Source organism: Melozone crissalis, unplaced genomic scaffold (genome assembly GCF_028551555.1).
Source record: "Melozone crissalis strain CALT ecotype California unplaced genomic scaffold, PUWL_Pcris_2 ptg000008l_1, whole genome shotgun sequence".
Classification (NCBI taxonomy): domain Eukaryota; kingdom Metazoa; phylum Chordata; class Aves; order Passeriformes; family Passerellidae; genus Melozone; species Melozone crissalis.
Genome location: NW_026535786.1, coordinates 6,342,785 through 6,395,749, shown reverse-complemented (window position 1 = coordinate 6,395,749; position 52,965 = coordinate 6,342,785). Strand labels below are relative to the sequence as shown.

At 45.0% G+C, this 52,965-nt stretch overlaps 1 protein-coding gene across 1 annotated transcript; it reads left to right on the top strand.

Moving 5' to 3' along the window:
- The first annotated feature begins 11,458 nt into the window (after window positions 1-11,458).
- Window positions 11,459-52,570, top strand: RAB30 (RAB30, member RAS oncogene family). The gene is made up of 5 exons (XM_054270083.1): window positions 11,459-11,873; window positions 42,743-42,843; window positions 44,194-44,277; window positions 48,990-49,173; window positions 51,427-52,570. Exons 2-5 carry the CDS (start codon window positions 42,751-42,753, stop codon window positions 51,675-51,677), a joined length of 612 nt encoding a protein of 203 aa, XP_054126058.1. The 5' UTR covers window positions 11,459-11,873; window positions 42,743-42,750; the 3' UTR covers window positions 51,678-52,570.
- Window positions 52,571-52,965: the final 395 nt, after the last annotated feature.

Here is a 52,965-nt window from a genome sequence, read left to right as displayed (position 1 = left end):
ACTAATTACATGAACTGTTACACTTTAGTCCCTTAGATGTGAAATCAGCTCTATAAAATCTACCAAGTGTGTGCAGGCCTTCATAGATGAAGCAGAGTATGACCCACTGTTAGCAGCAGCAGCCTGCAGGCACAGCGGCTGAGCTGTATCTCAGCTAGATGTGGAGGTCAGATAGCTCACTTTGAGCTAGTCTAACCTCTGCTTCCTCTGTGGTCAATGAACAAACATCTCAAGACACAAATTAGTCTCCCTGCAACACAGAGACAAGAACTGAGCCCATTCCTACATAAACTACTCACATAATTAACCATCTAGTCATTAACTGTCGCACATAGTGGGGCTCCACGTGAGAATAATTATATACACACAAGTGCTGGTTGGGCTCAGGCTCCTGCTAGCTTGTATTCTCTAGACTGAGATCTTGAATTAGGGTAAGAGGAGCTGAAATCAATCTTGGGATGTGTGCAGTGCTCTCCACAGAGTGCAAGGAAAGCTCAAGCACACACTGGACATCTGTTAGGTGTCTGAAGTTCAGCAAAATTACTTCCATTCAATATTAGTGTCTTATGTTTCAATCCCTAATAAATGCTAGAGCATTGACAACTTATGCAATTATTTATCTCAAATCCCTTGATCCTTAACTATATTTGGTTAACTAACTTAACTATATTTGGTTACTCTTACCTGGAAGAATAATGCCAGAGGAGAAAAAAACAAAAACAAATCAGCGAGGGGAAGCTGAAACAAAAACCTTTGCTAGATACTTCTTTCTTGTAACTACTAACTAAAGATTAAGTATTAGGCACTAAAGGAAGCACTGAGGCCATCACGGTTTTCACGCGGTAGTGTGTTTAAACATTACAGGAATACATGAACGGTCTTAGAGCCACCCTCTGCTGGTGAACACCCACCGGTACAGGGGGCCAGCAGCTCAGGCAGCTACAGCAGCCTCTCCAGTTCCAGAGCCAGCAGAGATCAACGCCCCTGACGTGCATTTTGCAGCACCACGTGGCATTCAGCTACCCCAAAGACGTGAGCAGTGCGACCCGAGGGCAGCTGGGAGGGAGCGAGGTAGGCCCCTCTCCGTGTCCTTTTGCGTTTCAGGGTGCCCTGGGTCCTGCAAAGGGAAGCTGCTATTGCCTTCCTCCCCTTGCAGCTGCATCCAGCCCAGGTTTCACCTTACAGCCATGTCCCTAGGAGTTTGCCAGGAGAGAAGGTATGAACAGGATTTATGATTGCACAAACCGTGCTCTCTCTGCTGCTCTGCAGGCAGAATAGGTGGGCTAGGAAACCACAAACCCTGCCTGAACAAACCCTGTACTGACTTGCACCACCACCTGCATGATTTTATTTTAAATAAAATACAAATGTAATGTTTCTGTTTTGAAAATTAGGCCTTCTTTTATGACTTCTACTGTTTCTAAAGAAATAACATAAAGCAACCTTGCACTTTGGACTCAGAAATGTGAACATACCTGCTGATGTCAAAACCAGGCCATATGCAAAAGGATGAATAGTTAAAACTGTATCAAGGAGTTATTTATCTATGGATGGCTTCCAATATAATCTTTACTAAAGAGAGGGCAGTAGTTGACTGTGATTATGAATGCAGTACAAATTAGGGGAACCCTACAGAGGTACTTCTAAGTCTTTGATTCTCCTTGTTAAAACGTGTCAGCAAGTTTTCCAAGGGATAACAGCTTTCACACAGAACACTCTAGACATAAAGTGTATGAAGGGCTGGGTTTGCTCAGCCTGCTGACAGGTTTTTGCACTACTGTATTTTAGCTGTGACAGGCTGGTTCCCAGCAATACTGTGCATCTGCATCTTCCCTGGGCATCTGCAAAACACCACTTCTGTGTTGGAGGTATTTGAAGCGACTGGCTACAGAGATCTGGTTTTCCTCAAGTGTCATCAGTTTAGGAAACAGAATGCACAACTTTAAAATTTTAAAATGCAAAGGTTAAATATATGAAACTTGGCACACAAAGAGCAATTTTTGTCTACTTTTTAAGTGTTAATACATCTCTTTCCCTACCCAGATTCAAAGAGGGCTCTTTCCTCCAAACTTACTTTTTTCTTTATAATGATGGGATGCTATAGGTAGAATTCTGCAGCCACCAGAATCACCATCTCCCCACAACTAAAATTTACTACTACAGGGAATCATCCTAGGGTTTCTCACACACTAAACACTGAGTGCAATGTATTACTTATGGGTGACAAGGGAATAGTAGAAAAAGAAAAAAAAAAAAAAGGGAGTTTGAAAACCTGTGTGTTGGCAGACATGTTAGCTAGAAACAAAATGGTGATGAAAACCAAATGCCATTTGTAGATGGTGGACATGAGCAAAATAATGCCTTGTTTTTCCCACAATGTCACTGAGTGTTGAGCAGTAAATTTAGGAAAGACTGGGATAGCTGTTCCCTTACATCCAGGGAGGTGAACATTACCTGGAGGTTGCACACATAAAGCACTGCCAGAGCACAGGGAAAGTTCAGAACACACGTTTCCTTTGGGAGAAATAAGATGGTAAATCAATACTACCCAAGAAGCAGAGTCACTCATACCAGTGAGTGAGGCAGACATACTCCAAAAGCAAGATCTTGGCTGATGTGATTTGTACCTAAATTTAACTTCAGGTAACAGAGAACCGAATATAGCCAAAGGCTGGGGTATTTGAGGTACCATCAAACCCATGTGGATGAGGCTGCAGTGTCACGCAGAATGAATGGCAGCAATGCCACCCATCCCAGGGAGCCACATCATCACTGAAGTGTTGACAGAAACTTGTGAGACCCCTCACATCCTTGCTTTCATGGCCAAGCATGTCACATGCCTCAGTGCTCATGACAAAGTTAATCCACCTTCCCAAGGTTATGAGTTTAAAAGACAGTCATGAGCAGTTTTAACAAAACAATCCATGCCAACTGTGGACCATTCATGCTGTGGACCAGACATTTGTGTTCTATTTGTTCTGAAGGAATAGCTTCTCCATCCCACGAGTTTGTCAACACAAAGCTCCTCTCCTTTCCCATGATTCTTTTTACTATTTGTAAAAAGAATAAAAAAATACAAATTAGTAAATACAATTTACTAATTTGTATTTTAGTGTTAAGATTATGAATTATAAAACAATGTATACAAATGTATTTAAATACATACATTTTATATACATATATGCCTAGATTTCCAAATATGTACTTAGGAACAATTTACACTATAAAAATACTTATGAATTATTGTATGAATATTTATAATGAATAACATTAATTTATTATCTTTGGACCTGCTAAAATAAACTCCATTTCATCACCCCCTTGTTTCTAGGGGGTAGCATGGAACAGCAGTTCCCCCAGTTGCAATCTACCCTGGAGATGAGAGCTTTCAGTGGGCAAGAATTTTCAAGAGGCCAAATGCACCTCACTGCTGTTAGTAAAGTGTGACTGCCTGTCATCCCTGGTGACACACAGCACCCACCTGGCTGCCAGCTCATGTGAGGATTGCATGTGCCTCTACTTCATGTTTGTTTCTCCAGAAAGGTCAACAGCAGCAAGTCTAACTCTTGGGGATGCAATTACTCTTAGCTGACACCTACTGAGGCAGAGTATGTACAGTGAAGCCACTGCAGGTCTCTCTGAAACAGCTGTCACCTCATTGTCCCCATCAGAGGGCAACATTCACCATTATCAGAACGGGGAAAGGAAATCATAATTGCATAGCAAGAGGTCACAGCAGAGCAGCCTTCACTGGAAGAAGGAGCACTGCAAAAATGACAATAGGGATTAGCTTTTTACCTATCATATGTGCAACATTTTAGTATCCAATTCTCTTTTGCTGATCTACTCTGCCATTGAATATAGGGGTAATATACAACTCCCTACATGAAAGAATTAGTTCAATCAAAGGAAAATATATTGGTAGTTTCAGTAACTTAAAAACCCCCAAACTTAGGAGAAAAGTGTTCCATATCTTACTCCAGCTCTGTTTGCACAAGGATTTGTCTGGAGTACATTGAACAATCTCTAGTGCTGCTTACAGACATCAGGATCACTTGAGCTGCCTGGTCAGAAGGCTACACACAGCAAAACCACAAGAAGGCTGTGCCTGAGACCTAACACAGAAGAACATGGTTAAAAAAGCAGCCATGTGCACAAGGGACACTGCTGCTCCTCCCCCACAAAATTAACAGCATCCTTAGATGCATAATTTCATGAGTCAGAGACTTCAGCAACAAGACAACAACTTTGGACTTCTGGCATGCACCCAATCACCTGTTTTTTGTGCCATGGTGAAAACACTCTAAACCAGTTCAGAAATCTAATTCAAGTTCTAGAAAGCCACAGAACTATAAACCTCTTCCTCCAGACATCAGCAGTGACCCACAGAAAGACATACCCAGAGCAGGGAGTGTGTGTTACCATCCTGATTAAGATACTGATAGCTCCATAAGCCGCTCCAGGTAGTTGCACTGGCATGAAAGGGAATGGTGTACTGCACCATGGGAAGGCAAGGGCAGAAGGTAATACCAAATTCCTCAAACTACCAATGCCACCACTGCCTCTGCTTCATGCAACTGCATTTTTCAAGAGCTCAAAAGCAGGGAATTCAAGTAATTACACTACCTGGGAATGCATGCCTAAAGTGGATCTACTAGAAACAAAACAATGCTGATACACATGAAACCAGAACATGAGGGTTAAGGATTACCTACAGCAAGGTTGCTTAAGTGATCAACTACACATCTCTAAGCTATCTCTCCTGTATTGTGGCACATCAGACCTGAAGAATGTATCCTTCTCACCTTGTGAGCCCTAGGTGCTGTGCATGCAGAACAAGGTTCAGAAATCATTCTGGGTCCTGCAACTCAGCAGGTAAAGTGAGCAACACTAGTGTGACCAACTTTAAATCTCTGCAAGAGCAGTGTAACATTATCTTTTTCATAAAGTTGTGCATCAGGAAACCAAGGGCTGCCAGAGTAGCCACTGAATTCATGAGGAAGCAGGTTTGTGTAACTTATGTGGACTGCAGCCAACACACGTAGGTTAGCTCCTCACTAGCAATCCACTAAATTACGTCCTTTGGACACCACATGTAAATAACTTGACAGAATGGAGCAAGTGAAACCATGTGAGTGGAAACTTGGCCAGGAACCTGAGATACTTACTGTCGCTGCCAGTTTTCCAGGAAGAGGCATTTGCAAATAAACAGCAAAAAAACCCCACCCAAAAATGGAAGAGTAAACCAGTGGTAACATACAGAAATACTAGAAGTTTGGGTAGAGTCCAGGGCAAGAAGAGAGCAAACCCAGAGAACTGTAGCACAGGGAACACAATCAAATGGTGCTGTCCTAGGAGCTGTGTGCTTTTTCACAGTGCAACATTACTTACCCAAAAGGAAATGTTTCTGTGCACTGAGGAATGCTCTGACTACAGCACTGTTGTTTAGGTACTCACTGCCCAAGCTTGTATTTTAAACTGAATCATACAGGAATGCAACGTGTAATTTTGCACCATTGCACTTACACAGCTGAAGAACCCAAAGACACTCGCACACATGATCAGGGATTCCATCAATTTAGGTACGGGACTTGCTTTGAAAATTAATAATGGTGCATCACTTCACATAAACATAGTTGCTATAATTAAATGTTAACCTCTGGTTATGGCTTTCACTTTTCCTTCATCCAACACTCTTCCCCTATAACTTCATGAAAGAAAGGGCCAAGGAACAGTGTTGGACACTTGCCATAACCAAAGGCTCATATTGTCCTTGACAAAGGAGGTAATTTCTCAAAATGCATTCTTTCAATGAAGATATTCTTAGTGAGCTTTTAATTTCAGTAGAATTTATCTGGCCCTTAAAAATCCTCTGCTCTCTCCCCTCCCACCTTTTTTTTTTTTTTTAAATGTTGAAAGATGTAAAAGCTAGTACCATGCTTGAATGTTTGTAAGCTCAGGGACTGCGCTTCTGGCACAGACAAGCCCATCAGCTAAACAGTATCAGTTACCAACTCAGGTTTACCACACCACATCAAAAATAGACCTTCCTAGTGGCAACTGAGTCAGGTCCACACCAACCATAACCTCTGGGATACCTCTACCTGCTTTATGCAATACAGGATTTTATCAAACTTTGTGCTGAAGAGGGCAGTGCATACAGAAAGTACATCTAAACCTGCACTCCAAGTGTTTCTTGTTCCACGTGGAAGTGCTCAGGGCACCCACTGTACATATTAAAGCCAGAACAGTGGCAGCCAAAGGATTCATGCTCAGCCCTGAGTCCACCTGAGCCATGTTTGTGTGCCATTATCCAGCAATCCAGGGGTGAGGAAGGCTTATCTTCAGTGCACAGCTACAATCAGCCAGCTGGCTCTGCAGGAGTTAGGGGGCCAAGAAAAGCTATTGTTCCAGGAACTAACAGTATTTGACAAAAACTGAAGCTCTTTGGGTGGTTCTGAACTGGGTAGTGGCATATGTCCTTTTAAGAGAAATGCAGTCTGCCTACAGCCTTATGGTCTTTAGTGGTCATGTCAGGCTATCCCACCTTAAAAGACATATCCATGTGTAGCTAACAGCTGCAGAACTTTTGGGTCTCCTTGTGTTTAGCAAGTTCTCCCCACTGCTAGTGTGCCTTCCAAAAGGGAGCTTCCCACAACTGGAATCTTGGAGCCTCCTCTCCTTCGCTACTTGCAGTTTTTCAGTGTCCTGACTAGCATTTTTAAATTCTGCATATTGTGATTATCTTCCCCAGTATCTAAAATAAAATCAATTTCCTGTTTCAGTATTAGAGGAGCTCTCTTTTCAAATGAGTTTGCTTGAGTGAACTGAGTGAGTTTGAAGCTGTGTAAGCAACCACCTTTTTCCCTCTACTGAGTTCTTGCAGATACCAGATCTAAAAAACACAGGGACTTGCAGCAGCCTGCACACCCTTTCCTATTGTGTAACTGCTATTGAACTGCTGCCATGTTACAGCTGAAGAATATGTCCATCCTATTTTGGCTCTTGACTGCTCTTAGAGCACTCTTCTTTGTGCTGAAAGACAAAAAAAAAAAAAAAAAAAAGGAAAACACTTTATATTAGTCATTAGAATAATTTCCAGAGTTGCTTTACACTCATTTGGCTATGCACAAATACTAGGCTCTTCCAGATACTGGTTTAACAGTTGCCTCCCTGAAATTTCATTTAGAACACTTTAAAAAGGCACAAAAGCCTTCCACTCTTTTTCTATTTTCCAAGCTCACAATGTATTCTTGGCATTATCATTAAGATACTTGGAAACAGTAACACGATATAGAAGTACTTACCTGTTCTTCCCAGATGAACTCATCCTCTCACCTTTCCCCTTGCAGCTCCAGAAATGTTTTGGCAAACAGCTCCATTGGAAACAATTAAAATAAACCAACCTTCATCACAGCTTCTTCATCCACCATCATCTGAGCAGTAACTTTATTTGAAAGAGTTTACACTCATCCCCCACAGGCTTTGAAATAAGCAGCTGGTCAGTAACACTTCCACTCCTTCCCCCAAAGGGACTTACAGCCAGGATAATTAAGAAAAGAGGATCTTAAAACAAAATTTATGTGCCAAGATGAGCATAGATGGTATCACTTTTAGAAACCATATTCCACTTTGTTTCAGTGCACATGTAAACCTTTTTGTCCAGTTAATTTGTATACCAGGAATGACATTATGCCTTATGCCTGACCATCATTTCCATGAACCCTAACAGTTCTCTGTGCTGTACTGACATGGATGTGACAGTGACAGTAGACCTAGACCACCACACACCTAAAAAAAATTATGATATGATGTATTTAATACACTTAATCTTGAAATCTGTGTTTCTTATGCAGCTGGCTTTGTATAGTACCCAGTGAATACCCAATTTAAGCATTCAAATGCTTGGTTTCTTTAAGAGCATGCTTGTCAGAATAAGCACTGAGACACAAAGACAGGTTTCTATGTGTGAACTTGGATTAGACTTAGACTGAGCATTTTCTTCTTTGAGCAAAGTCATCACACATTCCTACTTAACTTCCTCATCTCTCCTTCAGGATCTCCCAACTGATTCTCCAGGTCAGGAAACAGGGCGGTTGCTTACCAGAGTCCACAGTGCCCATAGTCACTTCAGTAACAAGGACAACCCATAGGTACTGCAGTGCAGGATGTCAGCACAGTAAAGCACACACAAACCTCTCAGCTGCACAGGCTGAGGAGCACACAGACACTGCAGCAGGTGCTCATTAACAGCATTGAAGCAGAGCATACTGATGTTTAGGAAATGCCACAGGCGAGTTTTCAGTTCTGCTGTCACCTTCTATCTTCTCCTATGGGATGCAGCCACAGCACCTAGTTCTGCAACAGGACTGCAAGCTTCTTACAGACACTGCAGCTGAGGCCTGCTGGGTCAGGATAGATTTGGACATTGGCACTTTCAGGTGAACACATTATCCAAGTCTGAGACATGTAACATAGGTTTCATCATTAACATCTCTGACAAGCTGTGACCAACAAGTAAGATTCATGCACTGGCAAGTATCAAATCCTCCAAAACAGACCAAAGTGAACAACACACACAGAGAAAATATGTTTTACTTCTCTCTTGCATCAGCTGTTCATTTGGGTAGTTTCTGAAGTCGTTTCCTTTCTCCTACCTTAGCTGAGACATCAGTGGCACCTACATCTACAGATAAAGACATAAGAAATAAATAACAAAACACAATTATCTGTAAAGTGGGGTGCACAGCATCCTCCTCAGAGCAGCAGCACTGACTGCAGGGGGATGGGGAGGCAGTGAAGGGAACCACTGCAGGTAAAACCAACAGTTTCTAAACCAGTTTAACAAAACATCCTGTAATTCAGCCAGCAGACCATCCTGGATGAGGATTTCACATGCACTTTTTCTGACAGTTATAGAAAAGATAACCAAACTTGACCCAACCACTCCACTGCAATATTTACCATCCTTACCAGGTATCTTTATGCAGAAATAAAATCACAGGCCTAAAGTCTACAGTGAACAACAGCTGTGACAGAAGTCATCAAAGTGCCACAGCTCACCTAATCAAAAGGTATCTGCATAGAGGAGAAACAGAATAAGGAAAGAAATAAAAAGGGCTGTACTTGTAATTCAGAATTCTCCAGATATATGGAACTAGTGATGCTACAAATTTTATTCGAAGAGCATTACACTCCCACCACTCCTTTTCTTCAGTGAGGAGTATGATAAAACAGGAGAACCTGCCTGTGAGGAGAAGCACTCTTAGAACACTAGACTTTTTGCACGATGGCATGCAACTGGTTCAGCTTCCTGAACTAGAGGGAGCTGCACCTAAAGTGATAAAAACATAGCATACATTGCTGTAGTACCAACAAATCTTGAAAGGCTGCAATGTTCAGGTGAGTTATCTGCACCACAGAACATCTCACAACATCCTTCCTCCAGCACTCGTGTACCCTGTGGCAAACACACCACCCGTGTAGGTGTAGGTACTGGGCAGCAATACCCTGAGCAAATGCCTTGTACTTACCTCCAGGAGGAGCCAAAGGATGAAATAAATCCTTGTGACTTCATTTTACCTGAGCTGCACCATTACTGGACTTTAGCCAAGACTTCAAGCAAGCCTGCAAAACTCTTCAGGACTCTTTCCAATTTAGTATCCTCTTGGCATAATGAAGTGCTTTATTTCACAGGAATCAGCTGTAACTAGAAATGGTACTATTTCACAAGCCATGCAACACTTTGACCATCTTCCCTTCCAGTTTTGAGCACAGGTCTTCCACACAGGGTTTCAGGGAACTCCAGTCCCCTTAAGGCTCACAGAGCTTTGATTACTCTCTCATTTGGTGAACATGTGTTTCCCATTCCCCAGCACAAAAGAGTAGCACAAGCAGGGACAATGTTCACTACAAGAAAGCCTAAAAGCACTGCTCAAAATTCCAGCCTAACTCCTGCATGCCAGCCAGAGGGCTGAAACTAAGACAGCATCTAGTCAGCTGGCAAAGGCATGCCAATGTGAGACAGCAAGTACAGGCAAACAATGGACAAGCAAGTCATCTTGGCTGCTCCCATACCATGCTGAGATGTCTTACACCATCTCATCTGCCCTCTCAGCTTTTTTAAACTTGATTTATGTTCTATGGATATTGAATTATACATTTGGGTTGGAAGTGACCTCAAAGACCAACTGGTAGCAACCCTCTCCTGCCATGGGCAGGGACACCTTCCAATAGATCAGGCTGCCCAGTGCCCCATCCAGCCTGGCCTTGAGCACTTCCAGAGATAGGGTATCACAGCTTCTCCGGGCACCCTGTGATGGTGCCTCCCCACCCTCACAGTAAAGAATTTTCCCCGCATATCTAATCTCAACCTACCCACTTCCAGACATACTAAGGACTTTAAAAGGAAGCAAAGCTCCTCCTGCTGGTCACACCAAGCCGTACGTCTCTGACAACCAGACACCATTAGTGCAATTATCAGGCATCGGGCAGAGCCAGAACCCTTAACAAACCCCCTCAAACCAGGGAAGCGCAGGCTGTCACCTGCCGTGCGACAAGGGCAGGTTCCAATCTCCTCCCTGCGCACAGCCGCCCCACCAAGGTCAGCCCTGCTCTTCAACCCACAGTCCGTGCTCGGTCCAAGGCCAAGCACCGTGCCGGTACCGCCCCGCCCGGGCCCTCTTCCCGTACGGCGGAGGGCACAGCCCCAAGCGGCACCGTGCCCGCCGCGGCTCCTGCGCCACAGCGCGGCCTCCCCGTCCGCGCCCGCCCGCCCCGGCAGCCGCGACCGCCACGCACCCACCGCAGCCCCTCCGAGCCCCGGGACAGACTCCGGCCCCACGGCCCGGCTCCCAGCACAGAGAGGCGCTGCCTCAGCCAGAGCCCGCAGTCACCGAGTGACAATCGGCCGTGTCCTTCAGGGCACCCCTCCCCACCCCGCCGCGCCCCGCCGGCCATTCCTCAGCCTCCCCCTTCTTTGTCAGCCGCTCGCACGAGCTCTTCCTTGCCCCTTAAACCAAGACAGGACTCCCACCCTTCCCCTTTTTCCGACATCTTAATCCGGCTTCCCCACCGCTCCTCCAGAGCTAAGCGTCCCACGCCATCAACATGGCGGCGGCCACCGCCTCCTTCCCTAGCCCGCTCCCCAACGCGGCCGCGCGGCGCGGGATCTGCCGGGAAAGGGAGTCCACTCCTTGCACACTGCTGCACTGTGACCGCCAAAAAAACTACAAACCCCAGAAGCCCCCTGTGCCGAGGGGGCCAGCCAATGGCGAGGCGGCGGCGCGGGCAGTGGCCCCGCCCCGGCGGGCGAGAGGGGTGATGTCATTGCCCAGCGGGGGCCGCGGGGGCGCGCCGCGCGCCGCCGCTCATTGTGCTCGGCCGGTGCTGCGTCCGGGGCCGGCAGGGGGGCCGCGCTCCCGCTGCTGCTGCGCTGCCTGCGGCGGGCGGCCCCGCTCGCATCCCGCACACCGCTGCCCTGCGCCCAGCCCTGCGGCTCCTGTCCCGGGCGTCCTGGCCCCAGGGTAGCTCGGCAGCGTTCCGGAGGGCTGCGCTGCGCTGCACGGGCGGTGGGGACCGAACACACATCCCCGAGCGGGACTGCCTCTTGCGCCCAGCCCTCTGCACCCATCCCGGGGAGCTGCCCTGCGCCGGGAGGGTGGCCGGCACCCATCCCGGTGGAAGTGGGCTGCCTCCCGCTCGTCTCCGGGGCGCGCAGCTCGGCCGGCGTGCGGGGGCTGCAGCGCCCAGCCCCGCTGTGCCCGGCGTGCGGCGGCGGCCCGGGGCTGCCGCTCCTTCCCAGCGCCGCCGGCCGGCTCCTGGCTCCCGCCTCGTTTTATGGTCGTGGAGAGGGAGGACAAATCCCAAACCAGGTGAGTTCTGCGCTGCTCTTCTCTTTTGGCGTGCTTTTCCTTGTCCTGTTACGTCCTCCCTGCCAGGCCCCCGTCTCCCGATGCCCTTCCCCGCGCCGTGGGCTCCTCAGCGGGAGCAGCGCTACCGGGCGGGACCGCGCCGTCGTTCCCTGGTCCTGCTGAAAAAGGAGAGGCGGAGGGACGGGGAAGAGGGGAAAAAACCCGCTGCATGGTGTCATCCCGCGGAGATGAGCCCTGTCGCTGCTCTTGTGGCCCGGGCTGCGCGTCCCGCAGCGCCCGGGAAAGTCCCGCAACTCCGGGATGCTCCGGGCGCTGCGCGGTCCCTCGCTGGGTAAGAGTGGAGAATCAGATGGATTTGGGATCGGTGTCGTTAAGCGCTGCGGAGCCTGAGAGCCGGGCTCCTGAGGACAGGGTAAATCCGAGGTGTGCTCTAGGGTGGTTTTGTGGGCGTTGTTGTGCTGTCGTGCGGGTTCCTGGCTTTGACACCGCTATTCCTCCCCTCTTTCAGGGAAATGGGGGATTTGAATCCAGCTGGCTTTCGGTCCTGGCTGTGTGCAGTTGGTCCAGGTTTCTTTTCCAAGCCCCATAATGAGTTAGTATCTTAAAAATTCTCGGCTGGACAGTCTGATGTTTTATTTCAACTTCCATACTACTCTTCTGATCTTTTTCAGTTTTGTCGTAAATACAAGTAGTGCCTCTATTTTAAACTTTGTAGAAACTTCAGCAGAGTTTCATTTTAGTGTGGCTTTTTATTTGTTTCCCTGTTCCTTGCTTTTGTGAGATGCAATTTGGATCCTTACTTGAATAGTGCTAAAATATCAGTATAACGTAAGATTTGTATGATTTTGTTTGTTTGTTATTATGTGACATCAGAAGGTTTTATCCCCTTCTATAACTAAATTGTTTCTGCGATTGCTAGTGTACCCCAGACACCTCATTTTGTGCTGGTGCAATGAAATGTGCGCACACAGAGGGGTCCTGCTCCCTTCAAGTCTGTCAGTCTCTTTCAGTGCCTTTGAAAGTTGATCTTTCACCAAAACCCCGCTTGGAGGCTGTTCTGAGAGCAGCAGGAGAGCGTGCAGCTGAGCTGATATTTTTAATATTTTTCCTCCCCTCTGCTGCATATTTGCTTCTGCACTTCTCTTGTGTAACTGGCACTGTGTGTCCTCTGGCAGGGCTCTCCCTGGAATTGCAGTGCTGGGGAGAGGCTGACATGAGTGCAGTGGGGACAATGAAACTCCCTGTTTGGTTTGCTCAAAATGTTTGTAAACACCCAGGCGGTGTTGGGGTGTCCCTGTGCAAGGGATGGTGCTCCACAGCTGCCCCTCTTCCAGTGGGATAAACATGCTGCATCCACATCTCCTTGCCTTTATTTTAACTGGGTTTTTTCCTTCCTTCCTCTTTGCTACTGAATCAAAGGGGAAGAACAAAAGTGCATGCAGGCGTTGCCTTTGCTTGGTCTTTTTTTAACATTTTTGTTTCCTGGAATGGCGTTTTCCTCTTTATTTTACAAGGGAGGGAGCAGACAATCTAATAGAGTGTTTCCCATCTTGGCTGTAAAAGGAGAAGTTTTATAGCAGTGATTTTGTTAGCTTGGGATAGAAGGCACTGGATATGAAGTGATAATTTGAAAGTGTAGCCTGGGAATTGTTCTGGGAAATACTGATATAGAAGTTGGTGAGAACAAGCAAAGAATCCATGACCAGGGATTTTGCATTTAAATAATACAACTCTTGTGATGTACATATTTTTAATTTCTATTTTCAAATTTCTATATGTGTATATCTTGAACAAAACAAGCATAAATAGCAATACATATTTGTATGTTTTTGAAAATATATTTCATTTTTGGGATTTAGAAAGATTTGTGACAAGGTATGTGTTAGCATTTTCAAGCTATATTATACTATATCATGAGGTGGATTAAAAATGTACCTCAGAAATATACATTATTGTATCAATCGGCTTAAATTTTGCCTTTCAGAAGCTGAAATACAGACATGTAGAAAGGGACAAAAAAGCTGAAAATCACTTGATTGCTGAGAAAAAACCCAGAGTTGGGGGACCCTTCCTCTTGTCCCATGAAGACCTAAATGCAGTGTATGTGTTTACACTGAATCAAGAATTCTCCAAAATGCCAGTTGCTGGAAGCAAAGAAAATAACCCAGGAAGGCAGCACTAAACATTTCCTCAGGTCCTTTACTTTACCCTCTCCCCATTTCTTACTCAGGTCCAGTTTCCTGAAGGGAAATTCAGGATTAGGTGGTCTCATGGTCATACTCTCCAGAGTTTTCTTGTATTTTAGTCCTGTTCCTCAGGAAATTGAGTGTGATGCCAATAATTGGCATCCTAGTGAAGCCAGAAATCACATCCTTGGAAATGGGTTTTATGAGCATCACCTGTGTGCCCTGGACTTCGCCTGTCCCAGAAGTGTTGCTGCCCTGGGATGCTTGCTTGTCACCCAAACTCGGGGACAGGGATACCCAAAGACTGGAGTGAGGGGAACTGGAGGAGCCAGAGCTGGGCCAGCCCTGCTGACTCTTCAGCTTAACTTTGCTCCAGAGATGAGCTATGAGAGGACAGGGATTTCTGCAGCCTGGAGCTGGAAGCTGGTGAGACAGCTGAAGTTCCTGAGCCAGAGGTGGATGGCTGGAGGTGGCTCTTCGGGGAGGAACTGCGGAGTCGCTTCCCAAGCAAGGGCAGAAAGGTCTCTGCAGGCAAACACCCCCATTTGTCACCCTGCTGTGAAAGAGCTTTTCTCTGTTGGCTGCTCTGGGCTGTGTGCTCCCCATCTTCCCAGACCCAGCTGCAGGTGGTGGGTGCTGCTCACAGCCTGAGCTGGGTGTGGGGGCTCTCTAATGCAAGCCTTAGAGAGCACATGGTTCCAGCTCTGGAGCTGCCCTGGTTTGGTCCTTGCTGGGAGAGCCAAGCTGGCATCCATCTGCTGGCAAATTGAGACACTTGCTCTGAGTTTTGTGGTGTGTCCCAGAGAGGTGTACTTGCAGCTGGGCTTTTTGTGGGAGGCGCAGGTTTGTTGGCATTTTCTTATTTTTACATAAAATGTAGCCAAACAAGGAATAATAATAGCTGGGATCTAGATAGATTCCATTTCTTATTTTAAGGCTTATTGCCTTTTTGTAAGGACAGGACCAGCAGTTTGAGTGCAAGCCTTGCTTTCTGTGAGTACAGAAGGAGTGGGCAATGTGCTAGGTGCTAGTTTGTGCATATACAAATATGCACGTTTTTGTCAAATAACCACCCAGGCATTGAGAAAATTAGAGAGATTTGTTGCTACTGTGTGGCTGGCATGGCAGGAGTGCAGAAAGTAGCACAAGATGGGCATACCCATACCTTGCAGTGATGAAGCTCTTTAGATACTGATGCTTGTATGGATGTTTGCAAAACTTTGGAACAGGAGATTTAGGAGACAGTAAAAAACTTCCTATATTACAGATGGGTTTCTGACACCAAAAACATCAGCCCAGTTGGAGAGGTCTTGGGGCAGTTGAGAAGGTCTTGGGGCAGAGATGCTCAGCAGCAGCTCTGCTTTGGCTGGAGGGCAGATGAGATGACCTGAGGCAGTGTTTTGATTGACTTCCTAGTTTCCACAATTTCATTTTGCAGCAAGTAATTTAGCTTCCTGCTCCCTCCCAGTGCTTCTGTCAATAACTAACTAAATTCTCATTTTATTTTTAATGGCTCTCTTACAATGGGAAAGAAGTGGTCTGTCATGTTTGTCATATAATCCTGGTTGGCCTGTGTATAAATAATGAATTTAAAGTGGGGGGAGGGAAGGGGTTGAGTCAAGTATTCCTCAGGTGCTAATATGTTGAAATAATTAGGGCAGAACAAGGATAAAACTTGTCCCCTGAAATCATTGTCAGCTTTTAAACAGTCAGGACCACACTGAAGTCTGTTGCTGTTGCAGTAGTTTCATAACTAATCTGTGCTATTAAACACTGGCCCTGCATAAGGTATTAGTGAGATTTGTGTTGTAATGTCATTTGATTTCACCTTGAATAGATAAAAATAATTAGTGAGCTTTGTTGCTTTGAGCTGAGGAGAGATATTTAGGTTGTGAACAGCTTGAGATTCACTTGCTATTTGTCATCTCGCCTCTCCTGGAGTTACTGCTTTCACTACACTGCAGAGGTGCACTGTTCCCTAATATACTTAAGGCAAAATTTAAACCTATTTAAAACCTATTTAACCTAGCTATTAGTTTCCTGAGATAATTTGGGAATACTTGTACAAACAGAGGAGAAAACCTTCAGTAGGTCTCGCAGAAATCTGCTGCTGTCCTTTTAAACATCACAGGATACCCTGTTTATTTTCTTTCCTTTTAGCAGAAATACTGTCTTTTGAGTACTGCTGAACTAAAAAGTTAACTGTAACCTTTAAGTATCTGAATAGTGTTTTCTTTTAGACCTTGAAAAGAGTAATGAGAAAAGGAAAGAGAGAAGAGGAAAGGCAGGAAAGGCTCTGTTGGCATGAAAAAAGATGAGCTTGTGCATGGTTTCTTAAAAGACTGTATCCTGCAGGCTGAATTTAAAAGGGGAGGGGAAAAAAAAAGAGGTGTTAGAGATGCCAAAGTACAGAAGTCAAGCAGTGCTTGGGTTACTGTGTCCTGCTAAAGCTGCCCTCCACAGAGAGAGGGACTTCATCAGGGCCCCAGCAGCCCAGCCCTCTGCTGCACTGTGCTGCTTCTCCTCTGCAGTGAAGGCTCCAAAAACTCAACTCTGCTTTTTTTGATTAAGCAAAATCTCAGTTTCTCAAAGGGCAGCATGTGTGCATTTAAAGTGGGTGTATTTCTTGATATAAATCCAGGCTGTTGTTTGTAAAAGAGAATTGTCATGGAACTACCATCCCGTAGGCTGGTGCTGAGCCCTGGTGCCAATAATTTTGGAACAGTGCAGAAAATGAATCTGACTGCGTGTGAGAGTCTCGCATCCCCCACAGGAACAATCATTTCCATGTGCTTTCCTGAGTGTGTTGAACCAAAATTCTTGCAGGCCCCCCCCCCCCTCCCCCCCCCCCCCCCCCCCCCAAAAAAAAAAAAAGAGCTTTTATTGCTTTGGTAGGAGGGATTACCCCATTACCTGGCTCTGGAAGGATGGGACCCCTCTCCAGAGTAATCAAGCAGTTAGAATAGAATATTTTCAGTTGGAAGGAGCCTACAAGGATCATCTAGTCCAGCTGCCTGAACAGTTCATGGCTGACCATAAACGTGTAAAGGGCATTGTCCAAATGTCTCTTGAACACTGACAGGCTGGGGTATCAACTGTGTCTCTAGGAAGCCTGTTGCAGTGTTTCACCATGCTCTTGGTAAAGAAACATTTCCTTGAGGTCACCTCTTTTCTCCAAACCAGAGAAGCCCAAAGCCTTCAGTGCTCTCCACAGTGCTCTTCCAGCCCTGACAAAGCTGTGTGGGTTGTACAGGGTGTTTCACTGCTTAGTGGGGTGCTGCTGAAGAGACAGCACCAGCTCCAGGGGAGTTGCTAATGCCCTTGTTTCCACCTGCTTTCTCCCTTGTCTTCCATCTGCCTGAGCCTCTTGCTCCAGTGCAGCCACCCCAGCTGCACCTTCAGCAGCTTGGACACCCCCAGACTACAAATAAATCTGAAAGAGTAGGTATAAATGGAGACTTTAACTGAAGAAGATGGGATGCCTATAGGAAACAGATTATTAGAGGTGCTGAATGGAAGAATTTGTGTCTGGTTACTAGATCACCCTACATGAGACAGGAAACTTAAGGCACAGGAACTTGTCAAACCTTCCTGTCTTTTCAGTGGTCATTCTTTCGCTCCAGATAATCTTTTATCCATAAATATGAGCATGACGAGAGATCCAGAAAAATCTGTGCTCCAGAAAAGTCCCAGATCCATGCTTGGGATGTAGGCCATTAGTTGAGATATGAATGCCAGCATTCAGATTTACAACCAATCAAAGGAAACTTAAAGGACTGCCAGGATTAGAAAAGAGATTTTGGGCTTGCTGTGTCGCAAAGAACGCGTTCAGTAATGAAAAGCGGACTTGAAAAATAATCATTAGCACTTCGCTGTGATTTAAATTTCATTGCCTGAACTTGGAGAAATGGAAAACAGATCAGTCAAGGCTTTTCATCTAACAAGTTTTTAAAGAAAGTCAGATTTGTGTCTAATTAGGGAGAATTTCTTCATGGTGTTTCTAGGGCCTAAAGAGTGGTGTTTTCATGACAGTTGGGGCCGCATGGGAATGTTTACTGAAAATAACATCCTTACTTAAAAACATGGTAAAACAACCTTGTATAACCTGAATTGACATCAAGAAATCCACTACAGCATCTCCATACTGTGTGGTCTTATTGTCCTGTTGCTTTCTGATGGTAGTAGGGAGTTGCAAATTCCTTCTTCTCCAACACTGGAGGTTGAGACCTCATTATAATACCTATTGAACTTGATTAACTGAGAGAGAGGACAACTGCCTCTTGAAAAAAATAATGATTTTAATTATTTTTCTGTTGTTCTTGCCTTACAGCTTTTAGCACAAATACCTGAAAAGTAAATGCAGGCTTGAAAAAGCTTTCCTGGCTCATTTGGTATCCCAGTCTCCTCTGGAAACATCAGATTATTCCATCCTGAGACGAGTAATCTTTAGAGGTGAGAATCAGGTAGCCTGAAATTGCTGTGGGAGTGTCAGTTTATTTTTGCATATTGAGAAGAAGATTAAGAGAAATAACATTAGCCTTTTTATTCTTGCATCCCCCCTGAAGTTCATGGTGCAACATGTCCTGTGGAGAAAAGGTCTAAATTCAGATAAACCTGTGTTAATGAGTTTATTTAAACCCCAGCAAAGACTGGAGAAATCTCTAGCTGTCACAAAAAGGTAAGGGCAGGTTTGGGATTTCTGTGTTTCTGCAGGCTGCTGAGGACATCAGAACAGTCAGCATCTGGTTCAGTGGAGATGTAGCAGCAAGTTCAACCTGTGTGATGGTGGCTTTGGGCTCTGCTGTTCTTCTCTATAATCCCTTTTTCTGTGGCATAATTACAGAAAGTACTTTTATCTAAAGGGGATGTTTTGACACAGTTTGCAGCTAATTCCATATATTCTGTCTAAAATACACTCAAGTGCAGTGAGTATCTGCATCATTGCAATTACTCCAGCCTTGTTGGCAGTAGCTGTCTTCTGTCTGTAGCCAACAGAAGATTGTGGTACCCTCTAATTTCTCACATATAAGAATCCTTACTGTAAATATTTACTCTTGAGAGTGTTAAGCACTTATGAGGGGATTTTTGAACAATGTTGGGTCTATTGAAAAAACCAAACATGTGAAGACTATGTCAGAGTTACATGTACCAGCAGCTTGAAACTGTAGAAGCAGAGTCAGTGCCTGATTTCTCTATTGCATTTGTCCTTGTTCTGAACAATTTGTTCCTTCTAAAAAGGGAAATGTGCCCATTCCCTTCAAGTCAGCAGTATTCACATTTCTAAAATGTGGTAATAGCATTTTGCTTGTATTGATGTGAGTGTGCACACCTAGAAAACCCCCAGATAAACACAGGTTTCTGTTAACTCTTTAGTTTCAGCAGGCAAACAGGAGTCTAAAGTTGAGCTCTTGACTCCAGGCTAGAGGATTTCTGCTCGACCTATTTAGGAGAAGGAAGCATGAGCATAGGGCTCGGATGGAAACTGCTTTGTGGGATCTGTAGGAGTGAAGTCCCATCTTGTGTTGTGACCTATGGTGGGCATGCCCTGAACACCTTGTGCAGGGATGTAGTGTAAGCTCAGTGCAGAAGCAATCAGTGTCTTTTAGCAGTTGTTAACTCCAAATTCTGTCTCTTTGCCTATCACCCAAAATTGGAGAATAAATTTAAATAGATCCATGCTGTGATTCTGAGGTAATTCTCAGTATTTCCATTATGTTTGTAAATTACTTTTGCTACTGTAGAGTGTTTCCCTCTACTAGGAAATCTTTTTTTTTTCTTCTAAGTAGCAATTCTGTTGTCGCAGTTCTGCAGGAAAGCTGTGTATTGGTGCACTTGCACTTATCTGTGCAGGTCACTGATCCCTATGTGTCACTAGAAAGCACTGACAAAAATGTCTTCAAAAGCATGGCTTGTGAGAAGTGTCTGCTGGGTCACATCCCTGTGCTGGAGATGCTGGAGATTGCCCTGTCCTGTGCCATTATATGTGGTTATTATGGACCATTCCTGAATTTTCTACTGCAGATGTGGATGTGGTATGGGGAACTTGTAAAGCTCCTTTTTAAGCTGCTGCCTGGCCTTCATGTGTGCTTCCATCACGAGCAACTTCACCTTGCTCATTGTGAGTATGCAGCCTTTTGTCAAGGGCCATCACATTTATATCAGTGTTATCTCTGATCTCTTGTGCCTCTGGATTGGGAAACTGCTTGGATAAGTCCGTCTTAAAATTAATCTTTTTTGCTAGGTTAACTTTTTGGGATAGCATCCTCAGGCTGATTCATGTTGCAGCCATGTGGATGGTTAGCTGGTGTTTAATAATAATAATAAATAAAGGCATGTTTAAAACAAATCCCCCCTAGTTAAGAATTTGCAACTGAAGAAATTCAAAATAAATTGAGTATTGATTTGCACAATGAAATAACCAAGGAGAACATTCGCTATGGGCTTAAGCTAATTCTGTTAGAATAAACGAGGCTGATTGTGGAATAAATATTAAATAAAGTATCTCATTAAGTTCTACAGTTTTGCAAAAGCTGTCGCCACAGGGAGGAAAAACCTGGTGTGAATGATTGTTTGTTTACTGCAGCTGTCAGTCATTGTGGGGGAGAGCGTGGTGCAGCAGTTTTGTGGAGTAGCCACTAGTAACCAGGTCATCCTGCTTAAATGTCAGGCTTCTTGGTGGAAAATGTGTGAAACTACAGAAAAATTCTTTCCGTCTTCTTAGCACTTCTCTCACAATATTTCTCGTTTTGCTTGATGACATCAGTTCTTGGAGATACAGAGGAAGGTTTTAAAAATATCTCCTGGGCAATGCTGGGTGATGCTGAGCTAATGAATTTATTGATGTCTGCCTGATACTCCGGAGGGTTGATCCATTTCTTGTTCTTCCTCTGATGCAGTTTTTGAGTCATTAATCTCTTAATGGCTGTTCCTGTATTTTGTGTATAGATTGAGTTTTATTATCCATTATAAGGTCTTTGGGATAGGACTTCTGTCTGTCAATTCTCACTTTCTACAGTGAAAAATGTCCAGTTTTCTACAGTCTGTAGGTGTTTCTGTAATGTGAGTGACCAGTGCTGTGACTTGGGTGGGAATAGCCATTAGTAGTTTTGGGGAAACACAGTCTCCTTGCTTTCATTGCAAATCAATTTATATAATTGACGGTTTCCTCTAGAAATTACATCTTTTGTACTTTGAAGGCAAGACAATTGAATTCTGCATCTCTCTTGTGTTTATAGGCAAGATCCTTTTAAACTTTGTTTTTTGGTTGCCTCCATGCATAAAATTGAGATAACCTCAGAGGGCTGCCCTGAATATTCATCAGTGATTTATTGTATGCCACTGAAGAAAAGTGTTACCAGCAATGCTAATGAAGTTTATTACTCAGCCCCTCTGCTGCACATTTATTGGTATTTCAAAGATCTGCGGTCTCCACAGTGAGCTCTAGCAAATTCTTGACTGGACTTAGCCTGTAGATGACACTAATAACTTTGATTTATGTGGGGCTTTCCCTTTGGAAGAGCTCCAAAGAATTTTATAAACTGCAATGTAAGCCATAGTGCAAATATTGCCTTAGCAGCCACCAGCTAGCAGGGAGGTGCTGTGTGGTGGATATTGCAGTGCAGCTGGATGTGAGGGGATAGAAAGGAAAAAAAGGAGTTCTGCAAGTGTTGGAGGTGATGCAAGGAGAGAAGTAAGAAAACAAGCAGCTACTACCTGAATTCTGATTTTTATCTTTGACATGATTGATTCTTCTGGATCAAGTGACTCTCACATGAAAGGTGGCATTTTTGTCACAGCCTCGTGATGCTGTGGTCCTGGTTCAGTTGAAGCCGAGCAGAACAAGCCCTCTGAGCAACTAGAGTTTTCTTTTCATGCAGAGCATGTGTGTTGCTGGATGTCTTAATTCAAATACTGGGGTGCAGCAATGTGTTTGCAGTGGTTCCTTGGGCTGGTGTGGATGGCTCTGGGATGTCCTCCTCTTGCAGAGGCAAAAGACACAGAGTTTGCCTTGTATAAGATCCAAAAAACTTGAACACATACCATCTTTATATAAAGCTGATGTCCCATTAACTCTAAATCCTTTTAGGAAGTGTAAATAACTTTGCAAAGATGTTGACTTAGAATTTATTGCATTCAGTTGGGTTTGTTCACTGAATGGGGTAGCCTTGGCTTTCCCCCCTGAATCATAGGTGCCCAACTTGCATTGTCTAAATAGCATTGTTATTTTGGGTCCCAGACACCATCATTGGAGAGAGATAGCAGAGTCAGAAGTGGGTCATTCTGGTTAGTTCTTTGAAGGTGGGTGAGATAAAACAGTGCCACCATGTATAACATCATCTGCCAGACCAGTTCTGGGCACAGGGCTCAAGGTGCCTTATTAATAAAGGAGTGGTCCAGCTTATAAATAAAGTGATCACTTATTAATAAAGGAGTGGTCCAGCTTTTTTGTTCCATGCAGGAGCATCTCTTTTAGAAAGGTTTTGAGCACTTTTAACTCTGGTAGCTGAGTGCTGCAGCTTCGAGAGCTCAGAAGCAGTAGATGGAGGTCCAGAAACCAGATAGCACAAATGAGTAGCTAGAACTGGAAGCTGTGGTTGGAACAGTTGGAGAAGAAATGCATGGCTGCTAAGTCTGCTCTTGTTCAGTGTCCTGAACAACCAGCCAGCTGTAGCCAGACAAAAAATGGCAAGAGCAGAGGTCAGTCCAATAGTGACAGTGTGGATGCTGATTTTGGGCTCATCCCAGCCACCTGGGAATCAAAAGAATTGTAGCAATGATATTGTTCTTTATAATTTTGCCAAAACAGTCTTCCTTCAGTAAATTTTGAGCCTGTTGGCCAGGCTAGATGATTGTAAAAGCTTGTTTTTCTTAGAAAACAGGGCTAAAGTGTGTATAATGCTTTGAGGAGCAGGGAACTTGTTGAATTCAGATGCTTGCTTGGCAGTGCTTATCTGAAGATTGACTGGCATGGAGTAGAGGTTGCACTGTATCATGTTTAGGCTTGCTGTGGGCAAACAAGCATTTCTTTTGGAGCACCTAATGGAGACCTCAGCAGTCAATAGAGCAGAGTTTGTGGCTTGGCTTTGTGCCTGGCTATAGGCTTACAGCCATCTTTACAGCAAAAACAAAACACAAAGTGTAATTATAGCCTGGTGGATGAATTTATATTTTTGGTATATTCTGTTGCTGGGACTATTTTAAAGCCTGTGTCCAGGATTCTGGTCTTTTTAGATGTTTAGTTCTGTATTTTTCTAGGCCATACCATTAAATATATGTATATAGTGATAACAGTCAATGAGTGCATTAATGTTTAATTCAGTTCATTTTTCAGTTTTAGGATTCCATTCATCCTTATTGGTGTAATCGATTCCTCCTGGAAATGCTGTGGTAATTAGAGGAGAGAATGATTTGCAAGCAGTGCTGTGACATGTGTAACCAACCTGTCTTGTTTTGAGCCTTTCATTACCTTAGCTTATGACTATAATTGTGTACCATCTCAAGGAGGAGTGTGAACTTTTCATTTGCATGTTAATGGCACTTTGTCTGGGAAGGTGCTACAGGGATTCAAGCAGTGCTATGCAGAAAAAGTAATGTGCCCAGGAAGCAAACAATTTTGATGGTTAGTGGTTCAGACATTGTTAATAATAAGGGTCTTTTTTCTTCTGATACAGCAAATGCATCTTTCAAATGGGCAAGACAATTGGGATGGTTTAGAAAGAGAATTGTTACAGAGAACTCCTTCCTGTAATCAGCATCTGTCTCTTCTTAGGAAAGAAGAAAGTGCTTGTAACTTGTGTGCCCTTTTGAAAGGGAGACTGCATTGATTGAATCTTAATATGTGTTGTGATACATAGAGATATATTGGGAAAAGCTGTGTGCTGAAACTCACTGGCTTTCTCATGTGTGAGATGTGAAGCTTGTTTGGCATTTGAGGGCTTTGTCCAAGGCTCTGACATTTTACTCTCCAGCTTGTAGTTTTAAAAAGGAACATCTGTGATTTTTATCCTAAGCCTGAAGTGGGTCCCAGTGCCTCAGTGTGGGATTGAGGTTGTTTGTCCTCTTGCAAAGAACAGGCTCATGAAGGCTATTTTGGTTGTTCCTGGGAAAGTAGACTCTCCATCACACTTCTGCTTTTGTGTGGGATGGGCTCCCTCTGAAGGCACAGAAATCCCTGTAAATATCAAAAATGCATCTTGTGTCACATTTCAAATCCTTCATAATTCCCTGCTCTCCTGCTGTTTGCGAGAAACCCAAGCCGCATGCTTTCCTCTCCATCACCTCTCAGCCTGATGGATCCAAGAGGAATTGCCATTTGCTGTAGGTCAGACCTGGAGGAAAATGAGTAACATGGGCATAACAGCTTAACATTTCCATTTAGAGACAGTTGGATGAGCCTCGAGAGGGAAGACCTGCTGCTTTAAATTAAGAGTGACCACTCAAGTGAGATTCCTTCTGCCTCCTGCCACTGTATCTTGCTGCAGCATCCTGTGGTCCATCATTGCATCCACAGTAGCTGTCAGTAGCAAAATGCAGTTTCCACCTTTCAGAGCTCAGTGCTTTCTGGTGGTGACTGCATGTTGTGATCAGTAAGAGGAAGGGAAAGGCCAGATAACAGCAGTATTTTTGTGCAGGGAAAAGCTCAGTGAGTGTTTTCTAGGAGACCCGACCAGCTGAGAGGGAGAGCATGGTTGACAGGGCTGCTTTTGCTTTAAGGATAGTTAGTGGAATGTAGGCTAGGCTGTAAAATGAATGTGAAAAGTAATAACAAGGAGTTGGAGCCATAGAAAGAAGAAAAACTGGAAACCCTGAAGATACAAATTGGGCAAATTGTGCTTTAACAGGATCTTTTTTTCGTGTATGTGGAGATGCCAGTGATCCAAGATGAGATTTGTCGAGGCTAGAGAGGTACAATTGCAATAACTGAGATGTGAGAGGATGCTGGGTTGGATTAATCCTGAAGGGACTTCTTTTTTTTTTTTTTTTTTTTTTTTTTTTTTTTAAGGCTTCTCTGCTGTACTTCTGAAGGAAATAACTCTCTTGCCAGCTGAAAGTAAACCAGTTCTTCATGTCAATGATCTGTGTGAGCAGCAAAGTGCAGGTTGGTGAGGCTTTGGTTGGGAAGAGTAAGGCTGTTCTGTGAGAAACGGGAGAAGAGGGTTTAAGGGAAGCTGGGTGATGTCTGTTTTAAGTTGGAAATCTGAAATCTTAGGTAAGTATCTGCTACTTGAGAGCTGCATCAGCCAGTTCAGTTGCTGCACACAGAATGTTAAATCAGGATAGACAGTATTTCTGTTTGAGTCTGGGGACACAGGCACTAGTGTCTGGGAGAGAATTTGGGCAGCTGCAGAGCAATGGGATGTGGCCTGTCTGCCTGGAGAAATGGTGAAGACCCCAGGAAAGGCTTGGCCATTATGGATGGCCTGTCTTCCAGCACCTAGGAGTCAGTGGGAAGAGAAGGTAGAAGAAAGTATTACCTTCTCTATTGTGGTAGCTATAGCTTTTATGCAAAACTTAGTTAAAAGGGAAAATTTCATGAATGTGGTATAAAAATAGTTCCTATAGAAAAACACCAGCCCTATTACAACTTCCTTGTCAGACAAAGACAAAAATGCATATAGAGAGCATGATACCAGGGCAGAGGAAGGTGGGTATTGGGACTGCAGAATGAAAAGATACTCATGAAGGATAGTAAAGAAAAGCAAAGCAGAGTTTGGGACATCAGCAGTGAAAGAGGCTGGAGAGGTAAAATAGTTCAACAAAGATAATATGAGGCATAGATCTGGTTTACATGGGGTTATTTCTGAGTTTCTCTCTTTGAACAAGTTTCCTGATCTGTTTTTTTCCTCATTTTGCCTCTGTTTACAGAGTGCTCAAAGATGGGCAATAATTCTTAGTAAGTAATTTTTCTATACCACAGAGTATAGTCAGGCCATCAGCCTCAAATTCAAGTTTTATCATGATACAGGCTTGAAGTTACTGTTAATGATGTGGAAAGTGGAATATGTACATACTGTTTACAACCATCTTGCTCTCCATTAAAATTTAAAGGATGTACAAGAGTGTAGGTGTGAGGTGAAAAGTGTGCTTGCAATAGTTAAATGTTGACTGAGCCTTTTGACTTCTTAGTGCAACATTTTTAAAATGCCACAGGCTACTTTCAATGTGATAGACCAAAAAAATGAGATATATTCCCTCAAAGCGCAACTCACATGTTGTTGGAGCCCATACAACCTTCTGTACAATCTGGTATAAAGAAAACTCTTGTCATGCACATGGAGGTACCAACAAGGAGAAAATAAAAAAACAGAAGAAGAGTCCAGTGGTCTGTAAAGCAGAGACACCACCCCTATAAGGTCTGCAACACTTCTCTGGTGCTCTTACATAACCCAGCTAATGCTTGACTTTGTTTCATGTTCAGTGTTGGCTGTTGGAATGAATGAAGTAATAATTTACTTTTCTTCTATATTACATATTTAATCATGGCTTCCTAATTCCTATGTGCTTATCACTACCAGGCTCTGGATCTGTCCATGAGTGTATTTGTGTTGAGGGGGAAGGGAATGATATTTGTTACCATGCTGAGACTTTATTTTGCTTGCTTTGGGGCAGACGTGAGTGGACACAGACCTGCTCCAAAAAACATGCACTAACTTCTTAGAAAACATTCACTGACTGCTTAAGTGTAATAAATATACAAAAAAACCCCCCAAAAAACAAAAAAAAAAAACCCAAGCACAGTGGTTTCTGTGTGACCCCCATTATTTGCAACTCTTGTATTGTACCTGGGAGCTCTCACTTGGTGCTTGCCCAGTTTTGTGGGAGGGGAGAGAGGAGGTTGTCAGTTGCCAAGAAAGGAGACCCAAAGGAGTTTCAGGGAGTGCTAGGAACTGCTGGCTGTAGCTTTGAGCAGTATGTGAGGCTCCTGCTGAGTAGCATCAATAGGGCTGTGAACCAAAGCATGGAGTTAGCAAGCCCACGATGAAAACTTATATCTCTCCATTGGAGGGGAAGTTCTTCACTCCAAATGCTACATAGACTTTTTTGGATGCGGAACATTTGTCTTTGCCCCAAGCCCACCTACATTGCTGTGCCATAACCATACTCAAACCTGTCCCCTTGCATTGCACCACAAATGGGACACGACCTTTAATGCCTAATGTTCCCTGATTGTCGTGGGCTGTTTGGTGCTTTTGACAGTGAACCAAAAGCCTATTTGTGACTTACAAAGGCATGTTCTGGTACAGGTGGATGTGTTAGCTGGGGCTGTAGTGGCTGTTCTTCAGGCTGGCACTGGAACCTGATTTATGCTCAGGGCTTGAATTCAGATTCCCAGATACAACACAGTCTTGCCAACGTATGCACCTCCTTTGCAATTTTAAAAACAGAGAGTGTTCTAACTTTTGGCAGAGATAACCTCATGGCTTTTATCTCTGCAGGTAGCTGGCAGGTGTCATTCCAGAGTTAGGGATAGTTTTTTGCCATTGTTTTTCCCATCTTCCCCTCTGGGCAGCATTTTTCCTGCCCTTTTTTGCTGTGCTGGGCAGGGATGCTCCTCTCTGCAGTGCGGCTGGCTGGGCTCGTGCCTTGGTGCTCCAGCAGCATCTGCCCAGACATCCTTAGCCCAGATTCATCCCCTGTTCTTCCTGTTTCCCCTGTCTTTCCAACCTATAAATCTTATTTCTTCCTTTCATAATTATAACCTAAGATTGCCTTATGGTTTCTTTAAAAACACCTTTTTTTGTTCTTCTTTAAACTTAGATTTTTACAGCTGTAACGTGTTTCCGTTCTCCATCATCTGTAGCAATTTGAGAGTACTGCCAGCTAAGCAAATATCCCAGTCCAGATGAGGCCAGTTTTACAGGCCTTGTTACTCTGCCTGGATTCTTCACTTCCACAGCAGCTTCCCTTTTGCTTTTTGTCGTACGTGTATCCAGTAATTCAAGCAGCCTCAATTTCAGTTGTTCTGCACATGACAATTGCAGAGACACTGAAGAACTTAGGCTACAAGGGAGCAGCAGCACATGTTAAGAGGGATATTTTTTTCCTTTAGAGTGAAGCTAAATAGATTGGAGGAGAGGGTAATTTGAAAAGGTGGTTCAAAGTTGAAATTCTTATGTTCTTGCTGGAGTTAGCTGACTGCAATAAAATTGTGCAAGTCATTGTAATCCCTCTGTTTTCAGAGAGAAAACTGGTGACTTTTTATAAATCTGCTTTTAAAGTTAAGACTTAAGATAATGCTGTCATTCAAGTTCCTTGCACAGAGCTTTGCAGGATGGGTGGATTTGGGCTTGCAGTGCCATTTCAGGGCAGTGCTGATGACTGCTGCCTTGGAAAGAAAAAATTCTAAAGTGCTAAATAGCACCTGTCCTGTCAGCCAAATATCTTCTTATATTCTGACTTGTGGTTTTGCTCTTCACCTCTTTTACCTGCTAAAAGGATAAATTTGCACCAGAATAGGAAAAAAACCCTATTCTGTTCTCTGGATATCCAATTTCCATAATGTGTAGTATAGAAATACATACAGAAGGAAATAAATATGGTGCTTCTACAGAAGTCTTGTCTTTGCTTTACATAGGCTCTGTTAGACATGCAGTCTCTTTAGAACTCATGGCAATTTGCTGTGCAAGAGGAGCTGTTGTTGGTACATTGCTTTATACTTGGTGGGAGCATACTGTGCTGGAGGGCAGCAAGGCTGTGCTCGTGTTTGAGGGGATAAATGGCAAACTGAAACACAATGTGAGGGAATTCTTTATTTCCCTAAATAAAAAATGCCTTATGTTGAATTTTGAATTACAAGCAGTATTTTTGGGTAGACTGCCCATTTGTTAAGGAACAAATGGTGCTAGTCTAAATAGTTTTGTGCAAAATTGGGAAAATGCAAGGGATGAACAAATGTGAAATGTGCCTTACCCCCATAGGCACAGTCTGTCTGCCTCATACCATCTCACTTGTCAAGCTCTATCCTCAAGGAAAATGTTTGAGTAAATATGTATTTGAGAAGCTGAAAATGCAGTCTTTTTTGTGACTGAAACCCTTTTCTTCCTGTATTGTGTGTCAAGATCTTGAACACCTGAGTGTAACTGGCTGTAGCCTTGAGACTACTACTGGCTCTCCTAGTGAGGATGGAAAATATTTGCTCTGTCACATCCTTTCAGCCTGAAGCTGTAGAACTGTGTGGTGTGTCCAAAAGTGGCAGCCTTCTGTAATACCCAGTGAGAACTACTCTTGCTTGGGTTTGGTTTTCTCAGTTGTTTTTTTTTTTTTTTTTTTTTTTTTTTTTTTTTTTTTTTTTTGCAGCATGCCTTCAAATTCCCCTTTGGCCCATGCTCTGTCCCTTGCCCGTTCCTTCCACAGCCATGTACGTACACAGCAATCCAGAAACACTCTGCACCCTGAGCTGAGGGTGCCAGCCAGCAACCATTGCAGGGAGGGCATGTCCCAGGACCAGTGTGATGGGGGTAGTCTGGCTGGAATCCTCCGTGGAACAATCATGTTTTCTGTGTATTTGGTTTATTGGATGGGTGAAAGAGCAGAGTTCTTCTGTCCCTTGGCTTGTGACTGCATTCCTAGAAACTTCAGTAACCTGAATGTTCCATTCCTTTGTTGGGGGTGAGGGTTAATGCGTGAGCCTTGTGATACAATTCAGTGTTGCAGCTGAAGTTTTTGTGGGAATGTATTTATCTTGTCCTTGATACAAAGTGGCCTCGTTTGGTGCTTGCCGCCTGGAAATGAAGGTGGTGTCTCACCCAGAGTCCTGCGGGCACAGCCTGGCCACGAAGGAGGAACGAAGACTTGCCTTCCTTCTGCCTCATATCCCAAAGATAAAGGATCCAAATTAGTTATCCATGTGTGATCTCATTATCTTTAGCTAATGTGCATGGGCATCCCTGATGCTGGCTGAGGTTTGTGCAGGAGCATGGCTTTGCTGTTGCGATGAAGGCTCTGCAGTGCAGTGAGGCTGGAGATTTTGGGGGGACGTGGGCCTCAGTGTACATGGCCAGTGTTGGAGTGCAGTGGCGCACTTTGGTACACAGCTGCTTTTTCAGGAAGGCAGGGGAAAGAGCTTGTGGCTCTCCTTAGAGAAGGGGCTGCTTTCCAGCCAGCCACCCATCTGTGGTGGTGCAGCTTCTGCTCCCCCCAAGCAATCACAGTGGACGGGGATGTTGAAAAAAACCTGCAGAGGAGCACTGCTTGCCACACTGTACAATAAACACTATTCCTTAAGGTCCTCTTGGTCCTTCTAGGCAAGAGTATTGCACTGAAATCTAGAAGTGGAGAGCAATTTGCAGGAGGGGAAGGGCTGGAGATAAACCAATGAACTAAAACCTGCTAATGAAATGAGTGATGTAAATCTGCTGTGTGGATATCCTCAGCTTCCCAGATTTTTAGCATGCAGCCAAAGACAAAAGGCAGTGTGACTGGAAGGAACAGGCTCTCTGGGGACCTGCTTTTGAAGTTACAGACAAATTATTTCCCTATATTTAGAAAATCTACTGTAATGAAAGATGTGTGGTGCTGGTCATGCAGGCAAGGTACTTTGGATTGCTTGGGTGGGAGCAAACACTGGGGTGTCTTTACTGCTGTTAACCTGTCTGGCAGATCAAAACTCACACAAACATCCATGGTTCTGGCTTGCTTTGAGAATGGATGTTTTCCCAACAATGGTAAAACACACCCATTGTTGGACATGTGGCGAGAAACGGCACGGTGATGCTGAGTGTGGGAGCAGAGGAGGGGGCTCACACTGCTGCCAGCTTCTCCTGGCCTTGCTGTGCTGGCAGCCTCCCCTGGGGGCTGGTGGCTGAGCCCTCGTGGAGCTGAGACCCCCCTTGCAGCCAGTTCAGGCTCCCTTTGGCAGGCAAGAAGTCACCACATCCAAGAGCATGTGATTTCCATTGCCCGCGCCTGGATGTCTGCTGGGGCTGAATTGCCTGCATCCCCAAGAGCTGCTCAGTAAGAAACAGCAAACATTGTCCCTGGGAGGGAGCAGTTGTTTATATATAGTGTGCAGTGGGTTCACGAGTGATTATTAGGAAAACATTGCTTTCCAGTCATAAAAAGGGGCATTTTTGTTGTTTCCTCTAAAACAAGCAAGTTGGAGAGTCAGGGATTTTCATTTGCCATGACAACCAATGAAACTGCCAAGCCATGTGATATCTTTATCCTTCCTATGATTAAATCTTTTTCTTTTTTTTAAATTTTAAGGCCATGTTGCTAACAGTTGGGAAACATCAGGTGTTGTTTGCTTTTCTCATGTAGATTAGTCAGGATTTAATCTGCATGTTTTTATTTAAGAGCTGTGGAGAGCTGGGAGGTATTGATATTTCCATGATTTATGGTAAGGATGGTATCTTAGTTCAGAATTGCTGTATTGTACTGAAGTTTTCTCCTCTCTGCCCCTCTCCCCCTTTGAGACAGGACCACTCAGCACTGTCTCCCACAAGACAAAAACTATTGTGGGACCCATCAGTGCTGCTGAGCAGTGATGAGGCTGAGCCTTAGAGAGGTTGGTTTACACAGGGTACAAATGGCTTAGAGACTGTATAAGCCAATAGCTGTTCTTATGCCAGGGCAAGGTTTTGCAAAGACAGAAAGTGTGAGTGGTATGACTCTTGATGCTTGGTCCATGTGAGAGCTTCCCTTGGCTCTAGGTCTGAGCACCTCACACTAACCAAGAGCCTGGTGCTGGTGTTGCTGTCAGCAAAGCTGAGTGCCAGCATTTATCCTCTCTTTTAAAAATTGCTGCCTTCTATTTAGGAATTTCCTCAGGGTGCCAAATATAGATTCAACACAAGAAAAAAAGCCCCACAAGCTCAAAGCTCAACCCCAAAAGCTGCTCTGTTGCTAAGGAATAAAAATAGATGGTCACAGACAGGGTGCTGACGTGCCAAGTTGTGTCCCCATGACCGTGCAGCTGCATGTGCCAGGTCCCTGTCCCAGTGGCAGCACTGCCCAGGCTGCACACCTCATGTTAGCATCAGTGTCTGTGAAGGACTGGCTGCTGCTTGCTTTAGTAAGTAACTTTCTGTTTCCTAATCTTAGTCCCAAAGAGCTAAAAACTTCAGAGGGCTGCTGCCAGGAGATAGTAGTAGTACAGGAAAAAAAAACATTTTTGTGTGCTAATTTCTATCACACAGCAATGTCTGTACTGGAGGAGTCCTGAGAGATGGGAAGATATTTTTGAACAAAAGCACCATTCCTTGGGAGATCCTGGGCTGTCCCAGAGTTGCTGGTCTTTGATGGCATCAGGAGGGTGAATATTGGTGCTGGAGGAGCTGCGGCTCTGCCTTCACCTTCTCTCCAAATGCAAATCTCTCTCTGCAGATCTCTGCAATAATTTATTAACCCATGTGGCTGGAGATGGGCAGTAGCTGAGCTGGGTGCAGAGGTGGAGACATGATTTATCTGGGCTGGAGAGCTGCTGTGGCCAGTGCCATCTTTTAATGTGTGTGTGCATGAACATGCAATGCTTGGTTTTGTGGGGTCTGCCTGCTTAGTCCTCAAGGTACTGCTTGCTGCATCAGCTCTAAACCGTAAATATCAACAACCCTGGGACACAATTTTTAAAATAATGTTTTCAGATTTTGTACTTCTAGGTGAGTAACTAACTGTTTGACTAATGTCCCCGCAGTAGCGGAACCCTGGAGCAGAAAGCTTCTGCTAAGAGCTGCCTTTTTGTGTTTAAGGATTTGTTTTAGTGCCAGAATTACCCTGTGCAGTTTCTTGAATTGCAGCTGGTCCAAAGCTGAGATGAAGTTTTAACAGCAGATAGCTGCCCTAGAAGACTAACTGTACATTTGCAGTGGTTTAGGGTAAATAAAAAGTACTGTAACCACCTGAAACTATAAGGGGAGCTGAAAATAGGCTGTGTGTTAGTGTGTGAGCTAAAATGTAACCAAAACATGAATGCTGTTCCTTACCTTCTGAAGAGACCTGTCATATCCTTGTAAAAATCTTACTTGGGAGCCATCATATGATGTTGCTGTTATTGAGATACTCAAGATAGTAAACATACTTCTTTACGAAATTAAATTCTTTAACCCAGGCTACAAAGTCTAATTCTGCTGTCCCACCCTCATGGTTTTTTTCCCCATCTGGATTGGGTCCCTCCTGCAGCTGTCTGGAGCAGGCAGGATTGGAAGCCTTCCCTTTGGAAACATCTTCTTAAGCCAGTCCTGAAGCTACACCCAAATCTCTATTGTTTCTACTTTCTTGCCTCTCTGAACAATTTGTTTTTGTGAAACATCTGCTGCTCTGGCAGATACCCACAGTTAAAGCTGTACTGCAGTATTTCTTTGCAGAAATGCAGAGAATATTCCCTGCCAGATCAGTCACTTGCCAGATGAGATGGTTGGTCCCAGCTGAGGGGTTTTCATCAGATGGGACCATTTTTAGAGGGGAGAACTTCTTACAGGGCACGTACAATGCCTGAGCTGGTGGTGTAGTTCCATTAGGACGCTGAAGCATTGTGTGCATGGGCATGCCTGGTCCAGGTAAAATGTGCCACCTCCATTTGGAAATAGGAGGTGGTAAGCTGAGCACCACTGGGGCAATAATTAGCCTAGGAATAGGTCAGAACTTATCACCCCAAACTTGACTTTAGTGGCAGAGAGAGCCCCCTGGTTTGGGATTCCAAGCTCATCCTCTGGAGACAAAAGCCTGTAACACTCAACTGTATTTTATTCCTCCTATCCTGTAGCTTCATGTTCAAAAATGCTGTCACTTTTAGGTAAAAAACCTTCCCTTACAAGGTGTAACAGAGGCAGAAATCTTTCTGAAATGCAAACCTGCTGTGGCAAAGTGCTGCCTGTCCTATTGTGGTGGCCCAGGCGTGATGCACAGCTCACATGTGGCTTACATACGATGTTGCATGTGTGCTCATGAAGAGGGAGCCTCCAGCTGAAACGCAGGGTCACTTCTTTATTTCCACATGTAAGTTGAAAAATAACCACAACAAAGAACTCTTTTATCTCAACAATCCACCTCTGGAGTAGTAGGTTGCTCTTGAAAGTTTTGCCTGGGAGTGGCAGCCACCTTCTTGAGGCACGAGGAAGAAGCTGCCCCTGTAACACAAGTGCAAATGAGACTGAAGATGGGTTGCTTGAACTTTGCAAATTAATGCCCTGATGAGTTTGTGTTTGTTCCTGGATAAAGTTCCTCTAACCAATTGTCTTGGGGAGGCTGCTTCACTGCACACGATGCTGTAACAAAATGTACCAGAGGAGCTGCTTAGGGGTTGAGCTCCTCTCAGTGAAGTGTACTTGTGGAATCCTAGAGTGGCTTGGGTTGGAAGGGACCTTCAAGATCACCTGGTTCCATCTCCCCTGTTGTGGGCAGGGAACCTTGCTCTAGATCAGATTGCTCAGAGTCTCATGCAACCTGGCCTCAAACACTTCCAGGGATGATTTTCACAGGTCCCTTAGAACCCAAACTATTGTATGGCTCTATGATTTTTATCTTTCTTCTCTTTCTCTTCCTCTGCTGCTGGTATTGCTAATTTATTACTATTACAATCTTTAAATTACATATTTACAATATATATAGAATATATATTATATATTCAAATACATATTACTTTATATGTAGAAAATGTATTTTAGAATATATTTATATATTCTATATTTAGACTTCAGGTATGATATATCTGTCCTCAGCCAAAAGCTTTCTTTTTTTTAGCTTTTTGATTGCTACTCCAGGACACTGTTGATTTGGCACAGCCTGGCTTTCACCAGTGGCATGGCACTGGCATGGCATGGCAGAGGAGCATCATGCACAGAGCCCAAGCTGTGAGGTACCAAGCACAGCCCAGACCTCAGACACCTGAAAGTGCAATTAGCTGAGGTTTAATTACTTATTACTTCTAATAGGTTTGATGGGGAAGTGATATAAATCCCAGTAAATCACAAGCTTACTTAAGCAGAAGTGAAGAGATGGAAATAATGGCTTATTTTTTCAATTAGAAAGCATTCTTGCTAAACAAAACTGTATTGGATTTTTTTTTTGTTCATACCAGAGACTCTAACACAATGAAAACAAGATGGTCAACAGCAGTAAGACATGTCACTGCCGTTAAAACTCAAGAAAATTTTCTTGGATAGTCTAGGTTATGAAAGTGTGTCTAAGGCACATATTCATATTTCTCAATACATTTATGATTATGTCACTGCTAAATGGCATAGTTACACTTGTGCTAATTCTGCACTTGCAACCTCATTTGAGTCATGATGTTCCTGTAAATGCTTTCTTGAAATTCTTTGGTTATTATAGCTTTTCTTGTATATTCCCAAAAATGATGGTGTCAAGCTGTCTAATCTTCCAAGTTTTTAGCAGAACCTTGTCACCCAGTTTCAGAACTTTTCCATGTATGATCATGATGCTGCTCAAATCCCTGCCAGCCCAGCAAACTAATGCATCAGGAGACTGCTTTGCTTTTTATGTGCTTGACATGCACAAGCCTTTATTGTAAACCAAGGATTTGTTTCTCCACTGGCTCTGCCTCCTTGTGAGGTGGGCAGCCTGCACTTCACTGCTGGGAGTTGCACTGTCCCCAGAAACCTCATGGAGACACCTGGGGTTCAGCCTGATCCTGCACCTGGTTTCTGAAGACACAAAATCTCACAGAAGTTGCTGATGGGTTTCCCCATTTTAGTGGGTCAGGTCTTGGTGTGGGAGCTTTATTTCACCCAGAGAGCTGGACACAGTAAGCTGTCCTGCCTTTTCCATGGCAGATATGTACCTCTTGGCTCTAGTTTAAAAAATAATTTTGTTGGGTTTTTCCCCCCTTGGGAAGAGGCTGTTGGTTTTGAGTGGATGAAACAGCATTTTTGGGCTGGATTTCTGGCAATAGAGTTTTTTCCACTCTTGGAAGTCAGCCTGTCTGCTGTGCTGGCTCTAAATGCTTCAACGCACAAAAACATGTTGCTGCAGGGTGTACAGCTTGGTGGTCTCAGGATGTGCTAAAAAGTAGCCAAGACCAAGGGAGTGCTGTTTTGAGCACGCAGTATTCTCCCCATCCCCAGGCAGGTCTTAAAACTGTTAATATTGCACCAACTTTTTTGCAGTGAAAACCCAGATTCTGTCAGTAAATGGCGTGTCAGGCTGCTCTCATGCTTCTGAAGATGGTGTGTGCCCTGAGGGTGCTGGTATGTGGTCTGGTCAGGCACCACTGAGGCATTGTGGCTGTGCATGTCAGCAGGTTTTTTGTTTAATCCTAAAGAAGTTATTTTTCTATTTATCATTTTGTAACAACTGCATGTACCTCATTATTCCTACATAACACAGAAATCTGATTAGTTTATCTGTGCAAGGAGAATAATTATTATTAACAGTTCCATCCTCAGATGTGTGTGATGGAATATAACCTGCTGTCTGCATGTGGTATTTAGCACTTCCATGGCCATTCCTAGTGCTGACATGCACCAATATCTCTGGTGAGACAACTTTCTCTCCAGGACGTGAGGAAGTTACATAAGGACACTGCAGCAGGCAAGCTCTGAGTTCCTGATCTCTCACCAAGGGGCTTTGGTGGCACTGAGATCCCCCAGGAGGTGTCCAACCCAAACACATCTTTCCACCATCCAACCAAAAAGGATTAATGATGTGTGCTAATGCAAAGTCCCCCAGAAGACTTCACTCAAAAGTGGAAAGAAAGCCTGGACACAAAGCCTTTTCACAATCAGGGGATGCCTGGAATGTGTGAAAATCCACCTGCAGGCTCTGATGTCCAGCCATGGGCTGGGGTAAGGCTGGGGTGTCTTGGTTTGGGTGGGAGCACCACAGCAGAGCATCCTGCTCTCTGGAGCTCTGGCTCCAGGCTCTTCTTTGGGATGATATTGGTGCTGGATTTACCTGCTTGCTCTGTGGGGAAGAGCTGTCATTGCTGGTCACTGGGTTCCTCTGTAGTACCTGCACAAGCTTCTGGAGGCCAACTCATGTGTGAGCCATGACCTGAGCAAAGTAGTTTAGAGAGCTGTGAGTTTTCCATGGTGGCAAAAGGGGGGTAAGTGTGTGCTCTGTATGGTCATTGATCTCAAACCTTTCAGCATCAGCTTGCCTTTTATTTATAGAAATATATCTGTGGTACAAAACATACATTTGATACATGACCACTTGTACCTTCTCAATCTGCTTGGTTGCTGTCAGAGAAACACCCTGAGTGAAGCATTGAGGACCATGAATCTCTCCATTTAGGATAGGGCTGAGGTTTTTATAATCTGGTGTTTTTTTCCAGATGCACTTTTTAAAATGTGTCTGGACTTTTGAATGATCAGCAGCTCATCAGCCAGTGTTGCACCATCCCAGGTACTTGTGGTTTTGCCACCAGAGGCATGCGTGATCCAGACTTTCTTGGGAATTAAGTCCCTCTTAATTTTTCTAATGTGAATGGAAGTGAAATCAAACCCTGTGGAGATGAAGAGTGAGGAAGGTGGGCAAGGAGGCAGAGGGAAATGCAGCCTGCTCATTTGCAGAGGGCACGAGCTGGGCTCATGCTTGCTGAGTGCAGGAGCCTGCTTGGCTTGGCAGGTGCTTTGGGAACAAAAATATTGTATCCTGAGTTACGTAATGCAGCAGCATGTCCAGGCCTGAATTCCCTGCAATTTTCTGGCCTGCAAGGAATAATTTTCTGCTTGTAATATTAGCCTTAGCTTTGAATTTTGTTGCTCATATGGCATATGCAATCAGTGTAATATCTGTATACATAACTGCTGCTGTTTGAACTTGAGTTGTTTGGGTAAATTTATTTTTGTTTATAGCTGTTGGGTGATGAAGAACAGAAAACACTTGTTTATTAAGAACTGTGTAAATACATCAAAACCTGCCCTGGGCTACTGCTTAGATCCAGCAGGTGAAAAGGCTGCAGATCCTTCTCTGTGCCTGATTGCAGCACTAGGCTCTGATGGGGTTTTGAGGTGGGGATAGACCTGAGGTGTAAATTATCAACATTCCTGGCTTGATATGGTGTTGGTCTTAATCCTTAAATAGGGTGAAACCTTTGCAGCTGTGAATAGTTTGGTTTTTTGTTCTGATTTGTTTTTCATCCAGCTTGTTACTGGGTAGAAAACTGGCTGGATGGCTGAGCCCAGAGAGAGGTGGTGAAAGCAGTTACATCCAGCTGGCACGTGGTGTTCCCAGGGGCTCAGTTTTGGGGACACTCCTGTTTAATGTCTCTACCGGTGATCTGGAGAGGGGATCAAGGGCACCCTCAGTCAGCTGGATCACATCAAGTGGAGTGGGAATGTTCATCTGCTGGATGCCAGGAAGGCTCTGCAGAGGGATCTGGACAGGCTGGATCTGATCCTCTGTATGAGGCTCAGCAAGGCAAAGTTGGATCCTGCACTTGGATCACAGCAGCCCAGGCAGCATTGCAGGCTGGGGGCAGAGTGGCTGGGAAGCTGCCCAGTGGAAAAGGACCTGGGCATGCTGGTCTACAGCAGCTGGACATGAGCATGGAAAGGCAGCCCATTTCCCTTTTCAGGTGTCTCCCTGGGAGCAGGAACTGGTTTGTGCAAGGGTGGTGAGAGAAGGAGAGGTGAAAGTGCCTGGTTTCTGTGCTTTTGGTTTGAGTGGATCTTACCAGTCTTCTGGTTGAATTGGAATTAATAACTGAAGAATATTGAAAGCATTTATTGCACTGTCTTGCTCAACTGAGGTTTTGGAGCATGTCCTGGGAAGGACACTGGAACTGATGAAGGGTCTGGAGCACGAGTCTGATGAGGAGTGGCTGAGGGAGCTGGGGATGTTTATCCTGGAGGAAAGGAGACTCAGGGGGACGTTCTCATTCTACAGCTGCCTGAAAAGAGGCTGTAGTGGAGTAGGGGTCAGTCTCCTCTCATGTGAAAAGCAATAGGATGAGAGGAAGCATCAGGTTGCATCAGGGGAGAATTAGGTTGCGATGAGGAGAAATTTCTTCGCTAAAAGGGTGATGAAGTGCTGGAACAGGCTGCCCAGGGAAGTGGCGGAGTCACCACCCCTGGAAGTGTTTGAAAAACATGGAAATGTGTCAGTTAGGGAAGTGCTTTAGTGGTGGACTGGGCAGTGTTGAACTCTATGGTCTTAGAGGTCTTTTCCAACCTTAATAATTCTATGAATCTGTGAAAACTAAGTCTAAAACAAGTCCTGCTGTCCTTCAGCTGCATTCCCACTGATGGATCCCCTCTCCAGGTGGAATCAAAGCCCTGCTTCAATTTATCCCTCCTGACCTCTTGTTCTGTCCAGAGGGACCATGTGTGGGATCTCCTGATGGAGTGAAGCAGAGCAGTGACACAAATGAAATGAAACCCCACAAAACTGATCCTGTGTGTGAGGCTGGCAGGAACCGCCCATGGAGGCTGGTTGGGATGCCAGCTGCATAAACTGCCTTTGGGGAAAAACAGCTGTGAAACCAAATTTTCTGCCCTGCTGCCAGCCTTGGACTCTACTCCTGCTTCGTCTCATGGCAGGCATGTCTCTGGGCTGTAGTGTTTGTGATTTAAATGAGTGTGGCAAGGGGTGGCTGAGGCATGGACTGGCACCCCATCTCCTGCCCTCACTGCAGGGTCCTGTCTCCTTCAGAGGGTGGGACAGGCAGCTGCACCCTGAACACTTGAAACCACTGCAGGGATGTGAGGCAGAGCCTTGTAGCTGCAAACACAAGAAAAGAGAGGGGAAGAAAAAACCCAAACCCACACCAAAAATCCAAGAAAACAAAAACAAATAGAGAAGTTGTGCTCAGCGTTTGTTTTGGGGTTTTTTTTCAAGCATATAATGCAATGTGCTGTCTTGCTGAGATGGACATTCCCCAACTGTGGTCAGTGGGGTAGAGGGTGAGACACGGCTTCTCTGGGGAGAGGGGAGGGTGTGTGAGCCTGAGTCGGCAGCAAGGTCACTTGGCTGAGGGCTTGGTGTGTAGGAGGGGAGGATCTCATGACGTGTCCAGGGCCGTGTTTGTGTGGCCAGCACTGGCAGCGTGTGTCCTCAGAGGGAGGAGCACCAGCTGGGGTCACAGGGGCAGCTCCACCTGCCCACTGTGCCTCACAAAGCACTGCTCACTCTTCCTTGCTGCCTCCTTTGCTTTCTCCCTTCCCATGCCCTGACTTCTCATATCTCTTCAATTCTGGCGTATAATCTCATCATTGCGTGATTTGTTTTATGGTCTTGGCTCGTCTTTCAGTTCCTTTTGGGGTCATTACCACATATGATTAGTCCTAGAGCCTAATGAAGGGGATCAGACATAACTCTAGGGTATGTCTGAGCCATTTAGCATCTCTGACCTCAAAGATCTGCAGAGAAAGTTTATTTTTAAGCTTCCTAAGAAGATAAATTTGAATTTTGGATTGTTTAGGGTGCAAGTAATGGAACTGAAATCTCTCTGGGTGGAGCATGCCCTCTGGGTTATGAAGGATCCCAGGAATAATTATGCAGTGCTGCGTGAGTATCATTAGTTTGGAAATAGACTTTTGGTGGATGATCACGTTTTTCTACATGGCAGAAGCTACTGTGAAACCTTGAAACCTTATGTTAGCTTTTAGTCCTCATTTAAGAGCACTGTCAAAGTGTGTTTGATACTGCTTTTGTTATCCAGTCCCGCTCTGGAAAAGCCAGTCACGAAGATATAGAACAATTGTAACAAAGTAAGAACGCCAGAACATAAAAAGGGGCACATTTTTTTGGGGCTGTGTTTTAAGGTCCTGCTCTTTCACTCTACTGAGAGAGGAAGGATCTGCAAGGACTTGTGTGTTGGAGCAAGGTGAAGTCAGAGCATCCTCAGGACTGCTCCAGCTGCCGCTGTTTGGTGGCACTGTGCTGCACTGTGTCCCTGACCTGGGTGAAGTGACACGTCTGCGCAGTGACTCAGCTGCGTTCCTACTAACCATCTGCTGATGTGATGCAGCTCATTAGTCACTAATTGGTGTGGTTACCCTTTTTTTAGGCTGTTGGAAAGGCCAAGGGCCACATAGATGTGAAGCAGCTGAGTCAGTCTTCTACCTCTTTTGCCCTCAGGTCCAGCAGACCCTTGGTGGTGGTTGGAGAGCTGTTTCAATGTTCTCTGCCAGGCAGAAACAGACTGTCTCAGCTTTATCTTGTGCTCTCTGATTGTCTGGCTATAAGCCTCTCACAGCTGTTTGGTGGCACTGGAGTCTGTAGCTGGAGCCTTCTGGTGTGTGTCACAGTGAACCCTCCAAAGGAAGGACCTTTGGAGGCGATGGGAGACAACACACTGACTTTGGACTGAGTGTGAGAAGCTGGTTTCTCCCAGCCTGCGTTTCCTCCCTTTGTCAGCTCTGTAAAAATCCCCTAAGCAATCTGGGGATTTACTGAGGATAGCACTTTCATAATACATTTTTTCCCCCCATTCCCCACCCATCTGCCCCATGCTCCTGCTACACCTACCATCCTTGAGGTGACTCCATCACCTCATTCTTTACCTGATCTGTAGGTACTGGTGGGTTAGGTACTGATGTTTAGCCTTACATGGTATCTGAACTGATGGTGTGTAAATCTGTCTGTTTTCTGATATCTTGAGGGCAGGTCTTTGATGATATCTAAATCTTCCTGGACATAGCTGGAATTGGACACTGTCATTTGCTTTCTTGTCTCTGGTTTTTTCTCTCTGCCTAAAATCTCCACCTGAATCTCTTCTGGCTGTTGTTTCTGTCCTGGGAGGTTACAGACCCCTTTTCTGGGCCCTGTGCTGGCAGCACCCTTGGGAGCCCTGGAGATGGAGGTGTAGGTCCTCATCCCTCATGACTTGCTCAGCTGCAGCAAATGCATTTGTCAGCAGCTCAGCTCTGTGTTTCTCCCTTTGGTCCTTCCCATGCTGTGAGTGGGGTAGGAAGCCATGTGGATCTTCCCCCATGCAGGCAACCTTGCCCATCTCCTGTAACACTGCTGAAATATCAGTCTCTGCATCCTGCCAAGGAGCTTGAATTTGGGGCATGGAGTGTGCTGGATAATTCCTCAGCTCCTCTCTGTTCAAATTGCTCAAGTTGCTTCCCACTTGAGCAATCTGAAGATTGCTCACAAAACTAAAGAAAATTATCAGAGTAGTAATATTCCTAATAGCATCTATTATTTATTTTCTTCTGAAAACCTCTTGTACTTCAGCTAAATTGTTACCCCACTTTTCACTACACTTTTAGGACATGAGCTCTTTCTGTTTTTAAGGCAAGCAACGCTGCTCTTGTTTTAAAATGAAGTCCCCTACCTGTTATGCCCTCATGTGTGCCCAAGCCCTGCTCTGTGTGCACCCAGTGTGCTCCTGGAGTTGCTCATGGTGGGGTTTGGGATATTTCCCTCACAGGAGTCAGTTACATGATCCCCCTCAGACAATGTGATAAAGTCCATGCTGTCCTTTGGGGCTGGTGTAGTTAAAAGCAAAACAAACATTTGAGAACATCTAGCAATCAGTGTCTCAGGTTTGGGGAGCACTGCTTGGAAAGCTGAAACCAGCATCCCTAACTGGTGGGCAGCCAGGTGAGACTGCATGAGAACCAGAATGGGGCCAAGGTTTCACAGCAGCTGACTCTGACTACGTGGATGCCCCTGCTCAGAGTGAAATGTGCTCTTCTCCCTTATCGCGGATCCATGTGCGTGCCAAGAGACCTTTGTTCTGAATATTTGGAGTAATAAAGTTCAGCTGGGATAAAAGGGCATGTCCCCACTGGCTTGGTTCACACAGCGTTGTGCTCTCTGTCTCTCTTGCAGCTGCGTAAATGAGTATGGAAGATTATGATTTCCTCTTCAAAATTGTTTTAATCGGCAACGCTGGCGTGGGGAAGACCTGCTTAGTCCGTCGCTTCACTCAGGTAAGGCTGGCTGCCTCTTGGACTGTGGCATGCTGGGGTGGGGACAGCACTGGCATGGGAGCATGGAGCCTGGGGCTCTGCATTGAGGGCTCTGCCAGCATCAAATGCTCCAGAACATTTTGTTGCTCACACCCTTGGTGCATGCTTCATGTACAATGGTACACTGGCACAAGCAGTGCATCTGTATCCAATGCTGCACCTGGCTCTGCTCTGGAGTTTGTGTTGGAGAGACCTCATTCCTCTCTGAAGGTGGAAAGTCCCTCTGAAAGCGACTGGGACAGCTACTCCTGTTTTGGTGGTGTTCTGGACCAGTTATAAGACCAACACGTTTCCTGGTCTCTTCCCCAGCCGTTGCCGTACAAAGCGCTCCCTGTTATTTATCATTACTAAGGAAATAATCTGGGTCCTGAGCTGGCAGTCCAGTGTCCTTTTTTGTGGCAGAATAGCCTCTGTGATGCAGGGCAAGGGAAGACTTTGCATGATGCATAATAAAGCACAAGTTGTGGGGTTTTGGACTCTCCGCTAGGAATTGTCAGCAATTTTACCCTTCACTGTTAATTTTAGTTCTGAAGCTATAGTGATTTTAGATGCTCTCCAAAAACATGTGGCAGCCAGTGGCAATAAAGCTAGTCATACCCAAAAGGTTTACAGCAAAAATCTTTGGCAACTTCTGCTGCTTGTTCTATGGCAGCACAGCTGCTGTAGGGGATGGATGTGCCCCAAAACCAACATGACTTGGTAGACCAGAAATCAAAAAGCTCTCATTTGGTTTGCTGCTGCTCCTTTCTGATGATGCTGCAATCAAAACCACCAGTATTGTGCTGTCCCTTGCCATTGCTGTGGCACTGGTGATGGCTGGTGCTGTGCCTTGCTCCTGAAATGTGACCTCATTGCTGAGAGCTGCCAGAAATGCCTGTTGATGCCACAGGGTGCTGTGGAGGGAGAAGGGAAGGCATGAGCTTGCAAATGCATCTCATCCCACACAGATGTTCACACATCTTTCAATGCATTGGGAAGTAGGGTGGAAGGTCCTCACACTTCCCCTGCTCCTTCCAACTGTACAGAAGGGCTTTCCCCCCCTCTTTTTTCCTCCTTTTCTTTTCTTGTGCTCCTACTTCTGAAGCTGATGACTTGCTGCATAATTAAGGATGTATAAGGCAGGGAAAACAGTTTGAATTTATGGTAACCTTTGTGCTGGGGAAATGCCACACCCTAAATGTGATGGAAGTGTCATGAGAAGAGGACATCGGATGAATGATTTTGAAGATGGAAAAGGGTGCGGATTGGCACCCAGTGAGACTTTTGTCTTGTTCTAGAAATAAGTTTAATCAAACTCTTGTTTTCTTCCAGGGGCTTTTCCCACCAGGGCAAGGAGCCACGATTGGGGTTGACTTTATGATTAAAACTGTGGAGATAAACGGTGAAAAAGTAAAGGTAGGAGGCTGATGATTTAAGATGTAAATTCATGTGGCTGTACCATAGCTGAGGTTTCTTGCTGCAGCCCTTCCTCTGCTGGAAGACACTCAAGGAATGTCAGTGCTGTCTGGCAAGGCTTGGGCAATGCAGGGTCTAACAATCTGTGTGCCCCTCTCCACCATTACTGTCAGGATTGTAAAAGTGAACTGCTGGAGGGGAGAAATGGAACAGGGAGACCTTGCAAAACTGCTGTCCTTGCTTAGGAGACAGTGAGGTCATGCCTAGCTTGAGGAAACCCAAAGAGGCGTTTCAGTGCAGCCTCTGCTCACTGGATTTCTGACACCAGAAATTCCCACTGGGATGTGCTTGAGGAAATTCTTCTCCTCTGAGCTCCCAAGATGGCCACTGGGGAGAACAGACATCTGCACTCGTGTGGTTCTGCACATCAAGGGCTCGTCTTCCACTTCTGCCAAGCTATGGATTTGGGAGAAGCTGAGCCAATCAAACTACTTGTGTTGCAGCAGACAGGTTGACTGCAAAGGGCAAAGTTCTCCATATTTTTAACTCCTTCACCCCCTAAAATAGCATGGAAGCCACTTCTGGGAAACTGTCCTTGTCCTGAGCTGACTCCCAAACTGAGCCTGAGCATCACTTGGCAGAGAGGTACTTTGTCTGGGCCAAAACACACAAAGCATGAGATTGGAGACCCATCTCATGCTTTAATGGGGTCCATGGTTGGGTTCCAGAGCCCAGGAATGTTGGCTGCTACCACATTGTTCACTAGTAGAGGTTTCACTTGAGCTGCTGTGGTATTTGAGATGAGGAAAAAGTAATTGTTTGAGCTTTTAAGGTTGAGGTGTCCATGGTCCCTGAACTGCTCCTGGATTTACTCTGCCTGCAGGAAATTCAGGGGCATCAAAGTGAAAACCAGCAGTTTTCCCCTTGCTGTCTTCATCAAATGCAATAGTGAGCAAACCCAAGAGTGGCACCAGTGTAACAGCGGCTGGATGTGACACTGAGACCTGTTTTTAAGCTTGTGTGATGGCATGGAAACAGTGGTCTTGGGCAGATTTTCAGCCCTGGGTTTTTTTTAACCTGTACCACAGCACCACAGAGGGGTTTGAGAAGAAAATGGGGTGCTGTGTTGTTAAGTTTAGGACATATTTTGAGAGCTGTGGTCATGCCAACAAGCTGCAACTGCTGCATGAGGAGCTTACAAGCCTATGGGAAGTGGTGGTGCTTCTCCAGGAGACCTTCCCATCTGAGCAGGTGAAGGACAAGGGATGGAAAATCCTTCACCTGATTAAGACCAAGTTTATGCTAACATGTGGCTTGCAAGAGGGCCAGAGCAGCAGCAGGGAAGCAGAGAGCATCGCGTGTAGCCCTGGTGGTGCTGGTGCTCAGCTTGCTGCTTGTGATCTCATTGGCAGGGCTGGCCAGGACATGAGTGCTGCTTGTCCCAAGCTTCTCAGACAGCAGAGATGTTTCTCTCAGCCAAAAGCAGCTCCAGTGAAGCAACTCAGAGGCTCTGAGTTGGTAGAGGGTGTGATCACTGTACTGGAGGTGGAATTTGGTCTGTCTTGTATAAATCAGTGGCCTCAAGACTGTCCTGGTCATTGGAGGGAGAAAAGCAGTCCTGGGGGACATGAATCCCATCCACTTCAGATACCTCTCCTTTTCAAGCACCTGGTTCTCTGCCAAATTCTGCTGGAGCTTTAGAACATCACTTGTATTTGAGCTGTGGGGTTTGTACTGGTGAATTTACCCTCAGGATTTGTCAGTGTTTGAAGTGTTGCTCCTGTCACATAATCCTGTTTTAAGACTAATTTGGACTGAAGGTGCAAAGTTCTTAAGAGAATATTGGAAGCAGTTGTGCCAGTATGAGCTGTCTCAGAGGCAAGGGTGGTTCAGGGGAGCTCTACAAGCTAAATGAAAAGTCTCTGCTGCCCTGTAAATGCCTGATGAATGCACAAGTGTCCTCTCTGCATCACCTTGGGCAGGACTGTGTGTCACAGGGCCTTAGCAAGTGCTAGCTGGGGTATCTGCTGTATTTCACATGGCCAATACTGGGTTCTGAGGTCCCTGTCCTGCCCCCACCAGTGCAGTAAGTTGGAGTTGTTGGAGCTGTTTCAGTGACCAAGCCTTGGTGGGAGCTCAGTATGACACATTTGGGCATTGAAATGAGCCCTCTGGCGTCTGGAAGGCAGATTTCCTTCAGTGGTGTTGTATCTGAAACTTCTTGAGTAAGCAGTGCTTGTGAGAATGAACATTTAATGAGAGGGGAAAGCAGGAATGAGTCAGAGAACAGAGCTGCTCTGGCTGTTAGCCATTTAGCAGTGCCCAAGCCATGACTCTGTTGCCTCTGTGCTGGGCAGCCTCCCCTGCATGTCTGCTGGGATCCAGAATGAGGGAGCAGAGCTGTTTACCAAAACAGTTTTGAGACTTGAAAATAAATTATGGATTTCTGGGAAAAAAATACTTTCCAGCTTTCAAACTAGCATTATGAAGTCAGTGGAGAGGGACTCGCTAGTATGAAAGCTGTGTGCAAGCTTTTCCAGATGTGAGCAGCTACCAAAGCTCTCTGCCCAGTGAGCTGGGAGAGCACTGTGCAGTTGTGGGGGGATTTTGATCTGCCTGGCTTCTTCCAACAGACTCCAAAAATATGTGCAGCACTTGTAGCAAGAGGGCCCCCAGATTGAAGCAAAGCAGGTAGCACTTACCATGCTGGTCAAAGCTAAGCATCCTCAGTGCTGTGAGCAGAGGGCTGTGCTGTCTGGGCTTGATGGAAAGCTAAATGTGTGTGCTAATGTTGGGAGGGCAGGAAGCATCAGCTGACACCAAGAAAATAAACATATATGTTTTCTGCAGGCTGAGTCAGACATTGTCCTTTGGTTACTCTGGGGGAAAAAAAAATTGTACGAATAAAATAGTTGCTGTGAAATATTTTATTTGACAGAAATGACCAGTGAGGGAAAGTGTGAGATGTGCATTTTGGGTGCAGGAAGAGTTATCAGTGGCTGTAAGACTGGGAGCTCTTCCCTGCTTTCTGCACTCAGCTCACAGGTAGACTTGTGTCTGCTCTCCCCAGATCCCACAATCTCTTGTGCTTTCAGTGTTCATTAGATTAAAGCAGTGGAGGAACATATTCACATTAAGTTTTTATCAATTTAGAGATCTTCTCAATAAAGGCAGAATATATACATATAAGCTGGAGTTAGCCAGCAGACAGTGATTAAATGTTTTTCCTGGGAAACAGCTGAATAACAACAGAATTACCTGTATCTTTCCATCTGCCAGAGTCTGGAGGCTGGTTTGTTTTAACAAGGACTCATTCATTATCTGGTTTTCATGTGCAAGTAATTTCACTTATGGTTTTGTGTGTTACTTTACAGATACCAGGTTCAGCATTTAAGTACGACTATGCCTAGAGATAAAAGCACAAAGGTGCTCAGGAGCTGTGAGCCAGCCACCATTACTTTCTCTGCAAAAAAGTGTGGGTTTGGGTTTTTTTTTCCCAAAATTATACCCCACGTCTAAAAGCTGCTACTGGGAGCTCTCATTTCAAACTAACATATTTATGATGAGTGGCTGGCATAGCTCAGCTTTGGAACTGGGCAAGAATAAGGTTTTCTCTGTACAGGCTGCTGAATATATGGAAAAAATCTCAAATGCTTTACCTTTTTCTTCCCAAAATACACAGGATTTTGGCTGGAAATCATCCCTCCACATATTTAATTCCAGGGAGAGATCTTTAAAAAAATAAAAGCTGAAGCAGAGAAATATTCTTTTATCTTGAAATTATGTTAATCATGGATGTTTTTCTTAGACTTCCTTTTTGAAGAATTGAGGTTTTGATGACCCACTAAAAACTATCAGATGGTCAAAACATAAAATCAGTGTAAGTGTAGTTGCTATTGGAAAATGTAGACTTTGTGGATTCAGAGGGTTTGGCAAACATTCATGAGTTGTTTGGTGATGAGACACAGGAACAGCTGTCCAGAGAAGCTGTGGATGCCCCAAGGCCAGGCTGAACAGGGCTTTGAGCAACCTGGTCTGATGGAAGGTGTCCCTGCCCGTGGCAGGGGGGTTGGAGCTGGGTGGTCCCTTCCAACTCAAACCATTTTGGGATTCCGTGATGTAGCCAATTCTGCATGTTGGGAAGGCAGACAGTGAGCAGCTGGATGAGATGGCTGAAGCTGTATAGAGGAAATGTGTTCCAAACTTTAGATGAACTTTCAGCTGAGCTCCTTGTTCAATCCTGTGCTTTTCACCCACCACTGCATTGTCTCTGGATAACTGCAACCACCTCCATGAGCTAGAGGACAGGCATTCTTATTCCTTCTTGGGAATGGAAGCTGCTGTTGTTAAACTTCAGGGGTGGGAGAAGTTACTGTCTCCCTCTAGCCCCTCCAGGCCGGCAGCTCTGCCCACTGCAGAGGGAGATGCTGGAAGTTGCATGGAAGCCGACAGACCTGCGGCTTCCAGGGCCGCTGGCCGCAGTGCCAGCTGACTTTGTGCCTTGCATTTCAATCCACAAGTGCAGGAACACAAACAAACAATGCTGGGGGAGGGAAAGCTGAAGGGAGAGGAGCAAAGTGCTTTTCCAGCATTGGTTTTGCCCTGAAGGGGATTTTTTAGGTCAAAATGTTGTTGCTATCAAATAAAAAAAATTAAATAACTTTTTTTTTTCTTTTTCTCCTTTTTCCACCCTTCCTTGCTGTGGCCAAAAGCTGCAGATCTGGGACACGGCGGGCCAGGAGCGGTTCCGGTCCATCACGCAGAGCTACTACCGCAGCGCCAACGCGCTGATCCTGACCTACGACATCACCTGCGAGGAGTCCTTCCGCTGCCTGCCTGAGTGGCTGCGCGAGATCGAGCAGTACGCCAGCAACAAGGTCATCACCGTGCTCGTGGGTAAGCGCCCGCCGCCCGAGGCTGCCTCTGCAGCCTGTGCTCCACCATTCCCGCTGCACATGGGGTGCTCCGAGGGGTGTTCAGGTGCCACCCCCGCCAAGGGTGGTCCTGGTTGGGGTCTGAGGCTGTTGTGTGCAGGGAGGGATGCTTCCCACCATGGGGACTGAAATGTAGGTGGTGGGTGCAGCTACCACTGAGCTAAGGATGGAGCAGTCCCCCTTGTGACTCCAAGCCCAGATCTCCACAAATAAGTGAGGACCTGCTCGAGCTGGTGATGTGTAAGATCCCATAGAAAAGAGGGTGTTCCCTTCTTGCAGGGGACTTGTATACCCAAGGGAATGGGGGCAGGGGAAGAGGACTGCAGGTATCCTGTTGGGGGCAGGGGAAGAGGACCTCAGTGGTATCCTATTGAGTATAGGATACCTTAATGGTATAATACCATTGAGGAGGGATAACCACCAGGGGGTATAAGGCACAGGGGTGGATGAGGGAGAGACCATGTGATGGGAGAAGGGAAATAACAATCTACCTGACATAACATACTCAGTGCAAATTTCAAATCGCCCAGTGCAAAACAACAACTAAATAAACTATTTAGTGCAGTGCAACGGTGATGCTGTACTCCTTAGGTGTGGGACAACCAGTCCTGTCTCAAGTGGTCAGGATCTGGGAACATGGCATCAGGACATGGTGGTTGTGTGGGTGACAGCATTCATAGGTGGGGCAGTGCTGCTGCAAAACTGGATGTTCTTGCGTGGATTTTAGGGAGACTAAAAATAAACAACGGAATGTTATATTAATCTGTAGAGCTTCAACTCAAGGCAAAACAGACCTCAGGCCATCTGTCTGCTACAGGCAAGGGGAAGGTTATTTTGCCTACCAGTGCTTTTCCATGCTCTGCTTGCAGCATCTGATAGCTGGGACTTGGCTTTTAAAGGTCCAAGAATATATAAAGAACAGTGGAAAAATAACTTGGGGAAAGCTAAGAAGTTTCATGCTACAGTGTCACCTTTAATAGTTTGCTATTTAAATGAAAAGATCTAGGTCATTGTAAGAGGTGTCTAAAAATGTATTTTAAAGGAGGAAAAAATCTTTGAGTTTAACATGCCCCAGTGCTACTTCAAGTGAGCTATGGGGTTTATAGAGCTTCCATACAAGAAACTCATACTTTATAAGTATGGCCTGGGTACAAATGGTGCAGAAATAATTAATAAATTATTAACAAATGTACATTAATTTTTTTCAGTGAACATTAACTTAATTGATAGCATCTACAGCACAGCATATAAATCATATTGTAGTCATAACACCCCCTTTGAAGATGGTGACACCCATAAATCACTTGTGTTGAGTAATAATCTGTTCAGAAGGGTAACTTCAGTGCACGTAGTGGGTCCAAGACACTGCTGTATTGGGAGAGGAGATCTCGGAGGGGAAGGCAATGAGAGAAGGCTTGCTGGTGGAAACACCACCTCTTCCTCCTTTGATCTCTCACAAAATTGCTGGTAGGAGTGGTGGGGCCAGGAGAGGTTTCCTCCTGAGCCTGGTGAGTCTGTGGACAGAGCAGTCTGTTGTTGAAGGTCCTGGTCTGTTACCATTGTTGTAAGATTGGTTTATGGCAGAAACATCATGTTTGAAGTTAAGTGGCCAGAAATAGTGTATAATCACATCAGATGCTGCTTAAGGCTTTAATCAACTCTCTGCCAGACAGATCCCTCTGAACCAAAGGGTTGGTGTCTCACCCCACCTCACTCTGCAAGTGCCCCACAAGCCCATCCCTCTTCCAGCCTCCACAGCCGAGTCCTATACTGGAATACTGAAATGGGGAACCTTCCTTCCATGCCAGGCTTTTAAAAAGCTTCTAACAACATGATGAATATCACATTTAGTGTCTCCTATGCTGTAATTGACATTTTAAGTGCTCCTCAGAGTTAGCACAGGAGAATTTTCAATAGATGTTAGCATGGAAATCCTTTAATGTTGGTTGATAGCAGCAAACAGATGCACTGGTGCTAAATTAAAGCATACTGGCTTGGATGTTTACAGGGCATATTTCATTACATGAGCTGATATTAAATGGACTTGAGTGTTTCAGGGAACCCATTATTTGGAGGGGAGAGCAAGCACTAGGAGTTACATATCCAAGCTACTGTCCATACATACATCAAACCAAACTCTTATTTATCCTTCACAGTCCTCAGTTTCTCTTGGTTTTGAAATTAACTCCTTTTCTAAAATATTTTATCAATGCAGGTAATAAGATTGATTTAGCTGATAAGAGGGAAGTCTCCCAGCAGAGAGCTGCAGAGTTTTCTGAAGCACAGGACATGTACTATCTGGAAACGTCAGCGAAAGAATCGGATAATGTGGAGAAACTCTTCCTGGACTTGGCCTGCCGGCTGATCAGCGAGGCACGACAGAACACCCTTGTGAACAATGTCTCATCCCCCTTACCAGGAGAGGGGAAAAGCATCAGCTACTTGACTTGCTGTAATTTTAATTAAAGAGCTGGCATGTGATTGCCCCTTCTGCCATGGGCCAAGTGGATTTTTTTTTTCCTATGCTGGGATTTATCTACTTGAAGGAATTCCTGCCAATCAGACCCATCTGGCTTGCTCAGAGTCAGGTTACAGTCCTGGAAGCATGGCAGGCTGATGGTTCCAGCTGCATGGCAATGTAGCAGAATACAACAGGGTTTAAATTTCATTTTTCTTGCAGTCTGTGGAGCAGATCAGAAAAGGAAGAGTTGCGCAAGTGCTTCGTGTAATGCAGAACATGAGCTGTTTTGTTTCCTTCTGTGCGAGAGTAGACCAGCCTTTCTTGAAGATACTGAAGAGATCAAAATCTCTCTCACAGAACAACGTGTTTGACCCTTTTTAAAGTGAAACAAAATAAGAAGAAACGCAACAATGAGCACTGACTTTGGACTACCCTGGCAATCTCCTGGGCTGTCAGCAAGTGAGCCCGTAGGATGTGTACATAACGTCTGCCCCTGTGTCTCCATGGAGGACTCTGATGTTTGAAATAGTGTTATGTCTCTCATCTACAGGCACTTTCATGAACGTGGAATAAACAAAAAAGTTACATATAGCAGCATTTTCAAGACTGAAGAAGACATGGATATGGCTCAGTCGCTCCCTTTGGTGCTAGCAGTTCAGCAAATATTCCATAGGCCAAATGTAGTCTTACCACATTACTGTCTTCTGAATGTGTAACTTAGACTGGTTAGGAAAAAACACTAATAAGCACTGTTCATAAAAATAAAAAAAAAAATCTCATTACCTCTTTTTCTAGGCCTGAACATAGTGGGAAAGGACTGTGTGCTTCTTTGATATCCAACAAAGGATGAAAAGACTTTCCAGAAATAAAAATAAATAAATAAATTAACCATTCCTCCTCTAATTAGTCATGTCCTGATGTAAAAAGTTAGCCTTGGGAAAGATGTTTGGTGGACTTGGCAGAAGTGCACCAGACGTGGCCAGAGTCTTGTGGGTGCATGGATGGAATACAGGGGTTCCAAGGAAGCACAGTCTGAGTTGGCACTCTGCAACGGTGCAGCTGGAAAACAAAGCCTGGAGATACAGCTCTTGTTGGAAGGCAGGTGTACAGATTTGCAGAGGGTTGGTTTGATGGTCAGTGGAAGTAGCAGTGGGTTGCAAGTGGTCCTTCCATGCTGCTCCATCCAGCTCTCACCTTGTGGAACTGCTCTCAAAGGTGCTCTTGGGGGTCTCTGCTTGGTATCCGGGCTCTCTGCTGGGGTAGCTTTTAGGTTCAGGGCTGTAGAGTCATTTT

What these genes read in the sequence shown, in the direction of transcription:
- RAB30 (XM_054270083.1), top strand. Translation starts at nt 42,751, where the DNA reads ATGAGTATGGAAGATTATGATTTCCTCTTCAAAATTGTTTTAATCGGC. An exon ending in TAGTCCGTCGCTTCACTCAG is followed by an intron (nt 42,844 to 44,193) that starts GTAAGGCTGGCT and finishes GTTTTCTTCCAG; the next exon opens with GGGCTTTTCCCACCAGGGCA. An exon ending in GGTCATCACCGTGCTCGTGG is followed by an intron (nt 49,174 to 51,426) that starts GTAAGCGCCCGC and finishes TTATCAATGCAG; the next exon opens with GTAATAAGATTGATTTAGCT.